The 72,089-nt window shown below is 41.7% G+C and overlaps 1 long non-coding RNA gene and 2 pseudogenes across 8 annotated transcripts; all 3 read left to right on the top strand.

Moving 5' to 3' along the window:
- Positions 1-23,911: 23,911 nt before the first annotated feature.
- Positions 23,912-57,897, top strand: LOC148003754 (uncharacterized). 8 transcript variants are annotated; one of them, XR_015629148.1, is made up of 7 exons: positions 23,912-24,092; positions 25,554-26,387; positions 29,270-29,516; positions 32,400-32,490; positions 43,274-43,451; positions 55,382-55,494; positions 56,574-57,897. It is a non-coding gene; the product is annotated as an uncharacterized LOC148003754 (long non-coding RNA). The 8 variants fall into 8 exon arrangements; XR_015629143.1 differs by having other exon boundaries at positions 25,554-26,502; XR_015629150.1 differs by having other exon boundaries at positions 23,957-24,092; positions 25,554-25,969.
- On the top strand, positions 43,853-45,902 carry Paics-ps7 (phosphoribosylaminoimidazole carboxylase and phosphoribosylaminoimidazolesuccinocarboxamide synthase, pseudogene 7; annotated as a pseudogene).
- A 7,936-nt stretch (positions 57,898-65,833) lies between the features above and the next one.
- Positions 65,834-68,106, top strand: LOC148003753 (rho GTPase-activating protein 11A pseudogene; annotated as a pseudogene).
- Positions 68,107-72,089: the final 3,983 nt, after the last annotated feature.

The following is a 72,089-nucleotide window of genomic DNA, read 5'->3' as shown; positions in this document are numbered from 1 at the left end:
CCCTGGAGCTATAGTTATACATGGTTATATGGCACCATGTGGGTGCTGGGAACCAAATCTAGGTCCCTTTGAAAACCAGCCAGTAACCTTAACCACTAAGCAATCTCTCAAGCTCCTGAGTTCTGTTTGATAACCCAAGTATTCTGCATGTAGCGTTCCAGCCATGCAGGGCAGCTCCCTTCAATATCATTTTTTAAAAGTAGAAATTATATTTTGAGAGTCTGTCACATGGTAGTAAAATGAAAATATGCCTTTTCATCCACTTCTCACTCCACTCATGCAACCTGCCTTCTACTCTCTCACTCAAAGTATTAGGACTCCAAAGGTCATTTCCTTCTCTCCTGGCTTCTACTGGTACTCCAAGTTGAACATATAAAATTAGATATTCAAAGATAAGACTCATGCATGAAATAGAACATGAGATATTTGTTTTTCTGTGCCTCAATTACCTCTTTCCATATAGTTTTTCCATTTTCATACATTCACCTAAAAATTCTATTATTTTGTTTTTCTTCATAGATAAATAAACTTCCTCTGTGCATATGTACACCGTTTTCATTATCCCTGTATCACAGTGACACACTTCTGCCAACAAGGCCACACCCACTACAAGAAGGCCACAGCTCCTAATAGTGCCACTTCATATCGGCCAAGCATTCAAACACATTAGTCTATGAGGCCGTTCCTATTCAAACCACAACAAAAGTCATAATGTCCATCATAAAAGGACCTGAGTAGAGGGAACAGGGAAGTGTGTTCTGGTACTGACTTAAGTGTGTGCACATCTCCACTATAGATATTTCCCACCTGCTTTCTCTAAAGCTTTTACTTTTGCTCTGAAGCCAGATTAATAATGAAAACCTGGCCAGCAATCATTCTGCCAACCTCGCCAGTTACAGCAACCTAGACATTTACTTTGTTAACACACCAGGTGAAGCCAAAGCCATTATGCATAGGATAACTCACAATTTTGCCATACTTAGGTAAGATGGCCTCTTAATCAGACATCTTGACCACAGGTATGTTGAGATTACCAATGAATATGCTGGGATTTGAGGCTGTATCATATCTGTAACAGTGCTAGGCACCTCCTTTGATGAGAAGGTTTCTCACAAAGCTGAAAATGTAGCTGAAGATCAAAGCAATCTCACAAGAGAAATGAGAGCGAGAAAAGACTGCCTCTCTTACTGTGGTTCTATGCCAAAACTACAACAGGTAGGCAACATGCAAAAGATCACTCCCAACTCTTCACAAAGTGCCTTGTAAAGAATTTGTAAATGTTTTCCCCCTAGAGTTATCCTTTTAGGAATCCTTTGGGATCTTAGACTTCTGGAGTTTTGCTCTTTCAGGACATCAATGTTTGAGATTGTGGTATTCAAGATTGTACCTCTCAGGCTTCTAGTCAAAGTTCAGGGTAAACTTTTAGGAAAGATGCACCATGAAGTACTGTTCACCAGCTCTTGATGGTGTGGGACCTGATGAGGTCTCGTCTGAACATGTTAGGGATGAGAAGAGAACAGAATTCCTCTCCAACAGGCCCAGAAACATACGAAAAAACAAAAACAAACAAACAAACAAACAAACAAAAACCCCTTATCTCTGAGGAATAAAGGAAATTCCCTCCTGGTCTTTTGAATTGTGTGGGGCACTCATTAGATAGGATGTGGTAGAACTGACTATAGGAAGGATTGAGTGGCAGGATTTGAGATCATGGCTGGGCACGGCACATGTCAATTTTCCTACTCACATGGCAGGATAAAGTGTGGCTTTAGGCAAATGAGATAATTAGCTTGGGAAACTGGTCATCCTCCAGTCCATCAGTTCTCAACCTGTGGGTCATGACCATTGGAAAATACATATTTTCAGTGGTCTTGGGAACTGAGACAACACTCAGTAGCAAAATTATGCTTAGGAAGTAGTAACAAAAGTAAATTTATGCTTGGGGGTTCCTAAAACAATTGGAAATGTGGTTTCTTATGGTTGTGACCCACAGGTTGAAAACCATTATTCTAGTCATGCAAGGCCTTTATTTCTTGTTCTAGTACTTCCTTAAGGCAGAATGATTAAAACAATCAAGTATAGTGTAGGAAATGGAGACTCGTGTCATTGAATGGTGTGCTGCAGTGCTAGCCTAGTGGTGCAAATAGAGTTGCTGGGCTCCTGGATAGCTCTTAGGTACATGACAACTCTTGCTGGTCACAGCTACAGGAGTAGCCTTGGTCCAGGCTGCTTTGAACAAGTAAGTTCAGCTTTAGAAACAACTCTTTGAGAGCCTTTGCAGTGCAGAGAAAGTGCTAATCACCCAGTACTCATTTTCTTTTCTGTGGTTTCATTCTTTATGCTTTGGCAAAATGGAAATGTCACTGAAATGACCATGATATTTCACTGGAAGCCCTGTGAGTAGAAGGCATGTGTGTTGATTTCAGCTTGGAAATATGCAGTAAACACAAGCTTTGGACACAAGAATTCTAAATTAGGTCTTTGAATCTAAAAACCATGCAATTCTCATTCCAACCAAATAGCACCCCAGTTATGCATCTATAGCCAGGTAAATGTAGAATGGATTCCAGAATTAACTCATTAAAATGTTTAATTTCCCCCCCTGGAAATGTTGAAATTAGATGCTGAAAAGATCATAGGGCCTCAAGCAGCACAGAAAATCATGAAACCTGGCATACCAAAACCTTACTATACATACCATTCAACTTTCTTCCTAGGAAATTTCAGGAAAATGCAAGGACGTTTCACCATAGTTTTTTGCATTTCACAATTGTGAGGCACAGTTTTCTTCTCTGAGGGTTCAACATATCAAATATGAAAATGAGGAAAACAACTTCATATTAGCAAGCATCATAAACAAACTAGTATTTCCCTCAAGATTGGAAAGGAAAGACTAGCAGTTAATAATACATGACACAACTCCCACCCTTGGCAAAGCAATATTTTAAAACTAAAATTATATTGTAATTAGCCTTTCAAAAATGTGAACACTTCAATATAGGAGTCCATTAATAATCTAACTGCTGCTGCAAAGCATCTTCCTCCCACACATGTAAGTTAATTAAACTTGGCTTCTCATTCCAACCATCAGACAGTCAGGATGAACAGGTGGCTCCCAACTTGGAGATAATGGAAGGTGGACCTTGCTACGACTTATCACACACCCAGATGAGATTTTCTAAATGTTTTCCTAGTTCTTTATTCTGGCAATTTCTATTTCAAATACACTTTCTCCTTCTTTTAGAGGATTTAAAAGTTCAGGTTCTACCCAGGATAATTTTTTTGAAGAGAAAATGTGAGTTTATATAGCTATCAGGGATGTTCCTCATACCAGGATCTCTGAAAAGTCTTACTGTCTTGCGTAGGTGGAAGGTTGGGAAAGCGCTAAGAATAATGACATCCTAGGTAGTAAAATTTCAGGAACACTGACAGAGGATGGCAGTTAAAGGCAACAATCTCTACGAATCTTCTCTTCCTTCTCTAGTGTGCTATAGATCATATATCATAAATTCAAAAGCCTGGTGAGGTTGCTTGAATATGAATGGCCCCCATGGACTCATGTGTTTGAGTGCCTGACTCTTAGGAAATGGCACTATTTGAAGGTATGGCTTTGTTGGAGGAGTGTGTCACTGGGGGCTGGACTTTGAGGTCTCTGATGCTCAAGCCAGGCCCACCATGGTGTTGTCTCTTCCTGTGGAGCAAGCTGTAGACCTCTCAGCTCCTTCTCCAGCACCATGTCTGCCCATGTGGTGCCAGGCTTCCCACCATGATGATAATGCACTAAACCCCAAAAACTGTAAACCAGCCCCCAAGTAAATGTTTTTCTTTATAAAAATGACTATGTCATGGTGTCTTTTCACAGGAAAGAGAACTGATAAGACACCAATGGAAGGATGACTGGAATGAGGAAAGCTGCTGGGTGAAAGGGATGTAGCCAATTGGAGAAAGATGAGGGTGTGTGTGTGTGTGTGTGTGTGTGTGTGTGTGTGTGTGTGTGTTGGCCAGGGGTCAGGGGTCTGGGGGCAGCTTTCACTTGTTTTCACAAGGGAAGCTTGGAAGAAGATCCATTTTTAGTTAAAAATCAAGATTATAATTAAAAGTTGCCAGCTGACTAAGAATCTTAAGCTAGAGGTGGACCAAATCAGAGGCCTATAACTTTATCTTTGAAGACCAGTGTAAATTAAGACCCAAACCCAGTTTGCCTTCTGAGAAGGGGGATGTCTGTGTCTGGGAATACAGTAAGGTAACGTACATAAATATGTTTCCTACCTGGGAAGTCATTATACTCATGCTGCTTTTATAGTTCTTATTGTAATGAGTATCCAGCCATGGTGTATTTCCAGAAGGAGAGACAAGACTGGTGGTGAGAGATGAACAGCAAGATGTGTTTTCTGGACTGCCTGCCATGACTCAGAACACCAGAAATGCTGGACTGTAAGTGGCAGCTTTTATTAGATGCCTTCACATTTATAACACATCAACAAGGTCCATCCACTCACCAAGATGGCCCTGGGAAGGCCTGGACTTCACAAGACAATTAATGTGCTTGGATATTGAGTTATAGCACTGAGATTGTGGAAGATGAGAGGGGCCCATAGAAGCCATAAACTACCGCTTTGACTAGACTTCATTTGGGTAAACTACAGTGACAAATTTAAACAAGGAAGTATTTAATGTCCCTGATTAGTTATAGTAGAAACTAATGGGTCTTTGTACCTAATTTTAATGGCCATGTAAAGAAAACAAACAAACATCATCACAGCACACTCAATCGAATAAGTAATATTTAAAGGTTGAATGATGACTAAGTAGCAAAGAGGGACACATTTATCCAAGCACATTCAATAGGTAAGTAAATAATTTTACTTCTTCTTGACTTGGGAGTGTGGGGGGGGAAAGGAGGGAGGGAGGGGGGAAGGAGGGAGGGAGGGAGGGGACAGAGAGAGAGAGAGAGAGAGAGAGAGAGAGAGAGAGCTTTAAAGTTCTACAGATACCTAACCTGTGGCCCCTAGGCCATGTGCAGCCAAAGGCAGCTATGAATGTGGCCTAACACAATGTTGTTTCCTGCATAAAATTATTTTTTGACTTAAAAGAATGTATTGTGCTGTTCTCAAATCTGACCTCTGTCTTATGAAAAGACTGGACCCACCTGATAGGTAACAAATACGAGCTACTTATTGATTGAAATATTCACTTGTTCATTGTGGGTGGGTTTTATTGCTGTTTTGTTTGGCCTTTGCTAAACTACTTTTGAGAATTTTCTTTGCTAGTATTTCAGGTTGATTCCTTTTTCCATTGTATTTCAGAGTGTGCTTTTATTTTTCATGTATATGGGCCTTTTTCTCAGGAAGGAAACTCTCATCAACTTTCGACCCTTCCCTTTTCTTCCTGCCCTTACACCTTTGCTTTGCTTGCATTGTCTTTCTGAAAACATTGCGTTCAGAAAGGAATCTTTTTAGAAGAATTTAAACATGAACAGCCCTTCAAGAGACAGCCCTGGAGATCTTCCTCGTTGCTGCCCCCAAAGAGAGCTCATAGGCAGCACCCCACGAGCAAACTTGAGCCTTGGGACCACAGGTAAGACCAACTTTTCTGCGGCAAGAGACCTGCCTGGTGAACTCAGGACACACAGAGGCAAAATTCCTCTAGGACCGGGCACTTCCTGTGTTTACCAGGAGTCCCAAACCTGCGGATCCCGGCCCGCAGCAGCTCTCTGCTCGCAGACACGATGGGAGAGAGACCTCACCGCCTGGTCAGGTGGGCACTCCTGAGGCTGCAGAGCTGAAGAGACCACCAACACTGCCCAACCCTGCCCACATCCCTGGCCCAAGAGGAAACTGTATACGGCCTCTGGGATCCCATGGGGGAGGGCCCAGGAGCGGCAGGACCCCTATGCCTGAGACACCTCCGGAACCTGAAAGGACAGACTGGATAAACAGTTCTCTGCACCCAAATCCCGTGGGAGGGAGAGCTAAACCTACAGAGAGGCAGACACGTCTGGGAAACCAGAAGAGACTGCACTCTGCACACATCTCTGACGCCAGAGGAAAACACCAAACGCCATCTGGAACCCTGGTGCACGGAGGCTCCCGGAAATGGCGGCGCAGATCTTCCTGGTTGCTGCCTCCACAGAGAGCTCGTAGGCAGCACCCCACGAGCAACTTGAGCCTTGGGACCACAGGTAAGACCAACTTTTCTGCTGCAAGTGACCTGCCTGGTGAACACCAGACACAGGCCCACAGGAACAGCTGAAGGCCTGTAGATAGGAAAAACTACATGCCTGAAAGCAGAACACTCTGTCCCCATAACTGGCTGAAAGAAAACAGGTCTACAGCACTCCTGACACACAGGCTTATAGGACAGTCTAGCCACTGTCAGAAATAGCAGAACAAAGTAACACTAGAGATAATCTGATGGCGAGAGGCAAGCGCAGGAACCCAAGCAAGAGAAACCAAGACTACATGGCATCATCGGAGCCCAATTCTCCCACCAAAGCAAACACAGAATATCCAAACACACCAGAAAAGCAAGATCTAGTTTCAAAATCATATTTGATCATGATGCTGGAGGACTTCAAGAAAGACGGGAAGAACTCCCTTAGAGAACAAGTAGAAGCCTACAGAGAGGAACCACAAAAATCCCTGAAAGAATTCCAGGAAATCATAAATAAACAAGTAGAAGCCCATAGAGAGGAGTCACAAAAATCCCTGAAAGAATTCCAGGAAAACACAATCAAACAGTTGAAGGAATTAAAAATGGAAATAGAAGCAAACAAGAAAGAACACATGGAAACAACCCTGGATATAGAAAACCAAAAAAAGAGACAAGGAGCTGTAGATACGAGCTTCACCAACAGAATACAAGAGATGGAAGAGAGAATCTCAGGAGCAGAAGATTCCATAGAAATCATCGACTCAACTGTCAAAGATAATGTAAAGCGGAAAAAGCTACTGGTCCAAAACATACAGGAAATCCAGGACTCAATGAGAAGATCAAACCTAAGGATAATAGGTATAGAAGAGAGTGAAGACTCCCAGCTCAAAGGACCAATAAATATCTTCAACAAAATCATAGAAGAAAACTTCCCTAACCTAAAAAAAGAGATACCCATAGGCATACAAGAAGCCTACAGAAATCCAAATAGATTGGACCAGAAAAGAAACACCTCCTGTCACATAATAGTCAAAACACCAAACGCACAAAATAAAGAAAGAATATTAAAAGCAGTAAGGGAAAAAGGTCAAGTAACATATAAAGGCAGACCTATCAGAATTACACCAGACTTTTCGCCAGAAACTATGAAAGCCAGAAGATCCTGGACAGATGTCATATAGACCCTAAGAGAACACAAATGCCAGCCCAGGTTACTGTATCCTGCAAAACTCTCAATTAACATAGATGGAGAAACCAAGATATTCCATGACAAAACCAAATTTACACAATATCTTTCTACAAATCCAGCACTACAAAGGATAATAAATGGTAAAGCCCAACATAAGGAGGCAAGCTCTACCCTAGAAGAAACAAGAAACTAATCATCTTGGCAACAAAACAAAGAGAAGAAAAGCACACAAATATAACCTCACATCTAAATATGAATATAACAGGAAGCAATAATCACTATTCCTTAATATCTCTCAACATCAATGGCCTCAATTCCCCAATAAAAAGACATAGATTAACAAACTGGATACGCAACGAGGACCCTGCATTCTGCTGCCTACAGGAAACACACCTCAGAGACAAAGACAGATACTACCTCAGAGTGAAAGGCTGGAAAACAACTTTTCAAGCAAACGGTCAGAAGAAGCAAGCTGGAGTAGCCATTCTAATATCAAATAAAATCAATTTTCAACTAAAATTCATCAAAAAAGATAAGGAAGGACACTTCATATTCATCAAAGGAAAAATCCACCAAGATGAACTCTCAATCCTAAATATCTATGCCCCAAGTACAAGGGCACCTACATACGTAAAAGAAACCTTACTAAAGCTCAAAACACACATTGCACTTCACACAATAATAGTAGGAGACTTCAACACCCCACTCTCATCAATGGACAGATCATGGAAACAGAAATTAAACAGAGACATAGACAGACTAAGAGAAGTCATAAGCCAAATGGACTTAACAGATATTTATAGAACATTCTACCCTAAAGCAAAAGGATATACCTTCTTCTCAGCTCCTCATGGTACTTTCTCCAAAATTGACCATATAATTGGTCAAAAAACGGGCCTCAACAGGTACAGAAAGATAGAAATAATCCCATGCGTGCTATCGGACCACCACGGCCTAAAACTGGTCTTCAATGACAATAAGGGAAGAATGCCCACATATACGTGGAAATTGAACAATGCTCTACTCAATGATAACCTGGTCAAGGAAGAAATAAAGAAAGAAATTAAAGACTTTTTAGACTTTAATAAAAGTGAAGGTACAATATACCCAAACTTATGGGACACAATGAAAGCTGTGCTAAGAGGAAAACTCATAGCGCTGAGTGCCTGCAGAAAGAAACAGGAAAGAGCATATGTCAGCAGCTTGACAGCACACCTAAAAGCTCTAGAACAAAAAGAAGCAAATACACCCAGGAGGAGTAGAAGGCAGGAAATAATCAAACTCAGAGCTGAAATCAACCAAGTAGAAACAAAAAGGACCATAGAAAGAATCAACAGAACCAAAAGTTGGTTCTTTGAGAAAATCAACAAGATAGATAAACCCTTAGCCAGACTAACGAGAGGACACAGAGAGTGTGTCCAAATTAACAAAATCAGAAATGAAAAGGGAGACATAACTACAGATTCAGAGGAAATTCAAAAAATCATCAGATCTTACTATAAAAGCCTATATTGAACAAAACTTGAAAATCTTCAGGAAATGGACAATTTCCTAGACAGATACCAGGTACCGAAGTTAAATCAGGAACAGATACACCAGTTAAACAACCCCATAACTCCTAAGGAAATAGAAGCAGTCATTAAAGGTCTCCCAACCAAAAAGAGCCCAGGTCCAGACGGGTTTAGTGCAGAAATCTACACAACTTCATAGAAGACCTCGTACCAATATTATCCAAACTATTCCACAAAATTGAAACAGATGGAGCCCTACTGAATTCCTTCTTCGAAGCCATAATTACTCTTATACCTAAACCACACAAAGACACAACAAAGAAAGAGAACTTCAGACCAATTTCCCTTATGAATATCGACGCAAAAATACTCAATAAAATTCTGGCAAACCGAATCCAAGAGCACATCAAAACAATCATCCACTATGATCAAGTAGGCTTCATCCCAGGCATGCAGGGATGGTTTAATATATGGAAAACTATCAATGTGATCCATTATATAAACAAACTGAAAGAACAAAACCACATGATCATTTCATTAGATGCTGAGAAAGCATTTGACAAAATTCAACACCCCTTCATGATAAAAGTCCTGGAAAGGATAGGAATTCAAGGCCCATACCTAAACATAGTAAAAGCCATATACAACAAACCAGTTGCTAACATTAATCTAAATGGAGAGAAACTTGAAGCAATCCCACTAAAATCAGGGACTAAACAAGGCTACCCACTCTCTCCCTACTTATTCAATATAGTTCTTGAAGTTCTAGCCAGAGCAATCAGACAACAAAAGGAGGTCAAGGGGATCCAGATCGGAAAAGAAGAAGTCAAAATATCACTATTTGCAGATGATATGATAGTATATTTAAGTGATCCCAAAAGTTCCACCAGAGAACTACTAAAGCTGATAAACAACTTCAGCAAAGTGGCTGGGTATAAAATTAACTCAAATAAATCAGTAGCCTTCCTCTACACAAAAGAGAAACAAGCTGAGAAAGAAATTAGGGAAACGACACCCTTCATAATAGACCCAAATAATATAAAGTACCTCGGTGTGACTTTAACCAAGCAAGTAAAAGATTTGTACAATAAGAACTTCAAGACTCTGAAGAAAGAAATTGAAGAAGTCCTCAGAAGATGGAAAAATCTCCCATGCTCATGGATTGGCAGGATTAATATAATAAAAATGACCATTTTACCAAAAGCGATCTACAGATTCAATGCAATCCCCATCAAAATACCAATCCAATTCTTCAAAGAGTTAGACAGAACAATTTGCAAATTCATCTGGAATAACAAAAAACCCAGGATAGCTAAAACTATCCTCAACAATAAAAGGACGTCAGGGGGAATCACTATCCCTGAACTCAAGCAGTATTACAGAGCAATGGTGATAGAAACTGCATGGTATTGGTAAAGAGACAGACAGATAGACCAATGGAACAGAATTGAAGACCCAGAAATGAACCCACACACCTATGGGCACTTGATTTTTGACAAAGGAGCCAAAACCATCAAATGGAAAAAAGACAGCATTTTCAGCAAATGGTGCTGGTTCAACTGGAGGTCAACATGCAGAAGAATGCAGATTGATCCATGCTTATCACCCTGTACAAAGCTTAAGTCCAAGTGGATCAAGGACCTCGACATCAAACCAGATACACTCAAACTAATAGAAGAAAAACTAGGGAAGCATCTCGAACACGTGGGCACTGGAAAAAATTTCCTGAACAAAACACCAATGGCTTATGCGCTAAGATCAAGAATCGACAAATGGGATCTCATAAAACTGCAAAGCTTCTGTAAGGCAAAGGACACTGTGGTTAGGACAAAACAGCAACCAACAGATTGGGAAAAGATCTTTACCAATCCTAAAACTCATAGAGGGCTCATATCCAAAATATACAAAGAACTCAAGAAGTTAGACTGCAGGGAGACAAATAACCCTATTAAAAAATGGGGTTCAGAGCTAAACAAAGAATTCACAGCTGAGGAATGCCGAATGCCTGAGAAACACCTAAAGAAATGTTCAACATCTTTAGTCATAAGGGAAATGCAAATCAAAACAACCCTGAGATTTCACCTCACACCAGTGAGAATGGCTAAGATCAAAAACTCAGGTGACAGCAGATGCTGGCAAGGATGCAGAGAGAGAGGAACACTCCTCCATTGTTGGTGGGATTGCAGACTGGTACAACCATTCTGGAAATCAGTCTGGAGGTTCCTCAGAAAATTGGACATTGAACTGCCTGAGGATCCAGCTATACCTCTCTTGGGAACATACCCAAAAGATGCCCCAACATATAAAAAAGTCACGTGCTCTACTATGTTCATCGCAGCCTTATTTATAATAGCCAGAAGCTGGAAAGAACCCAGATGCCCTTCAACAGAGGAATGGATACAGAAAATGTGGTACAGATACACAATGGAATATTACTCAGCTATCAAAAACAATGACTTTATGAAATTTGTAGGCAAATGGTCGGAACTGGAAAATATCATCCTGAGTGAGGTAACCCAATCACAGAAAAACACACATGGTATGCACTCATTGATAAGTGGCTATTAGCCCAAATGCTTGAATTACCCTAGATGCCTAGAACAAATGAAAGTCAAGACGGATGATCAAAATGTGAATGCTTCACTCCTTCTTTAAAAGGGGAACAAGAATACCCTTGGCAGGGAATAGAGAGGCAAAGATTAAAACAGACACAGAAGGAACACCCATTCAGAGCCTGCCCCACATGTGGCCCTTACATATACAGCCATCCAATTAGACAAGATGGATGAAGCAAAGAAGTGTAGGCCGACAGGAGCCGGATGTAGATCTCTCCCGAGAGACACAGCCAGAATACAGCAAACACAGAGGTGTATGCCAGCAGCAAACCACTGAACTGAGAATAGGACCCCCGTTGAAGGAATCAGAGAAAGAACTGGAAGAGCTTGAAGGGGCTCGAGACCCCATATGTATGCCAAGCAACCAGAGCTTCCAGGGACTAAGCCACTACCTAAAGACTATACATGGACTGACCCTGGACTCTGACCTCATAGGTAGCAATGAATATCCTAGTAAGAGCACCAGTGGAAGGGGAAGCCCTGGGTCCTGCTAAGACTGAACCCCCAGTGAACTAGATTGTTGGGGGAAGGGCAACAAGGGGGGAGGATGGGGAAGGGAACACCCACAAAAAAGGGGAGGGGGATGTTTGCCCAGAATCCAGGAAAGGGAATAACACTTGAAATGTATATAAGAAATACTCAAGTTAATTTAAAAAAAAAAAGAGAGAGAGAGAGAGACAGCCCTGTACCAAGGTTCCCAGCCTCGGTGCTCTTGAGATTCTAGGCTGAGTGTTTCTTTGTTTTGGGGAACTTTCTCCAGCACCAGAAAAAAAAATATCTACAGCATAATTGACCTTTACTCACCAGCTGCTAGTTTACAACCCAAAATAATAACTAAAACGTCTTTCAGCAAAGGGGTGTGTGTGTGTGTATGTGTGTGTGTGTGTGTGTGTGTGTGTGTGTGTGTGTGTGTGTGTGTGTGATCTTCCTTATTTGAGAACCGCTGTGCTGTGGATGATGAAGTTATGTATTGAGGCAGGGGACTTGCTATGACTGCTAACCTTGCCAGGCTCTGGCATAATTTCTGAACCATATGAATTTTTATCTGCATAGCATTCTGTGAGAATGATAACAGAAATATATCCACTGGGCACCGACTATATTCTAGGCCTTATTCTATGTAGTGGTAAATGAATTTATTGAACCCTGATGACTCACTTCTGTGGTAAGTACTATAATTACCCCATTTTTTAAGCAGAAATAACTGAGATGCAGAGTTTGGGTAATTCCTCCAAGATGAAGCAGCTGATGAGTGACGAGTGACGGGAATAGACTATCAATCTTTACCTTTAGTCACCCTTTTCACCTCCACTGCTCCCCTGAAACTGAGTACACATAGGCACTTCATAGATGTTAACAACCTTCCCATCCACACACAGAAATGCTCACTGTGGCCCAAGCCCTCTGAACATTCCTTCAAGCACCTTCTTCACTATAGTGCTCTCTACTTGCATTATGAATATTTCATCTTTTCAGGTTCAAAGATCCCAACCTTTAGGTCTGGCTTGAACGCTACTAGCTCCCTCGAGATGTCCTTTTACTTCCTCTCATTTTCTGTTACCAGTGCTCTAGTCCTACTAAGAGGGCCTTCATTCTTTGTTTTACTTTGTTGAATTCAATGTCCTCATTGCAGCAAGTGACACCTATGTGACAGGTTTGTGACACGTTCATCACAGAGAGCACAATGATAACCCCTTGAGGTAGCCAACACAGAGTGTGGCCAATGTAAGCATGAAAAGAAGGATTTCCAAGTGAATGAATGGATTGAGTAGATTACTAGACTGAATAGTAACAGTGATTCCCTGACGTTATGTACCTCTGTCTTACAAGTGTAACATTGGGGCATGGGAAAAGTCACCCAAATAGGGATCTTTAGATCCTCTTCATTCCTCTAAAGCAGCCCAGATACAAATGCCATGGTTTCATGTAACTGCAGAGCTAAGCTGAGCAAAACCACTTGCATAATATAGTGTTGGAATTCTTCCTGATCTAGCAACTATGCCAAAAGTCCTGTGTGTTTTATTATTCCCTATACCATGAATAGTCCCCTCAAAATGGAGACTATGTTCTACCTTTTCATCCTTCCTTCAGCCATTCCCACTGAGCAGTACTTTGTGCTACTGACTATTTGTCAACGATGTTGAAAAATATCTTATGGATTAGGTTTTGCCAACTGTCCAGGTGAGAGGCCATGAAAGAAGGGACCAGCTGACCCGGGCCTGATTACTTTCCGTACAAGAGCTTTTGTAGCTGTCATTATCCGGACGTTGCTCCTGTATTCTACAGTGTCAATTTCTTAGAGAGATTGAGCAGGGCTGCCAAAGACATTCTTCTTTGTCAAATGTTTCGCTTATTATTGAGTTTATGCCCAGGGAAACATTTATCTTTTTTGGGAAGCATTGCTGCCATGCTTGCTCTGATGCCAGCTTCAGTCCCAGGGATGTTTAAGGAGGCCTTGTTAAAGCAGAAAGAAGGGATGCAGAGGGAGTGTGAATAATTAGCTTGAAGACATGTGATCAGAGTGTCAGCATGGTAACTTGTCACAAGGATTGAGAGCCAGAGGCCTTCAGAGTTGGAATTTGCCAGAGGTCCATAGCTTGACAGCCCCATGTTTTTCTTAACCCACACCTCTGGTTGACCTTTATTCCAGAATCTGTCTTCAAAAGAGCTAATTCCACAAAGACTCCTTATTAATGAGAAGCAGTATGAGCTCTGATTTATTGTTGATATAAAGGGTGTTTTATCACAATCTCAATGCACTAATATGTTACTACCGTCATGCTTTGCTGTATAATCAGAGACACTGTGGTTAAAATGGCATGCCTCACAGATTTTTCTCTCCCTTTCTATCTACTTTTATAGTAACCATGGGATCAGGTCATCCCTGGAAGAAGCATCAGTAACTATCTGTCTATTGCTATCAATTACTAAGTGCTACATGGGATCATATTTTATGATGCAAGGAGGAGACAGACTGTAATTTCTACATCTGATGCAAGAGGAAGAAACAGCCCAACTTTAATGAATGCTCTGTGTTTGAGCACACAATTAACAAAGCCCATCTTCCACTTGTAAGACAAGCACGCATCATACAGATCTGTCTCAAGGAAAAGACATCGAGCTTTCCATATTCTGAGGTAAAGAAATCCACCTACCACTGTCCATCACAAACACCAGAAGACGGTGGGGAAGGGGAGCTCAGAAACTTGACATGTTCTTTATGTTGCAAGAAACCATCTTTCCTTCTATCTCTTACTTTCAGACATGAATTCAGAACGCAGACCCTACTTAAGATTTCATCAAAACAGATAAATGAACTTGCCTGTACATGGAACTTTTCCAGACAGAGAAAGAGAGAGAACAAGAACAAACAGGTTTTTAATTTCATGTGGAAAGTAGACCCTTTGGCCTATATTTAATTGCAGAAAAAAGGAACTTTCCCGTCTAGGACTCAACCAACTACTATCTAAGGTGCGTTGTTTGAAGAGCATAAATTAAGATCAGGTTGTGTATTTGAAGAGGGAATGGATACTTAACCATATACAAAATGCAGCCACATTTAGTGATTTTTCAGAAGTCAAGGAGCTGGGGAAGTTTTCATTGTTTCCTGCTTCAGACTTGTGTTGTCCTCCAAACACCGGGTGTTAATAAACACCGGGTGTTAACCTGCCTTCAGTGTAAATCTGAAAAGTCAAGAGCCACGCCATACAAGACCTGGTGAGTGTTTGTATCCACTTCCAAGCTGGGCAAGAGTTTGATCCTTAAGTGTTCGTCTCTGCTCGTAAGATTTTCTATTCCACAGAGCAGAGTCTGGCATCTTTTGTTTTATACACTGGTGGGTTTTGAAAATTAGAAGCACATTGTTCAATTAAGAACCAATTAATATGACATTCCAGCATGAAAGGCAGGAGGAACCTGCTGCAAACGAATCAGTTGCATTGACTCTCGATCCACTGTTTCTTAAAGGCATGAAAATGCGGTGCGTCTCTTTCACCACCAGCTTCTGTAACTTGACTGAGTTCCCAAACTAGGGAGAGTCAAGTTGACTCATGGTCACATGGCGACCTTCCCAGGGTAGCCCAATTTCTGCAAACTACATGCACACCATGGGTGTGCCCTTTTTTCCCACACAGCTTTGTAGCTGGTTGTTCTGATTGCCATGTGACTGACTCACAGGATAAATAGCAACCAGAAAGACAAGCAATGCAATCCCATTCCTTAAGTACAATTTGTTCCCCTGAGTTCAGATTCTTCCTCTCTTAAATGGAAGCCACAGAGTCTATTCATTGGAACTAAGCTGATGTGCCACTCACTGCCAGAAAGGAGTAGAACAAGCCCTGCTTTAAATACATGCCAGTCTCAGCAATTAGTCCATCAACTTAAATTCTTCTTGCAGTTTCAATTAGATTGAGCACCCTTCCCTGGTTTCCACTCACGCTGTTGTACAGCATTTCTGCAAGGCGAACAGCTGTCTTATTCCACCCCAGAGAGAGCTCTGTTTCAGCTACTCCTGCATTCCTGGTTCATAAAGCACTCCAAGATCCAGTGGGTGCAAGGCACTCATTAGCATCACAAGATGCTGTGTGTTAGTAGTAAATAAGCTCTGGGAAAAGGTAGGCAGCAATCACACTCTTGTTAACAAGTCACTCGACACCCTAGTTGAATCCCTCTCTACCAAGATCTGGTTGAAAAGCAGAGAGCATGGAATGGCATACTTTATAGGGGTATTTGTTGTTGCTTTGAGAAACAGAATAGGGGTTGGGGGGCGTTCACAGTCAACATCACTTTCCACTTCACATTCTAGAAGATTCTCTATACAGTCTGTCCTTTGATGGTCTTAGTAGGTTTATTACTTTTGTGATACCATTTAAGGACATCATCCTAATCATTTGCTAAGAGAAAAGCTTTGTCAAAGTTCTACAATGTCCCAGGTTACGCTGGTTTATCTTTTCCACCATCTCCAACTCCACCTGTAATTCCTGCTCCGCCCATTCTTATCTCTTTCTGCTATGACAGTCTTTAAACATGTCCTCCAGCAACGCTCCTTCAAACCACTTGTATCCCTGCTTCTTATCGTTCATCTGTAAACTTGCCCTTCCATTCCCTTCTCTATCCTGCTCTGGGCTGAGGAAGCTGCCCTGGTGCCTGACTCACTAGGCTTCCTTGGCAGACAGAATGAGCAGGACACTGGCATTTCTTCTCAGCTCTCAATGTTTACCCCTAAGGACTGTGACTCCTACTGTCTGCTCCTCTGCCAGAGCCTGGGCTCTCCTGGACCTGGCTTATCTCTCTTGCCCTTCTGCCTGGAGGATACAGTGAATTTCTGCTGTTGCTATTCTCCAGCCATACTTCTTCTCTCTTTCTGTCGACACTTCTACAAATTCTCTCTGCCGTCGAACCATCCCAGCTGCCATCAGCATCTCTGTAAGACTCTGGTTTTCCTGCCTCCCACTTCCCACAGGCACATACAAAAAGCCGCAAAAAGTGAAAATATATAATTATGTTGAGTGCCCGTGAGGCTTTTCACCTGATTTAAATGGATTCATTATTGAGGTGGCTCTTTGTTATCTTCTGGAAGGAAAAAATTTAGTCAAGAGGCATAGAGAGTGAGAGCAAAAGTCTATTTAGCAAAGTGAATACTCCAAGGAGAGGCCAGAATGTGCTCCCCAAGGCAGGGAGGAGCCAAGTGCATACTGTACTGTCAATCATATACGTGTGATTGTTTGCACTGCTATTACAGGGGCAAGTCAGTGGGCTAACCTTCAGAATGGTTCTTTCCTACCTTTATGTGAGCTCCGGGTATGGAGTGTTGTCAGTCTTGTGCAGCAAGCTGCTTTACCCACTGAGCAATCTCTGTTCCCTGAGCCCAGGATTTTATTTTCATTTCGTTATTTTTTTGAGTCAAGGTCTCATCTCACTGTGTAGTCCTGGCTGTCCTAGAATTCTCCATGTAGACCAGGCTGGCCTCAGATTTATAAAGGTCCACCTGCCTCTGCCTCCTGAGATTCAAGGCAGGGGCCATACGCCAGGCTGCACTGTGGACGTTTAAGGACTTTAATGAATATTTAGGAGGTGGGTAGGATATTCACAGAGTAAGGTGACACTTTTGATGACACTTTTACTACTCTTAAATCATGTTGCACCTCTTTTGAGGTCGCAGACCCTTCATAAGTACGTGCGTGGAGAATTCCCTGTACCTTCCTTTCTGATATATTGGGAACAACCTAATTGCAATTTCAGGGATGTTTAACCACAAAAGTTTGTTCTGACTACCAGGAGACACAGGTGCCAAGATGCGGCTAGAGTTTTCGTCACCTTGTCTCTTCCTCTTCACCTGACTGGTATTAGTGCCTGTGAGCACTCCACATCTGAGTCCCTGAGTCCTCATTCTTGCTCCTGATGTTGGTACAATGACATTGCCACCACATGGGAGAGCATCCCGGAAGAACCTCATTTTATTTGGGGGCCACCACTGATATCAAAGACATAATGGGATAATTCAATTTAACATGGCAAGGAAATTTTAACGAGATCAACTACTTTAATGACAGTGAAGCATTGCCCCAAATAAAGCTTCAGCTCATTCATATTTTTGTAATAAACATTTTTTATATTTATTTACTCTAACCTGGTGATATTAGTAGTTCTCTGGAGGATTAACCTAATTTCAGGACACTTGCAGAAGAATCCTATTAATTTAGAAGGCAATAAGTATTTAGTGCACAGACTCAACTTTAGGAAGTATAAATTCACTCTCATTACGTTATAAAGGATATAAGATCGTTTTAAAACAGTAACCAAATATTTGTAGTTTCTGTATTTCCTCTCTCATTACAATATTTGTCATGAAGATGAATTAGTGTTGTGCCATTTTCTGCTCTCATTACAATCTTGGTCCTGAGATGAAATATTGGAAGTTTAATGTCTTTATGAATTATAGCTGAAAACTGTAGGACGTTAACCTTTTCAATATTCTGGTTTCTGACTGGCTGGCATTTCCACTCTTCCTCCTCCTCAAACAATTGCTAGGAATCTAGAAGAAGGGTTGGGGCTAGTAGCCAATGAGAAAACAGAATATTAAAAAGGTCAGCAGCACAGTCTCTTCTATAAATTCAAAAAATATATTAAGGCATTAAAATTCAAATACTATAACTCGTGAACAAAACATGCAGTCCATAATTGTTAAGGAATCACCTTGTTTTAAAACTTCCTCTTGACTGTGGTAAAAGTGGGGCACAATTATTAAAGACTAAAAATAACCTCTTCAATCGCTGATGAACAATTAAGAATGCTTTTAAAGTCATAAAGTTGTTAAAATAGACATAAAGATCACCTTATTCCTGTATACAAATCTAATTTTGTCTGGAGCAGAAGTAACATCAGCTTAATTGTAGGCATGGCTGTTTCTTTTTAGTTATTGCAAATGTTACTTATTGTTTTAGAATTAAAGCTTAGATATTGCCAAATAAAAACAAAGATCAGTTAAGGACTCATATTCATGATCACCTAAACATTTGCTGAGTGCTGCGTGCTGGGCAGGTAAAGCATTGGTTATAATATTATTACTCTTGAAGGGGTATGTGAGCACTGAAAACAGCAACTACACAAAAGATTAGAAGACTTAGATAGGCTTTTTAGTTCTGTTTGTTGCCACTCAAGAAATACGGATGAGTGACTGAAGGAAAAAGAAGGGGAAGGAAGAATAGTGTTTGCAGTCTCTGGGTGGCAGCTTGTTAACCTGGCCAGGATCTGGCCTTTTCTGAATTGTCCATTCCTAATTCTATGCCTCAGGCTACCCTCCCACATAGAGTTATCACGTGAACTTCATTGACCAACCAAGTTACTTTTTGAGGATGAACTTCGGAATAGATCAGGGAGATTGTGAACCAGAGGCAGGACAAACCCCTAACTAAGCAGGAAGAGTCTGCACTTTTCCCTGGATCAATAGCTGTGAGGACACGACTTCTCCATAGTTACTGGGAACCATCTCTCCTACCCACAGCAGAAACCCCTGGAGGGGTGGCAGGCAGAGGAGAGAGAAAAATGTATGGACCTGGAGACATCAGAATGCCTGGTTCAGGCCTTATTTTAAACCAGTGCTACCTCTTGAACTTAATTAATTAATTCTCTCTCTCTCTCTCTCTCTCTCTCTCTCTCTCTCTCTCTCCCTTTTTTTTTGCTCATGCTAATCTGATTAGAGTATCTGTCATTTATAATTAATTGCAGCCTCTTAACTATGGAATTATTGTAAAGAGTTCTGAGATTCATATGGACTCCAAGCATCCAATGATTACTGTGTAATACATACAACCATTTTGAATGAATGCAAATGCTTTCATTAATAAATTATAAATAGATGTAAATTCAGAATAACTTTTTGTCATTACTTAATTAGTGCATATCAAAGCTATTAGTATGTTAACTCCTTAAAGATGTTCTACAACCACCAAAGATCCACGCAAAGAAGATTTGAGATCACTGCATATACCTTTATTTGGGACCAGGAAGTTGGTTCATTGGTGAAGACCACTTGCTGTGCCAGCATGAGGACCCAAGTACAAATCCTCATCAAGCACATAAAAATCAGACATGGCTGCTAACTAGTACCTGTAACACAGCAATGGGGGAGAAAGAAGGCTAGATCCTGAGAGCTTGCTAGACACCCAGCCTAGCTAAAGTGGGGAGCTTCCTGTTTGCTGACACTCTCTGTCTCAAGGCAATGGGAGAAAAAAAGATGGAGGAAGATATTTGATGTCCACATGTGTACACATAGGCTCACAAAGCAGCGCGCGCGCGCGCACACACATACACACACACACACACACACACACACACACACACATTTGTGTAATTGATCTTTGAATCTCTTAACCCTATAGTCACAGCTAGTTCTAATAGGGCTAAGTTTCTCTGATAAAAGAGTACAAATGCAGTTTTTAGCCTGTCTATGACAATTGTTAAATAACAACCATTATATATTTTACCAGAATACTTTCCCTTGTGCCAAGATGAGTCCGACCTCGTTGATACCTCCAAGAAACTAAAATATAAGGGTGGGGAAGCACAGGCATGCATCCGGCAACTTCCAAGCTGTGAGAAACTGCTTTCTGTCTTGGCTTGTGCTCTTCCTCTGTCTGGCTTGCCCTTTGTTTTCCTACGGTGGACATTTCTTCAGCTCCCTTTCCTACTCCTGTTGCAAAAGCATCTCCCAGCACTTCTGAATACCACTTTTCATGCTACCACCACTGCCTTGCCTGTGCCTGGACCCATCAGTTGTACACTTTGGTCTCCATCTTCACCTTAGGCTCAACAAGCAGAAAGCATATGGAGGAGAGTCAGTCACCTGCTGGGTCACCCGTCACAGCAGCATAACTTCATCTTCTACCTCAAGCCACAAAGACTTTCTCGGGGTTCTAGAGGAACCCCTTATATTTGGCACTCTTCACCTACAAGATGACAATGGGTTCCCTTAATAGTACCATAGGAGGTGGCTTGCCCACCACTGCTGGTTTCCTAGGCAACCTTTCATTGAGTTATCTCTCATGCCACCTCCTGAACGTGACACACCTTTCTCTAGCATCCTGGATGCTCTGTAGCCTTTTGAATCCTGCCTTCTGGCCTTTCTCCAATGACTAGTTGAAGAGAACACTGCTTCTGTTGCTTTCCTCTCATTCTCATATCCCTACCTATGAGTCTTTGCTCCAGTCAGCTCGTGTTGTCCACACTGGTTCTCTTGTGCATAGCTCCTTTTGGTCCAGAAGCTGCTTGGGAGAAAGCTGAGCCAATGCTTAGTCCTGGGGGCTCACCTACAGGAAGAGTGGGTGTATAGGCAGCTGCCTGGTGTACATGTCAGCACTGCAGACACTAATGTCAGAGCAGTTGGAATGTCACCCTCCTTGTAACAGTCATAGCCTAGCCTCATCACGGTCCTACTGTGGTCAAGGGTTCATTATTCAAATTCATCATGTTTAACTAGAAACCAATTCTAAATCTCACTAGGACTCTTTCAAAGTTACCATAGTCAAAAGATAGGAATTTTGTCACAGAATCATTCTTTATTAACTAAATAAAGAATTTTTGATAACTAAAAACCTCTACAAAGCTACAAACTATAATGGTTAATGGTATAACCACAATAGGTAGCTATTTTTGCTGGATTTTGCAAATATAAAAAATAGCTCGAGAAAATAGAACCTCTTTTTATTCCTTACCGAAAATTTTAAATTATTGCATTTTTCAAAATTCTACCCTTGAGCTACCAGTATATCTGTTTATCTTTATATCTATATAATCTCTATCTCTATATATCTATATATCATCTATATCTATCTATATCTATGTTTATTTATAAATAAGTTCCAAGCATCATCTACAGCTCACCTTTGTCCATTCATACATGCCTTCATTTTATAAACTGGACTTACTCTCCTTCTGCAGTAGCATTTCTAGGAACAGCAGTCATTTTGCCTGGTGTTAACTAACTCACAGTGAGGCGCTTATGGTTTTCTGCCAGGCTGGTGTCAGAGGCACCTTTGCTCCAATGGCTACTCTGGTTTAGCATCAACTGTTATCTAGCCTGAAGCATGGTTACTAATATCTGCCAGGTTCAACTACAACCACTCTTTCCAGAAGTACCTTCTCATACGGAAGGACCAAGGATCAGTCCTGTTGGGGACAGGGAGGTCAGGGTTCAGCAAGCAGTAGCTTGAGAATATTCTTTCCTTTTAATTTATTTCTGTGTCTTCATGATCCTAGGCCAAGATATTTTATTCTGGTCCAGAGTTGTCTCGTTGTCTCTCTCTTCTCTCTCTCTCTCTCTCTCTCTCTCTCTCTCTCTCTCTCTCTCTCATTTGAAAAAAGGGGAAGGGTCAGATGTAGATATAAAAGATGAGATCAATTAAGAACTCGTAAAAACAATTTGTGCAACTCCCTACCTCTTGCTGGAGGTTACGCTTCCCCTTCTCCCCTCATTGACATGCATTTTTGTCTCAATATTTGCCATCTGTGTCCTAGACACCTCAGGACCTGTGGGAGGAATTCATTCATTCATCCTTCCATGTTCTTTACTTCACTTTTTTTTCTCTGATGAAAACCATGATCAAAAATTACTTGAGGAAGGAAGAGGTTTCTTTTATCTTACAACTCACTGTATCACTGAAGGAAACCAAGGTAAAAACTCAAGACAGGAGCCTGAGGTAGGAACTGAAAATGCTATTTACCTGTTTGTTCCTCATGGCTTGTTCAGCTATCTTTCTTATACAATGCTTGCCCAGGGGTGGTATTGCCCACGGTGGACTGGACTCTCCCACATTAATCATTAAGCTAGAAAATGTCCACACAGACATGGCCACAGACCAATCTTATGGAAGCGTTTTCTCAGTTGAGCTTCTCTTCCCAGACCCTAGCTCATGTCAAATTGAAAGAACAAAACAAAACAAAAAACATAACAAAACACAAACAAATAAAACCTAATTAACAGTTAGAAATCTACAAAACCTAGAAGAGCAGACATCTTACCTGAGAGTCAGCTCAGAAGCTGCGGTGGAATGAGAGTGAGCCTCGGTGGTAGCTTTGTACCCCACGGCGGGGTGCACCAACTCGGATGAGAGCTAGCTTCTCACTCAGTTCCTCGGACATCTTTCTCTAATTAAAATAGAGTTACAATGTTGAGGTTTTATATGCGTTAAAACACAGCAGCTTCTCTGGGAGGGAACTGAAGAGAGATCAGTCACCTACCTAAACTTTGATACTAGATTCGCATAGCTGAGCCACATTGGTGATTTTTTTCAGTTCTCCTGGTCATCCTCAAAGGTCCTTCTCAGTTAATTACACCTGAATACTAAGTTCTTGACACTACGTAACAACTTAATCTCTTCTGAATAATGTGCTTATGGCATTAGACTAAGTGAGGAGCCTCGTAAAAATGGGTCTCTGTGAAGGAGCCATGGCGAACCTTCTTGCTGTCGGCAAATGGTAAGATACGGAGTTAGGTGGGAAGAGGCTGAGGGAAATGATAGCCATGCCGTGGTAGGTGTGTATCTTGGTTAAAATGGTGCTTTGTGGTGAGCACCGTTGAAGCTGCTCTTGTTGGTTTCTGCTACAGAAGACATCAGGACACTGCCCCCCACATGGGCACTGGCACAGGGTCCGTGTGCTCACAAGACTCTGACTCATTATGATGATATCGTGTGCATTGCACTTTGATCCCTCCTCCTCACAAATTTTCCAGAGGATCTTTGGAAACTATATCTTAAAAGGGAGACCCTGTCCGGTTCAGCATGATTTTGGACAGGAAAAGTATTACCTGACCCCACAAACATGCCACTCACCACATAAATATCTACAAAAACATCTTCCAGATCTACAATGCAGAACCCAATGAAACAGTCTCTCTCAGGGATATGTGCTTTCTGTTGTTAAGGAAACTTCTGCCCAAATTATTTGCATTTCTCAACCAAACAAGGAGAGAGAGAGACTCCAGGAGCAAGGACATTCCATCCCATTCCAGTATGAGAGTAGGAAGGTTTTGGAGGGGTGGCGGTGAAGTAGAGACAGTCATTTCTTTACAGAAATATAGAGAGGAAATCTTCACGGGAGGACAATGGCCGCATGACGTATTTTAAGGTAAGTCTTAAAAGGGAGTACACGGCCATGCTGTTTTCAGAAGGCTTGTAGCTTAAATGAGGTACTTTAAAATGCTCTGGCAGATCGGGACAAACACATATTACCTTTGTTGAGCAATTAGCACAAAGCCAGGTTTAGACTCAGAAACACACTGGATTTTAGACTTGGCAGTTCATCGCTCGACAGGAAGCACGGTGCCTTTGATCGCATCTTCTGCTGTGTCGTGTGTGGTTTCTATGGCTTCCCATTGTTTCCCTTTGCAAGTACAGAAAGTGGGTTTCATCTCAGAGGAAGCGCTTGCTATTCTCATCAAAGCCTCCCTAGGTTTGTGATGAGAATTGAAGGAGTTACACTGGCTGTCCCCTGTCTTTCCCACAGCCCTAGAATCTGTCCCTTACTCCCTGGCAGTGATCAGCTGCTGGGATCCTGGTGCATCTTTTGTGATGCAGGAAAAACACAGGCGGTGCCTAGGAGACTGAGGCCAGCTTTCCCATCCACCCGGCCCCTATCCACTCACTGCTCCATTTGGGCACTCTGCCAAGAGGCTCCTGGTAGCCAAGTGACGGGGCCTGATTCTCAGAAACACAAGAGCCTCCCACTCCTACCCTGGGTATTCCAGAACAGCTTCACTGAAGTCCCTTCTGTCTCCTTAAAACTAGGTGTGGAGTCAGGATGAGCTAACTGACTGTGGTCTCAGCAAGGCCTCCACTGAGACCTCTGTGACAACCCAGGCGGAAAAGGGCCAGGGAACTTAGTGTATAGCAGTGCCCTCAGCACAGGGAGACTCAGGAAACAGCTTCAATCTCTAATTGTTTTTGTTTGTTCTTAGCTGTGACCTCATTTCAATTCACAGAAGGCAGGAAAGTATCTGTTGAAAGGGGTAATCTAGTTTAATATAACAGAACACCCCAAGGGTAGTGGTTTGCACATTAAAGTTTCACATAGGAGAAAAGTTGAGGTTAATGGGACCCTTTTGTACCCTGTACCCCAACTCTCTGTTTCCAGAGTATGGACAAGGCCACTTTTCAAGGTTTTTGATCTCAGGCTCATTTTACGCTCCCCCCACCTTAAAAATTAGCAAGCCTATCCAACAAAGAGCATTCCCTTACATGTTTACACATTAGAAATGACACCGAGAAATGTGTGCATCTTTGTTTAATTCATTTAAAAATAATTTACACCCATTGCACGGAAACAATAATAGATTCACAAAAAATAATTATATTTTACTAAATAAGAAATTATTGAGATGAGTAACACTGTTTTCCATTTTTACCAACAGCCGTCTGGTTTGGTAGAAAAGGACTTGCATATTATATCTGCTACGAAATATACCCGGTTGCATCGTGTTGCTTGGTTCAAATATATGAAAGCTTAAAGAATGCATAAAGAATGTATATGTGATTGGAAAGGGGGAAATCCTGTGAATTTTCTGAGCAGGACTCTGTTTTCTCTGCCTAGACTTTCCGAATTGCTACTATATGTCTCACAGCGACTCAAGTTCCAGTCACCATACCTACGGACAAAATATTATGATGGAGGAAAGGTTGGAGCAATTGGTACCCACCTTCCTCTGAAGAATTCCCCAAAAGGCACACACAACATTCCTGCTTTGTGTGGCAACATTAAGGGGCAAGGGAAAGTGCTCAGCTCAAACTTTCTCCAAAAAGACTGGGGAAAGGCCTAGTGAGAAGCAGTTAGCAGTCACAGCCTCTGGAAGCAAGAGTTAAAAGCATTCCGACGGCCCCTGCACTTCATCTGTGGTTTCCATGACTGCAGATGGTCCAAATGCCACCGGTCCCTGGAGGAGGCCCCTGTAAAGGAATTACTATTTGCTGCACTCAAGGTTCATCCACTGCACTCAAGTGGATTTTCAGGTGTCTCCTGAGGAGTGGGGTGTGGGAAGATCTGGGTGCCCAAAGGACTGGCCAGAATTGTAGTGTAAAATAGAAGTGGAGGTCCTGAGGGCTGGAAGAACTATCCTGGCAAAGTATATCTGCCGCTGAAGGACATTCCTCTGCTTCAAAAGACATGGGGTGATGCTCAGAGAATAGCTGTCAGGGGGCAGAGTCTGCTGGGGAGAGCAGGAAAAATGTTTTCTCTCAGCAAAGAATAAACACCACCGCAGGAGTTCTCCGAGATCGTAAGAAAGTGTTAGGGAACAATTTAAACTATTCCTACTGAATATCTGCGTCCTGCCAGCCACACAGTCAACGCTGCCGTGCTTCTCTCTCATATGATTGGCACCTTTCATCTTCCCGGCACACTTAGGGTCACCATACTGTGAATGTGTAGGTGAGATGGCCACTGATGCAGATGACTTGCAGTCTATCCCAGCGTTCCAAACGGGGAAAGCAAAGAGTAGACGCCCCTAGGTTGTCCTCCAACCTCCATAGGCATGTGGTGGCGTGTGAGTGTCTCTCTTCCCACATACATGAAATTAATTAATTAGCTAATTAATTGAAAATGCTACTGTGGTTTTTTTTTCTTCCTTAAATAAACGGAACCAGAGAGAAATAGTGTAACTCACCTGTAGTCACATAGCTAGTGAAAAGGTGTGTATAGTTGTAAGATTTGCATCGCCATGCCCAAAAATATTTGGGAGAAAGAACATAGGTTATTTTGGCTCATGATTTGGAGATTTCTGTCTGTCATAGTGATGCACTGCACAGTGCACTGTCTCATGTTTAGCAGTGGGAGCAAGGGATAGAGGCTATTCACATCAAGCTGGACCAAGAGCCAGGCCATAAGCTTCCAAGGCCTTCTACGGGTTCCAGGCTTCCAGGCTCCACCTCCTGGAGTCCCCCCCCTCCCCCCAATAAGGTCACCCAGATAGAGAACAAAAGTTCAAAATGAGCTCATAGGACACATTTTAGATTGGGACGATAACATGGATTTCGTAGTCTGAAACCACCATGCGTTGCTGAGGGGAAGCCATGAAGAAGTAGGTTGACTGAGACAAAATCGTGACTGCTGACTAGGGAGCTGAGATTCCCTTTCTTCTTTGTCCGGTGTTTAGAGGGAGATACTAGATGCTAGAAAAAAAGCGCCTTTCAGTTTGTTAGTGATGTTTCTCTGGAAGGTGTTTGTTCATGGAGGCAAGCTTTATACTCGCTTTCTTTTTTTTTTTTTTTTTTTTTGGTTCTTTTTTTCGGAGCTGGGGATCGAACCCAGGGCCTTGCGCTTCCTAGGTAAGCGCTCTACCACTGAGCTAAATCCCCAGCCCCTATACTCGCTTTCATCTACTGGGCTCGGTAATCCAAACGCAGCCGAGCATCCGTGCTCACAGCCTGTAGCTTCGCGTGCACCTTCCGTCGTTAACCCTGTGGCAGCTACCTGAAGCGTGAGGACTACGCTTGGCAGGAATAATCAGCCCCGTGGGAGCTATGTTAATAACTCAAACCTTTTCAGCAGAGGGTGTAAATTGGTAGCCTGTGGGCGGAACTTTGCTTTATGGAAACGCTTTATTTGGTTCATAAGGTGTAATTTTAAGTTCATGTCGTAATTTTCAAAAATGTATTTTTCTTTTGGGGGGGAGGGGGGTGGGGGAGACAATTCAAATCCAAGACTTTTTTACATAACAATCCAGAGGAGATACTGCACCAGCAAGGACCATGTTCTGAGTTCAGCTTTTCACCCAGTGCTTTCCGGCTTCTTAAAACTGGCCTCTTCAGGCAATTCTGCTACCTATCTGTCCCCTCAAGGTGTTCGCACTTGCATTCCCGTTCTGCAGGCAGGCATTAAACTTCAAATCACACGAAGCACCATATTCCACTGTAGAAAGTCTATTCGCAAATGACTGCTCCTGCAGTTTCCACTTGAGCTGATTATTCAGCCCCAGCTCATCTGCATGGTGGGCTCTGCAATCAGCCGAGCCCACGGCCATGATTCTGAACTGCCTCCTAATAGAGAAATAATGGTCTGAACTGACAGAACCGAGCCCAATCACAAAATGATCTGATCTGTTATCTGCAGCGTGGAGATTCAGGTCTGGGCACCTAGCAGGGGTTAAACATTTACTGCTGCGGCTTTGATGACGCCGCCGAGGCAGAGATCCACCAAAGCCGCAGGGATTTCTGTTCTGCCTGGACTTCCTTTCACCTTGCTTATCGCCAAGGGCATCAATGTTGTTCACTGAAAATTTCTGCCTTTCTGGCTCACAAGAGGACCGCAGTTCCCGACCTTGAAGTCAGTGGGTCACACAACTAGTTCTGTTCAGTAAGCTGTGATCAGAACTGATCTGATCCATGGTTTTCAACCTTCCTAATGCAGTGACCCTTGAACACAGCTCGTGATGTTGTGGTGACCCCCAAACATTATTTTTGCTGCTACTTCATAACCGTACTTTTACCACTGTTGTGAACTGTAATATACACATCTGACGTGCAGGATATCTGTTATTTGACCCCTGTGAAACAGTTGTTCACACCCAAAGGGGTCTCGACCCACAGGTTGAGAATCACTGCCCTAGAACGTTCTTCTCTCTAGCACGGGACCAGTGGAACTTGATGTGTTATCAGCAGACATTCCGAAAGCTGGAACTCTGAGTGGCCACACAGAGCAGTGGTTTGGGCCAACGTTGGATAGATATGTATCATGAATGAAAACAATATCTTTGCTATAGTAACATGCTAAAATATTTGGAGTATTTTATTTTCACTTTTTAACTTAGCACTGTACCTGCTACATTCCTAATTAAACAGTGTCTCTGTTAGGGTTTCTATTGCTGTGATGTAACACTGAGACCAAAGAGCAATGTGGGGAGGAAATAGTTTATTTGGCTTACACTTCAGTATCTTCGTTCATCATCAAAAGAAGTCAGGAAAAGGACTCACACAAGGCAGGAGCCTGGAGGCAGGAGCTGATATGGAGGCCATAGAGGAGTGCTTCTTACTGGCTTGCTCTTCACGACTTGCTCAGTCTGCTTTCAATTTTAAATATCACTTTTAAAGTATTCAAGTAAATCTTTGCAGTGCTGTTAACCAGACAGAACCATCCTGCTCTGGTTTCACAATCCATTTACTTAATCAGTGAAACCAGGACCACCAGTGCAGGGATGGCCTCACACACAATGGCCTCAGTCTCCCCCATCAATCACTCATTAAGAAAATGCCCTACAGGCTTACCATTGCCAGATCTTATGAAGCACTGTGTTAATTGAGATTCCTTCCTTTCAGATGACTTTAGAGTGTCAGGCTGACACAAAACCCTTCAGCACAGTCACAGGAACAAACTCAAGATCTGATGGAACTTGAGAGGCGCCTGAGTTGTTCAGGCATCTGCTGTCTCTGCAGAGGACCTGGGTTTAGATACCATCATCCTCATGGATGCTCACAACCGCCTCTAACTCCAGCTCTGGGAGACTCATTTTCCTCTTCTGCTGTGTGGGCATTGCACACATGTGGTGCACACACATTTATGCAGGTAAATATAAGTAAATATAAGAAAAACTTTAACAAAAAGACTTGGAAAAATCTGAATTCAGTTAGTAACAAAATGCTTGTTTAGGCACTGTCTTCAAGAAGCATTGATTCCTGGACCCTTTCCTCCAACCTTCAATTTTTGTCTCTGACCTTTTCCTCCTTTTTAAACAAAGAGGTCCATGAAGCATCTAGAGATATAGATGATGTTCAGAGTCTTCTCAAACCTGTGTCTCACTATAGCATCCTAGTCATAAGACACAGAGAAGCAAAACCATCTGTTTCCCAGTACGATAGCATTCATGCATACACACACACACACACACACACACACACACACACACACACACACACACACACGTGCGAGTGCATGTGTGTACAGGAAAAAGCTCCAGCTCCCGCTGATGTTTGAAAAGATGTGAACTTGATTCACCTCTCCCACAGAGTGATTTGTTTCCCACAAATGTCTTCCTGAATGTGCGTATGTCCACCATTGAATTTACCATGCAAACTGTGGAAGTGTTCTTTTGCTGCTGCTATCAATATGTGAGAAAATACCCTGTCTTAGGGTTTCATTGCTGTAAAGAGACACCATGACCAGGGCAACTCTTATAAAGAGCAACATTTAACTGGTGTTGGCTTACAGTTTCAGAGGTTCAGTCCGTTATCATCATGGTGGGAAGCATGGCAGTGTCCAGGAAGACACGGTGTTGAAGAGGGAGCTCAGAGTTCTCTATCTTGATCCATAGGGAGCAGGAGACTGTTAAGACTGTGTGCTATACTGGGTGTAGCTTGAAAGTCCTCAAAGCCTGCTTTCACAGTGACTCACTTCCTCCAACAAAGCCACACCCACTCCAACAAGGCCATACCTAATAGTGTCACCCCTATAAGCCGAGCATTCAAACGCATGAATCTATGGAGACCAAACCTATCCAGACCGCCTCAAACTCTTCATGTTTCCATGAACTTGAAAACACATGATCTCATTTCTCAGTAGAAAACTGCCAGGGGCAGCTGCTTAAAGTTGTATTGAGTGTGATTTCCGAATATTTATTTGTTCTGAAAGAAAACGTACACTTGGTGGTGGCCATCAGTGATTTCTATATATAGCTGGAAATGTTGGTGTCTGATTAGCTTCCATTACAGGTTACAATTTTAAATATGACTTCTAAAACCTCTGCAGTGCTGTTAGCTAGACAGAGCCATCCTGCTGCAGTTTCACAATCCATTTACTTAATCAGTGAAGAATTTATTGAGCATCTATTAGACTGTGACTCGCCTCCTCAGAGGAAGAGAAAATGCCTTGTTCACCATTTATCTCTACTGCCTGATGCCCTTAATGTAAGGAATGCCTAATGCATTTTCATAATTAGCTATTCAAAGCACCCCGGCAATGCTTCCTGAGAACTAGGAACTCCTCACACTTTATGAGCTAATGTTCTGGTGGATACGATAAAATAAATTTGCAACTGTAGGTTGTGGCAGTAAAGAAACATTGTTTGCTGAGAAATGTAAGGGTTTGGTTTTTTTATTGTTATTGGTTTGTTTTGTTTGTTTTTGTTTTGGGAATATTTGATGGGTCTCACGATACAGGAATTTGGATGTGGGCTCTATTGAGTCCCTGGTGGTTACTTATATGACTGGGAAATTTTCTCAACTTTTGAGGACTTCTGAGTTTCGTGAAGGAATAGAAGAGAATTAGATGGACTGGAGAAATGGCTCTGACAGTAAGAACACACATTGCTTAAGACAAGAGTTTGGTTTCAGGCACCCGTATAGGGCAGATAACTTCTTGTAACTCCCATTCGTGGAGATCTCATACCCTCTACTGGTCTCTACTGGAACCTTCACTCACGTGTGCATTTCACCATACTGGCATACATGTACACATAGTTTTTTTTTTTAATTTCAAAAAAGAAGAAAATTGGAATTTTTTTACCAAATATCTCCTGATGCATTCTTGAAGTATCAACCAACACAGGTAAAGAAGGGTCTCCAAGTCCTTTGCTGCATCCCACAAATCTGGGTATATTTTTGTTGTGTGTAGTTTTAAAAACACAATATCACCTTTGCCCAGGAGCTGCTGCCCATGCTCTAGCCCCTCCTGACTCCTTTTTGTCCCACCTGGCTTGGCTCTGAGATCGATCACAATCAGCCCCAACCAGGCTTCCTTTTCTAACCGCCTTTTCTCCGGCTTGGTTCAGCTGTAGTCAGCCGGAACCCGGCCACTCTACCCAGTCATTCTACCTGCCTTTGCTCTGGGAGAGGTTAATTAACTGCCCACTCCTGAGACCCTAGATTCCTCAGATAGAGGACATGAAGAGCTTTATTATTTTAGAACTTGCCTTCTAGGAACAATGGCTGGGCACAGAAATAGCCCGCCTGGAGAAGCACGCTCTTATCAATCATTATTTCCATTTCTTCTCCTGCCCTAAACTTAACAGCTTGTTATCAGCTAACCCTACCAACCTCTTTGGCCCCCACCCTTAGTGAAAGGCCCTAGGTGACCGAGGCCTTACATCCAAAGTATAACAGAAAAGCACTCTCTCTTTCCCTGCTTCTCCACTTCCTCTAGGGACCCAGAAGTCCCACCTATACCTTCTGCCCAGCAATTGGCGCCCGGTCTTCTCTATTGACAAATCAAGAACCAATTAGGTAACTAGACCTTAGTATCAGCACCTCCCCTTACATATTTTCATTATTGTTAATCTCAAACTATTTTATTTTCCTCGTAGTTTTTTCCTCTTTGATCTGTTCGTTTTGTAGAGCAATATATTGATTTTCATATATTTGTGAATTTCTCAATTGCTCCAGTTGCTGTGTGTTCCATGGCAACCGAGGGATATTCTCCATAATGTTCATTGATGCTTGCTCTGTGGATGCCTAGGTACGCTCTCTGCTCTGAAGATTGTCCGCAGCACTTGAGAGAGACAGTGCTTCTGCTGGCCGTCCCACAGTCCTCCTTAGGAAGAGCTGTTGTAAGTTAAGTGTTCTGTTTTCTTGTTATTTGTCAGGTTGCACCGTCTACTATCAGAAGCGGTTGTGTTGAAATCTATTATTGTTGAATTGTGTATTTCTTCCCTTCAGTTCTGTAAGCTTTTGTTTCATCTGGTTTTGGCCTACATTACATGTGTATGGTTCTAATTATTATATAGTCTTCATTATACTGTTCTTTCATGATTTTATCAGTGTAGAACATTTTCTTGTAATTTTACCTATCTATTTTATTTACTTTAAGTGTAGTCTGGTGGGACCGTAACCATCCTAATGCTTAATACTAATGCCGCCTGGCATACTTTTTCATTCATTTATGTTTAACCTTTCATATGTCATAATCTACAGTCTATTTCTAGCAGACAGCATATAGTTAAACTGTGCTATCTTTTTTATTGGTTACTTTATTTATTGACATTTCAAATGTTATCCCGCTTCCCAGTTTCCCCTCCACAAGCACCCTTTTCTCTCCCCCATCCCCTGCCTCTATGAGGGTGTTCCCCCACCTGCCCACCCACTCCTGCCTCAGCACACAAGCATTCCTCTACCCTAGGTCATAGAGCCTCCACAGGACCAAGGAGCTCCCCTCCCAGTGATGCTGGAGCCATGGGTCCTCCCCATGGGTACTCTTTGGTTGGTGGTTTAATACCTGGGAGCTTTGGAGGGCCTGGTTGGTTGATATTGTTGTTCTTCCTATGGGATTCCAAACCCCTTCAGCTCCTTCAGTCCTTGCCTAAACTTCTCCATTGGGGTCCCCACTCTCAGTCCAATATTTGACTGCGTGCATCTGCATCTGTATTCATAAGACTTTGGCAGAGCCTCTCTGGCGATAGCATGCTTCTGTCAGCAAGTGCTTTATAGCATTAACAATAGTGTCTCAGTTTGGTGTCTACCTATGGGATGGATCCCTAGGTGGGGCAGTCTCTGGATGGTCTTTCCTTCAGTCTCTGTTCTCTTTGTCCCTGTATTTCCTTTTGACAGGAGGAATTCTGGATTAATATTTTTGAGGTGGGTGGGTGACCCCATCCCTCACCTGAGGGCCATGTCCATCCACTGGATATGGTCTCTACAGGTTCTCTCTCCCCTTTGTTAGATATTTTGGCTAAAGTCCTCCCTGTTATGTCCTGGGAACCTCTTGGGTCCCTGGCACCTGGAACTTTCTAGTGGCTACCCCCAGTTTCCCCTGTCCCATTGCTACATGCCTCCTTTCAAATTCCTGACTCCCTGTACTTCTCCCCCATCTCCTCCCATTTCTGAACCAGCCTCCCCCCCTTCCCTCCCTGTTCTCTCTCCCTCCCAGATCCCTTTATCCGTCTACTTCCCAGAGATTATTTTCTTCTCCTTTTGAGTAGGACTGTAGCATCTACACTTTGCTGTGATCTTCCTTCTTGGGTTTCATATGGTTTGTGAGTTGTATCATGGGTATTCTGAGCTTCCTTTTGGGTAGTATCCACTGATCAGTGAGTGTATACCATGTGTGGTATTGGGGGTCTGGGTTACCTCACTCAGGATGATATTTTCTAGCTCCATGCATTTGCCTAAGAATGTCATGAAGTCATTGTTTTTAATAGCTGAGCAGTATTCCATTGTGTAAATGTAACACATTTTCTGTATCCGTTCCTTTGTTGAGGGACATCTGGGTTCTTTCCAGCTTCTGGCTAATATAGATAAGACTGTTATGAACATAGTGGAGCATGTGTCCTTGTTATATGTTGGAGCATCTTTTGGGTATATGCCCAGAAGTGGTATAGCTGGGTCCTCAGGTAGAACTATTTCCAATTTTCTTAGGAACCACCAGACTGATTTTTCAGAGTGGTTGTACCAGCTTGCAATCCCACCAGCGATGGAGGAGTGTTCCTCTTTCTCCACATCTTCGCAATAAATCATGCTATTTTAAAACATTTTCTGTTGATCATTGCTTTCTGATTGAAATGATTATGTATTTATACACATTATTAATGGTAAGTTAAGACTTATACTCACCATTTTCCAACTGTTTTCTATGTGTACCATGTCTTTTTGTTTCTCTGTTCTTCCATAATTTTCTTCTGGGTTAAGTGGAAACTATCTTTGTACCATTTAAACTCTCTTGTCATTTTTTGTTATGTATTTTGGGATTATTTTCTTAGTAGTTGCTGTTAGGGCTACAATTAACATCTTTTAATTAACTAATTAATTTGTTTTACATCCCAATTGCAGTTTCCCCTCCCAAACCCCTCCCTCCACTCCTTCCTTTGCTTCAGAAAAGAGGAGGCCTTCCATGGATATCAACCAGTCTTGGCATATCAAGTCTTAGTAAGACTAGGTGCATCTTCTTCTGTTGAGGCTAGATGAGGCAGCTCATTAGGGGAAAAGGGTCCCAAAGGCAGGCAACATAGAGACAGCCTCTGTTTCTGCTTTGGAGTCCCACATGAAGACTCAAAGAACCTAAGTAACAAGGAAAGCTGCATGGGTTGGGGTGGGGGGCATGTGACTCTCACTGAGAAAGGGAAAACAAATAGATGTTGTGGGTGGAGGGAGGGAGGGAGGGAGGGAGGGAGGGAGGGAGGGGACTAAATGGGGGAGGGGGTGAGGATGAGGAAAGGGAGAGGGGATAGGAATGGGGATGGGAACAGGAGGGATCAGATGGGGTGAGGATGGAGGGAAAGACAACTGGAATGTTGGGGTTGGGGGCCATCTCTGGGATAATCTAGAAACCTAGGGCAATGGAAACTCCTAGGAATCTGAGGGTGACCCTAGCTAAGACTCCTAACAATGGGGGACATGGAGCCTGAACCGTCCACCTCCCATAACTAGGCAAGACTTGCAATGGAAGGATTCCAATCCATCCACAAAACCTACAATTTGTCCTGCTTACAAGAACTTCAGGGGTAAAGATGGAGCAGAATTGAGGGAATGGCCAACCAATGACTGGTCCAGCTTGACAGGTATGCCTGAGTGAGATTCCATTCCCAACTGTTAATGATGTTCTGCTATACTTGCAGAAAGGAGCCTAGCATATCGTCATCAGAGACACTTCACCCAGCAACTGATAGAGACAGATACAGAGGCCTACAATTAGCATCTTAATTATAAGATGTCTAGTTTGGATTAATAGCAACTTAATTTTAATAGGACACATTTTGTACTATTATTGTCATGAAAAATATACCTTTATAAGTTTTGTATCCATTTACATGAATTTATAATTATTGGTTGGTATAATTTTTCCTCACTAAAATATGAGTGAGAAGTCCTCATATGTGAGAGTGATAATTCTGTGTTCATTTTGCTGTTGTTGTTGTTGCTGTTTTAATCTGGGTCATCTATTACATTATTGTTCTCACACAGGACCTACGTTTAGTTTCGAACACCCACATGGCAGCTAACAACCATGTGTATCTGCAGTTCCAGAAACTCTGACATTCTCTTCTGTCCTTCATGGGCATTGCATTCATGTGGTACACAAACAGGCATGCAGACAAAACACCCATACACACCAAGTAAACAAAAACATTTAAAAAATTCTTTTGTATGTATTTTTAGGTAGATATTAAACAGTGTGCTTCCTTATGCCTTTTTAGGAAAACCTCCCTCCTGGACTGACAATGCTCCCTCCACAAGTTAAAGACCAGCTAACAATACCCCAGTACTAGGCATGAGAACCCTCTTCTGAGTTGTTGATCAGGGATGTCCAAGACTATAGTTTATTACTAGTTCCCTTAGTTCTTGCTAGAGGTAGAAGGTAAATCCCTATTGCTGAAGACACCATGCTCTTCAGACATAAGAGAGACCCCTGAGTGAGCTGGAAGTGACCCGAATGCCTTCTCCACAAGGACTAGCCTGCATGGTGCCAGGAGGCACCATGCAAACCTTCCAAAAGAGGGGAGTATCCGTCTTACCCTGCTATAATTCCTATGAACTACATCAATGACCAGCATGGCACAATAACCCTACGGGTGCAGTAGTGATATGCATATTTAGTGGTAACCAACAGCCCTCTATTGGACTTAGGATCTACTCGACAAGAAGGAAATCATGCCTGGTACCAGAAACCTAGCCAACTACCCAGGGCCATGAAGTCATGGATCGTAAAGGAGAAGCTACAATCATTACTTTACTAAACCAGCATATTCTCTAACTACATTCTAATTAGTTGTCTTTATACCCATGGATAAGTGTAGTCTTCATTTCTCATCAAGGAAACTTCTTTGCAACAGACTGAGATCATTACTAAAACCCACAACTAATTAAAATGTAGCCTCGTGGGGTCCAGTCCCGAAGGATTCATATATAAAGCAACTCTTGCACCTAAGACTTAGGGATTACTACAGAAGAGAGAACAAAAAGATTGTAAGACCCTGAGGATTAGGGCGTTTGCTGTGATATTATGTCTTCTATGGTTGTTGTAGATTCTCACCAGCATGACTGCATAGACAAGAGCTGAACAAGGACAACAATAGACATGTTAATGTGGACAGGGTAGAGATCATGAGGTCTCAACCCTACATAAGAACAGGCAACTAAGGAATACCATGCTGAGAGTGGGATAAATAGTCTTCTCCAGGGAAAAGCTTACCAATTAGTTATCTGATAATCAAATGGTCAGCCCTGAACACATAGATACAAGTAACATTATACAGACTGAGCAGATTGTACTTAAGCATTTGGGAATGTATGTGGCTACATATACATATATGTTTGTAACAACAATTAATGAAAGAAGAGGCCATGAATTTGAGAGCAATCAAGGAGGCATATATGGTAGATAATATGTAAGAAGGGAAGGGAAGGGAGAAATGATGTAATTATGGTATAATTTTGAAAATAAAAGAGATAGTTAAAAATGTTTCCTTTGATACAAAACTTTTTGTTGAATTAATCTTTTTCCATTGTTTCAGACATCTTTCTGGTTTCTGATTTTTAAAACTCAGTTTTATTAAAGACCCCTTGCACGTGAGATTGACCACCTTCATTTTTCTTCTCATTTTCTTTTGAATTTAGATAGGTTGACTGCACTGAGTCGACTTTAGAATCTGAGTTTTCCCTCCATGGATTTATTGAGCATATTAGACATATACATTACTATTTCCATCAAACCTGGGTAGTTTTCAGCCGTTATTTCTGAAATTTCTCCCTCTCTTTGATGACTTATGTATGTCTGTATACTTGGTGCTTTAGCATAGGTCTTTTGGATTCTGTACTTTCTTAGAGTCCTTGGGGATAGATTATGGTCAGCTACTGATTTGTTAGAGATTCCTTTAGCCAAAAGGGAGAGCTGAGGGTCCTCTCAATCCTCTTTTGTGATCATTTGCATGTTTCTAGATGTTCTTGTTACCTTATGCTATATATAGAATCATTGTAAGGACACAATTTATATGGCATAGTTTCTATATTCAGTTATATTTCATTCTTACCAAAGGCACAGAAGCCTTATGTAAAATTAACTCAGTTGTTTAATTTTGTTTGGATTGGCCTGGGCATTGGGGATTGAACATGGGACCTTACAGTGCTATGCAAATGCTCTATTACTAATCTCATCTGCCCTTTAATCTCACACTTTGATATATGAACATTTTGCCATCTCTTTTTACTTATAGATTGTGGATAAGAAAAATTGAATTGGTGATGTCTTATCTTTATACTTCCTTTATGGGCTTATTATAACTTTAAATTTTCAAAACCTATTGTTAGTAATAGTTCTTAAACACTTTAACCTTCCTTGTAGCCCACCACCCACCAGATGTAGTGGATACAGGGGGAAGGATACAGGGAAAGGTGGACCTGTTTAGAACGATTCTTTGGAACAACTTCCATCTCTGTTGTCTGGAAATCGGCATTTCAGTTCACACATTAGCAGTGGCAGCTCAGTCCATTCCCAAACACTTCACGGATGCACCAGCAGTCCAGTTCCGTAGAGTTGGGATAGCACATACGAATCAGCAGTGGTGGCACTACCTCTCAGAGACAGCCAGCCCTCAGCCTCCAGGAGTGAGCAGAAGGGACCAGGAGGAATGTCAGGAGAAGTTCTCAGCTGTACCTCTTTCAGTGAAGTGAAGATCAGGGAAGACCCACAAGTGTTGCACAGCTAGTTTTATAAGCAAGCAAAGCTCACTGTCTGTTGAGTCTTTTTTATACTCTCTCCAAATATCATGTGCCCTCCACCAGTCTTGCCTCAGCATGGGACTTGCCTCAGCAGGTGCATCTGTCTGAGATGACATCCCTCTGCTGATCAGCCTGAGCCGGCAGAAGCAGCAAGAAACTACAGCACACCACCAGGAGAGTTTTTGGTGCATTTCTGTCTATGGAGTCCTGACAAATGCAGCTCAACTACACAATGTGAGATGGACCAATGTTGGAAATTGTCTTACTTCTGTTCCCAAAAGCCACACTTGCAGATGCTTCCAAAAGTCCCTGCCCCCAGCTGACTTTGACTGATAATAAAGAATTGCCAATGGCTGGCAGGGAGACAGGAAATGTTTGCTAGGTATAGGGAGGTTAAGAAGTGCCCAACCATTGAGCTAGTCAAGGCATATCAAAATTAGCCAGTGTATGTGTATCTTTCATTTACAAATCCAGAGAGCTCTCGGTTGGGTGTAGGGTACACATACATGCAACCCACTGGAGCCAAAGTGGTTTAACTAATTCACAGCTACAAATCAATACATGTATATTCTTAAGGAAGAATCCTTCATCACATGTCTTTTCACGCGATTGCTTTAGCACTCCTTTCACCTGCTTCAGTGAAATCTTCCTTCATGTATTTACCCCAGAAAAGCACCATCCAACTGACTTTCCAAAGAACCTAAAGTTTTCACTTCAGATTATAATAGAAAAGCCTTAGAATTTAGAGCACGGAAAAGGGAAGCCAGTAAGTGTGGTGGTTTGAATGAAAATGGCCCCCATAGGCTCATAAGGTGTGTATACCACGTAGGTGTAGTCTTGTTGGAAGATGCGTGTCACTAGGGGTGGGATTTGAGAGTTCAGAAGCTCAGCCTCAGTCCAGTTGCCCACTCTCTCTTCCTGCTGCCTGCCCGTCCAGTGTAGTACTCTCAGCTACATCTAGCACCATGTCTGTCTGCATGCTGACATGCTTTTTGGCTTGATGACAATGGACTAAACCTCTAAACTGTAAGACAGCCCCCAATTAGATGTTTACCTTTATAAGAGTTGCCATGGTCATAGTGTCTCTTCATAGCAATAGAAACTCTAAGATAGTAAGAAACAATAGAACAGCTCCTAGGCCATCTTGTTTCTTCAGCACTGTTGCCTTCTTGTTTATAGTTAAGTTCTGGTTTGAATTGGAAGCAAAGTCTCTCAAGGTTGCCAGTGTTCACATTCACTGAGATCTAGATGCAACTGGTTTTAAGTCTCACTGACTTCCCTATACCAAAAGTTGACCAGCATTCTTTGCTAACAGAGCATCATGAATCATGCATTAAAATGGAACAGTATATTGAACAACTCTCCTCTGATCATGTACATGTTTCTTGGCTTCACTACCACTAATTATAAAACTTTCAGTGATAAAGGATTAAGATTTTTAAGAAATCCCTAGGACAGCATTCAATCAACTATAAAGTCCCTCATGACTACATCGATGTCAAACCTATGGAGTTGGTCCTCTGGACTGAATGTTGTTTAGTACTCACCTAACTCAGTACCATTTCTTTTTGATAAAGAAGACAAACTTGCTAGTTTATTTACTGTGTCAATGTGTTGAGAAAAAATCTACACAAACTTGCATATTCTTTTTGTATTTTGTTTTTACTTAAGTAAAAATTAAATATATTTATTATATATAGAATGTTGTTAGAATATGTATATACTGAAGAATGACTACATTGAACAAATTAAGACATACATCGTTTTACATGCTTGTGGAGATTTTGGGGTTAACAACCCTTAAAATGTATACTCATTAACTTTCCAGAACTCAATAGTCATAGGTTTCTTGAGCCTATTCCTCCATAGAACTATGATTTCCTATGCTTGGATTGGCATCTTCACAACTTCTTCCAATCCTATCCTTTTTGAAGCTTGAGGGGGTGGGATGACAGTTCTGACCACTGAACTAGTAGTGGAATTCTTAGTCCTGCTTTGATTTCTTGAGAGGTCCTGCTTGGCAGACATACCACCTCCTCCTTGCTCTTCCACAGAAAGTAGACTAGAGGCAGAGGTATGGTGCACAGGTAGTGCTGTACATGAAGGCAAGACTTGAAAGTCAAAGGAAGATGGATCACCCAAGCCTTTGCTCAACCCAGGACTTGAACCCTCTACTTCTTGTTAAATGAGGAAACTTATTTACTAATTGATTCAGATGACTGAGGCTTACTACAGAAAACAGTCACAGCTTACCAGGCTTAATACCTCCTTTGTCATGTACTAAATTCCAATCTATACATGATTTTCTTTCTGTAGTCCCTCTGTCTCACTGATTTTAAAAATAATTCTATGCGCTAAAATCACACCATTGGATTGCTACAGATTAATAGTATGGGTCTCAATCTGTCCAAGTACCACCTCCTTGTTCTTTTTTGCTTAAGTCTTAGTTATTTTTGTCTCTACTCACTTTCATGTAAATTTTAGAGCGTTCTTGTTAGGTTCCATGAAAATGAATAGAATTTTGATTAGGATCATGTTGAATTTGTGGATTAATTTAGGAAGAATCAAAATTTAACATTTTAACAACTCCATCCAGGAACAGTGCATAACCCTCCATTTATTCAGGTCACCCTTCAATAGATTTTAATTGTATTGACTTAGGTCCTGTACCAGATTTACTGGTAGGTGCCCTATCTTCATTTACTGTTAGGAGTGGGAATTTTCTGTATTGTACATCAAATTCATTTTTAAGTAACTTATGGAAAGCTAGTTTTAGAATTAATTTTGAGGTTTTTTTTGTTGTTGTTGTTGCTATTGTTTTGTTGTTGTTTTTTAAATTCAGCTATCTGGATAAATATCTGATTTCTCTTAGATGCTCTTCAGCATCTCATTTTAGCTCCAAGAATGCTAGAATTTGATGTTACAGAACTCTGAAGTTGGAGTTCCTTTGGGTCAAGGGCAATGCATCATGGAACGACTGAGTTACTCCTGGCCCCGTTATTCAGTGCTACCTAGTTCTTTTGGTGACAATGTCTTCAAGTCTCTTAATTTTAGTGACAGGCTACTTAGAGTCCTTCAGACTCTTTGCCATTTCATTTCAGGCATTATTAATTAATTTTTCATGATTGTTCCAAAAGGTGATACGACATTACAAATGCTGCTACAAATATTTCCAAATATTACCAACATTAATATTCTTTCATCCCCAAAACAAGCAAGTAAGCAAACAAAACACCTTAAATTCAGATTCTTCCCTGATTAGTTTTTATTGTCAACTTGATATAACCTTAAGCCACCTGGGAAGAAGATACTTCCTTTGGAGAATTGGCTGGATCTGATTGGCCTGGGCATGTGGGGACATTTCTTATGGCTGAGTAATGGAATAGGGTTCATCTCCCTGTGGGCAAAACCGTGCCTAGGCAGGTGGCTCTGAGCTAAATGAGCAGAGAGGGAGTCAGTGAGAAACTCCTCTGTGGTCTCTGTTTCAGTTTTTGTTTGAGTTCTTGCCCTAAGTTCCAGCCAGATAGACTTTGACCCAGAAGCATAAACTGAAATAAACTCTCCCCTACCCAACCTACATTTGATCATGGGACTTCTCACAGTAACAAAGGTCAGATTCCCTTCTAAGGGAATGTACTGAAAGGCCACAGTCACTGTTTATATTAAACAATGTAGGGGTTGGGACTTACTAAATGAAAAGTGAGCTTCATATGATTGTGTTCATATCCTCTCACTTAACAATCCTTATTCACATCCTACCATCCTTAAGATACGCAGCTCCTATTGATAATTTGTCTTAACTTAGCATTTACCACTAATGTCTTGTTGTTGATTGTGAGAATAGGCATGGTTTAGTGGAGCAGGAAAGACTCAAAGGTGAACTTCCACCGATGAACTGAAAGATGTACTGCCTGCATTTTTGTACTTCGAACATTGGATTGTTATGTGCCAAATGGGCAGGAAGTGAAGGAACAAAGTAAAGAGAAAGGAAAATCTTTGTTACCTAAATAGATACATCCTTGCAGTTTTGAAGTTGGTCTTCCATTTGCTCTTTTGTTTTGTTTTGTTTTAATTTTAGCATAACCTGTGAGGAGTGTTTCAGTGAAGTAGTACGTCAATCAGCTTGGCCTGTGAGCTTACTAGTTGGGGAGGATCTTGATTGACTTAATTTAAATGGTAGAAACCAGCCTGAAAGAGAGAGCTAGCACTCTGGGAACTGGGGCCCTGGACTGTATGGGAGTAGAGAAAGCTAGCTGGATACTAAGTACACCTGTGTTTATTGCCTTTACTCTTGACTGTGCATATGATGTGACTAGCTGCCTCAGGTTTCTGCCTTGGTTTCCCTGCAAAGATGGGCTGTAACCTGAAATTACAAGTTGAGTAAACTTTTTATCTCCTAATTGTTTTGTTTTGTTTGTTTGTTTTTGTTATTGTTAGGGGGTGGGGGGCGGCTCAGAGTATTTTATCACAGAAATGAAAGCATGCTAGAAGTTGGTACCAGAAGTAGAATTTTGCTTTTTCTCAGCTCATTTTTATTATAGCAGTAGGGGAAAAAAACTGGAACAGTGTCTCTTTGGGGTTTGCACTATATAATCTAGAAGCCTATGTAATTATGGCTTTGTCACATACTTTCTATGTCACTCTCTAAATTATCTGAACCCAAGTCTTCTTATTCTGCTCTAGGATAAGACCAAGCAAATACTATGCAAAGTGTAAAGTGCGTTACATACACGAGCTATCAAAGCTCAGGAAAGTTGTGTACTTCTCCTCCTTACCTGCTACAACTTTGGAAGAGTATAATTTAAAAATGGCCTCAACACAAAACTGGGTATGGTGGCACAAGCCTTCAATCCCAGCAGAGGTAGGTGGATCTCTGTGAGTTCAATGTCAACCTGGTATACGAAGAGAATTCCAGGACAGTCAGGGTTGTTACACAGAGAGACCCTGTCTCAAAAAACAAAAAGGCCCCAACATATGAGAAAGTCATATTCAAGCATGCTGAAAGCCTTAGAAAATATATAACTAAAGTAAAACTTGGAACTTCATGATAAAATATTGATGAAAATACTCAAAGACAAGTCATAAAATATGAATGCAAAGTAATTAGCATTGTTTTGATGTCTAAAGGTATAACTTGGAAATCTAAAAAAACAAAAACAAAACCCCATGGTGTCAGGGTTAAAACTGTCACTCAGAGCTACCCCACTGCTATCAGAACCGCACCCTGACACAGCATCCTAGGGCTGAAAGCAGGGCTTCTTGATGACTCGTGAGAATTGCTGCTTTTAAGATGATCAATGGCATCCTTGCATTAGTTCCTACTGCTTCCATCACAACTTAGCAAAGAGTCACTGGGCAAAAACAGCACAGGCTTCTTAGTTCACAACACTAGAAATTAGGTTCAAAGGGTCCAGGGAATGTGTTTCTTCTAGGGGATCTGGGGGTGAATCTGTTATTGCTTTTCTGGGTTGTAAAGACCTTCCGCACGCCTCAGCTCATAGCTCCTTTTTTCTGTTACTTCAGAAGGTAACATCGGTTTCTCTAACCTAAGGTCCCAGTATATCCTTGGTTCATATGGATACTTAGCTCACTCTCTCCTGTCCCATAGCCTTGACTTTGAGTTGGATGGTATCTCGGTGGTTAAGAAGGTGTGCTTTTGAGAATGCTGCCTCCCTCACAACCCCAAACCACCCACACCCCTCCCTCTGCTGCGTCGTCTGCTCCTCTAGTTCACCTAGGCTAATGGTGACAGCTGAAGTACCGAACATGGAAGGGGGGGCGAGGGGGAGAAATCTATGAATTGTTAGATAATCCAGGAAGAGTCCTCCTGCAGTCCAAGGACCAGATTATAGCAGGAGATGCAGCTAGAAAGAACTACCTGGAAGGCAAAGCTGCCCTCTCCACTAAGGTCACCAGCTGCATATTTCAGGTGTTACAGGAAGCTGGTGTAAAAACTGCTTTCACCAGGAAATTTGGAATACTGCTTTCACTGCACCCCAATGTGAAATGATCCCGACTGAATGGATATGCCGAAGAATAGCAACTGGACCTTTTCTCAAAAGGAACCCTGGTGTGAAGAAGGGTATAAGTTTATCCACCAAAAGTAGAGATGTTTGTCAAGTGTAGAGGGCCGCAATAACATTCGCCACCACAAGATGGCGCTGGCTTCCACTGCGCCCCACGTGGAAGGCCAAGATAGTTTTGCCATTACAAGATGGCGCTGGCCTCTGCCGCGCCAGCCAACTTCCTTTCAGGAAGTTAACTGTGTGCGCATGTGCAAGAGTGCCTTCGTGCCAGGTCTTTGCCCACTCCGGGGCGTGCCTAATGAGATCACGGGTAAGTGACCAATCAGGTGTGGATGCGCCGCGCTAGGGTGTATATAAGCCACACCATGCTGGCGCCCCGCCGCCGCCCTCTATTATTAATAAATATAAGCATTTTGGCTACAGAAGGATTCGTGTGTTCCCGCGTATTCTTGCTGGCAAGAGGTCACGCGGGACAGTCAAGGATGATGCCAATAACGACCCACAGTGGTCTGAGGAGCAACTCAGAGCTGCACAATTTTGTTTTGTTGGACTGGTTATAGGGCAGCCTGAAGTGGAGATCATGAGTCATACCACACAAGCTATTTTTGAAATTCTGGAGAAATCCTGGCTGCCCCAGAACTGTGCACTGGTTGATATGAAGATTGAATTTGGCATTGATGTAACCACCAAAGAGACTGTTCTTACCAATCTCATCGATAATGATTCCTGGAGACTATGGTCATCGGGAGATGGAGACAGCAGAAAGACAAAGAGTCTTACTGGGATCTCAAAGAAGTAACTCCAGAAGGACTCCAGATGGTTTAAAAACAAAAAACAAAAAACTTTGAGTGAGTTGCATATTGAGTGGAGTTGCTTCTCAAGTCAGTCAGTACAGGGTAGTCGTGCTGATAGGTTCAACCTCTAACCTTGGTCACTGTGAGAAAATTAAGGCGGCTTGTGGAAATTTTGGAATTCCATGTGAACTTAAAGTAACATCTGCATATAAAGGACTAGATGACACTTTGGGAATTAAAGCAGAATTTGAAGGGGATAGCATACCTATTGTATTTGTTGCAGTGGCAGGCAGAAGCAATGGACTAGGCCCAGTGATCTCTGGTAATACTGCATATCCGATTATCAGTTGTCCTCTTATCACACCAGACTGGGGTGCTCAGAATGTGTGGTCATCTCTTCAACTGCCCAGCGGTCTTGGCTGTTCAACTATACTTTCTTCAGAAGGATCAGCTTGGTTTGCTACTCAGACATTTGGGTTCAACAACAATTAAATGGAGAGAAACTTGAAGCAATCCCACTAAAATCAGGGGTTAGACAAGGCTGCCTACTCTTTCCCTATTTATCCAATATAGTACTTGAAGTTCTAGCTAGAGCAATTAGACAACAAAAGGAGGTCGAAGGGATGCAAATCAGAGAGGAAGAAGTCAAGGTATCATTATTTGCAGATGATATGATAGTATACATAAGCATTCCCAAAAATTCTACCAGAGAACTCCTATACCTGATAAACCACTTCAGCAAAGTGACTGGACATAAAATTAATTCAAAAAAATCACTGGCCATCTTCTACACAAAGAATAAAAGGGCAGAGAAAGAAATTAGGAAAACAACACCCTTCACAATAGTCACAAATAATATAAAAAAATTGTGCTATAACTCTAACAAAGCAAATAAAAAACCTGTATGACAAGAACTTCAATCTCTGAAGAAAAAAAATTGAAAAAGACTTCAGAAGATGGAAAGATCTCCCCATGCTCATGAGTTGGTAGTAAAAATGGTCATCTTACCAAAAGCAATCTACAGATTCGATTCAATTCCCATAAAAATTCCAACTTAATTCTTCACAGAAATAGAAAGAGCAATTCTCACCTTCATCTTGAATAACAAAAACTCAGGACAGCAAAAACAATTTTCAACAATAAAAGAACTTCTGGAGCAATAACCATGCCAGAAATCAAGCTGTACTACAGAGCAATAGTAATAAAAACCCAAGGCATTGGTACAGGGATAGACAGGTAGATCAATGGAATAGAATTGAAGACCCAGAAATAAACCAACACACCTATCATTAATGCAAATTGATCCCTTTTTTATCTCCTTGTACAAAGCTCGAGTCCAAGTGGATAAAGGACCTCCACATAAAACCAGATACACTGAATCTAATAGAAGAGAAAGTGGTATAGGGAGAATTCCTGAACAGAACACCAATGGCTCAGGCTCTAAGATCAAGAATTGATAAATGGGACTTTATGAATCTGAAAAGCTTCTGTAAGACAAAGGACACTGTCAGTATGACAAAATGGCAACCTATAGATTGGAAAAGATCCTTACCAACCCTCCATGTGATAGAGGGATAATATCCAAAATATATAAAGAACTCAAGAAGATAAGACTCAAAAAAACCCCAAATAATCTATTTAAAAATGGGGTACAGAGCTAAACAATGAATTCTCAACTGAGAAATATTAATGGCCAAGAAGCACCTAAAGAAATGTTCAACATCCTTAGTTGTCATGGAAATGCAAATCAAAAGACCCTGAGATTCTACCTTAAATCAATCAGAATGGCTAAGAACAAAAACTCAGGCAGCAGATGCTGACAAAGATGGGGAGAAAGAGGAGCACCCTTCTGTTGCTGGTGGAATTGCATACTGGTACAACCACTTTGGAAAATAGTCTGACAGTCCCTAAAAAAATTGAAAATAGTTCTACTTGAAGCTCCAGCTATACCACTACTGGGCATAGACCCAAAATAGTCTCCAATATAAAACAAGGACATGTACTCCTCTGTGTTCAGAGCATCCTTATTTATACTAGCCAGAAGCTCAAAAAAACCCAGATGTCCCTAAATAGAAGAATGGATACAGAAAATGTTGTACATTTACATAATGGAATACTATTCAGCTATTAAAAACAATGACTTCAGGAACTTTGTAGGAAATGGATGGAACTAGAAAATATCATCCTGAGTAATGTAACCCAGACCCAAAGAGAAATACATTGTATGCACACACTGATAAGTGGATATTAGCTCAAAAACTCAGAATACCCACAATACAACTCCCAGACCATATGAATGCCAAAGTGTGGATGTTTCAAATCCACTTAGAAGGGTGAAGGAAATAATCATGGGAGGTAGAGGGAGGGAGGGAGGGAGGGACTTGTGAGGGAGAGGGGAAGGGGAGGAAAAAGGGGGGAGGCAGGACCAGGCACGGAAAGAGACAGCAGAGAAGTACAGAAAGCCAGGAGAATGAATAGAAATAAGTAGCAGTGGGGTGTGGAGAGTTCAGGGGAACTACTATAATGTTCCAGACATCAGGGATGCAAAAGGATTCCACGACCCGGTGGGGATGACATTAGCTGGAATACCCAAGAGCAGGGAGATAGAACCTGAAGAGACCACCTCAGGAGATAGACATGCTTCTACCCACTCATCTAAAAATTTTTAACCCAGAATTGTCCATGTCTAAAGGAAATGCAGAGATAAAAATGGAGCAGAGGCTGAAGAGAAGGCCATCCAGAGATCACCCTACCATGAGATCCATTCAATCCATAGACACCAAACCCTGACACTACTGATGATGCCAAGATGTGCTTTCAGACAGGAGCTTGGTATGGCTGTTTTCTGAGAGGCTTTGCCAGCACCTGAGTAAGACAGATGCAGATATTCACAGCCAAACACTGGACTGAGCCAGAGACCCCAATGGAAGAGTAAGGACAAGGGCTGAAGGAGCTGAAGGGATTGCAACCCATAGGAAGAACAATGTCAACTAACAAAGCCCTTCAGAGCTCCCAGGGACTAAACCACCTGCCAAAGAGTGTACACGGCGGTCCATGGCTCCCACTACATATGTAGCAGAAGATTGCCTTATCTGGCATCAGTGGGGGGAGAGGTGCTTGGTCCTGTGGAGGCTTGATGCCCCAGCAAAGTTGGATACTAGAGGGGTGAGGCAGGAGTGAATGGGTGGGTGGGAGAGCGCCCTATTAGAGGAAAAGAGGAAGAGGATAGGGTCGGAAGTTTGTGGAGGGGAGACTGGGAAGGGAGATAATATTTGAAATGTAAACAAATAAAATTTTTAATAAAAAATACTAAAAAGAAGGTGTGTTTTCCTTCAAAGGATCCAAGTTCAGTTCCAAGAATCACATCTAAAATAGGAATTTCTTGTTTACTTTGAAACTCAGTTGTGTCATGTGATGTTTTTCTGGAAGTTGTTTATAAGAGTATGTTTTGCAGAAGCAGACACATGGTGTTTTTCTGGAACTTACCTGGTGAAGGGGCATGTGATGTTTTGCTGGAGTGGATGCTTGAGAGACCTATGATGTCTGGGAAGAGTATAGGTATAACCCTATGGGATGATGTCACAGGTGAGGCAGGTACAAGATAGAAGGAGGCCTGTCATTGGATGAGAAGGAAGGATGGGTGGGAGTAAAGTCTGAAGGAAGAGGAGGAGACTGGAAGGAAGAGAGAGAAAGAGAGGAGGAGAGGCCGAGAAGTTGTGGCAGGACAATAGAGGCTGATGTAAAGATCTCACTCTGTATATTTACAGGTTGTTATCAATGTTCTTAAGGGATGGATGGTACCCGACTTTGTATGTTTAAGTGGGCAATTATATCTTATCAATTGGATCTAAGATTATTGTATTGTGTGTTCTTTTATGTGAGGATTTGAGTGTAGGAAAGTAGGCAGCAGCTGGAGACACTGGGCCGCTGTGGCGAAGTTGGGATGTGTTTCCGCCAAGATATCTAGCAGATATCTTGGGGTACTGCAGTGTGACCTAGCAAGGTAAAAGACAACCTTACTTTTTTATATTTTTTTATATTTTTACAACAACATAACCCAACAGATAGTGGGCAACTCTCTTGCGTTGATTCACCTTGCAAACTCTTGCTGATTTTCATCGAGCTTTCTGACACTAGCTTTTACTGAGAATGCTCTTGAAGTGGTTCACCTTACTTTCTTTACTGATCTTCACTTGTGACTTCATAGAGAGACACCCAAGAATTTTTGGTAGTATTCTGGCTGCATTTTGCTGTTTCCTTGACTTGTACCAATTGGCAGCCTTGAGGTTTCTTCTGGAATGAACTGCTGCTGATTCACTTTTGGCGTTTTGTTAGTGGACTGGAGTGCTGAAAATGAGCATTGGAATTGCCCCCAAAGAACTATTTCTAAATAAGTCCACAAGTCCCCGTTTCCTAGTGACCTTTCTTTTCCACTACCTCGGGTCGGTGATGTGCTAGAAGGGAAGTTGAAACATTAAAGAACCATAATTGAAGTAGGGTTTGAAAAAGTCTAAGTCTACACATACTGTTTAGCTCACAATCACCTGTAACTCCAGCTTCAAGTGATCTGACATTGTCTTCTGGAAAACACACACACACACACACACAAAGAGAGAGAGAGAGAGAGAGAGAGAGAGAGAGAGAGAGAGACAGAGACAGAGACAGAGACAGAGACAGAGACAGAGACAGAGACAGAGACAGAGACAGAGAATTTTGTGAAATTTTTGGGCTGGGGAAATGGAATTGACTTCCAATGAGAAGCACCAATGAGTATTATTGTGTATTTTCAAAGTGGTTTATAATGTGTAAAGTACATTCCTAGCAATTTTTCATAAGCCTTCCCTGTAACTCTGTAGCTTAAAACAATTTTGTCCTGTACTCAGTCTTTTTTTCCAATTAAGAGACAAATATTTATCTAATGTTTTTCACTAGAATTTACATATCTGCTTGTTCTGTTTGTTCAATTGTAAACTTAAGTACAAGTAGAGACAAGCTTTTTACACACACATACACATACAATCCTACACACACACACACACACACAGAAAGAGAGAGAGAGAGAGAGAGAAAGATTGAGAAACAGTATACATAGTGCATTGAATGTTAAAAGTATTCAATAAATCCATATTTATTTAAAAAGGATTCCTGAGACAGAGTATTGCAGAGTACAGCCCTCTCCTGTTGCCTCTGACTCTTTAACTATTGTAACCAATTGAATAAAGATGTAATGGTTCTGGGCCAGTCCTTGTTAGGACTAGATGTATCTAGTCCCATATCTTGGCACTCTTAAGGGAATATGACTTTTGGAATTCCACCACCTGAGGAGGCAGCCCTAGGAACTATATATAGAGATTCAAATATAGGAGGACCGAGCCCCCAAAACAGCTCAACATTTTAGTAAAGCCTAAAGAAGTCTACACATCTTATACCACCTACAAAGAAACAGGTATTGTTTCTGAGTGTCTAGGTTTTGGAGTGTTTGCTTTGCAACAGTTGATACTTGGAAGACAGAATTATATCTACAGCTCAGGGAGACAGTGCTCTCATCTCTTCCTTATCTCATCACTATGGATCTGGGTTACTAGATGATTGAAAGGCTCCTACAGCTTAAATTGGTCTCCTAAAAGGTTTGTTATGGCTTCAATAAAGAATTAATTCATATTTTGATGCTTGGTTCTTTTGAGGTTTAAACCTATCAGGAGGTTCACAACCTGGCTTAGAGAAGCAGGTTTCTAGGGATGATTACTTATGGTTAAACTCATTTTTGGCTCCGTTCTCTGTTCTGGTCTGCTACAATGTGAGCAATCACCACTGTACCTCTCTCTGTCATAGACAGACTCACTCCACCATACTTTCCCACTATAACGGCTGAGCCCCTCTGAAACTGTGAGTTAAAATAAATCTGTCTTCCCTTAAGTTGCTTTTCTTAGATACTTTCTCACACTAGTGAGATAACTAGTATAAAATTCTACTGTCCAACTGAGGAGTGATGTTGAGCTTTTCAGAGTTGACAGACATGACTAAGCAGAGGATAGTCAGTGAGACTGCCGCTCATTTGAGTTCTAGAATGGAAGTCAAGGTGTCCTCACTCATCTTCTGAGGACTTGGTAGTTGACAATGCCTCTGTTCTCCTTTACTGTACACGGAACTGCCCTTCCGTGTGACTGTACCCTCTTGCAATCTATCCTATGATACAGCTTATTCACACACTAAGGGTATAGCACCTGCTTTACAGTCTATCAGCTTCTGTTTTTGATTCAATGTGATATTTTCTAGATTTTTCACTGAAAGAGTTCATTCCTGAAGTCCAGTGACCCCCATAACTAAAACATGGTCCAGAGCCATGGAACTTTGGGGCTCCTTCAGATGATACTGTTGAATAACCCATGATAATGACACCAGAGAGAATCTGAGAGTCATTTTGCTTGAAGAGATGTGGGTGGGAAATAGAGAAGAGATAGAAGGCACCCCTCCCACTGCATCACCACCCCACCCCACCCCACCTCCTTATAAGACCACATAGAGGACAGTAAGGAATTGGCCTGTAGACATTTGGTCCAACACATTTCTTGCATGTGTGTATTTGTTTGTGGAAAGAGACAGATGGGTTGGGACTTGAGTTTAACCAAGAGACAAGGGTGGAACATCACTGTTGATCAGGTAAGGAGAATGAAGCAAAGGTCCTACTCTCCCATTCCCCTTATCTACTCTTTGCTAAAGTAAACTCTATTCTGCAAGAGCATAAAGTAAAGTCTATTCTGCAAGAGTTAATAGAAGGAATGGAGTTGGGGCACATAGGGAATTATCTAAAGTAACAGTAGAAATGACTCTGGGAATAGTGGAGGGTAATTTGGAGGCTACTTGGTGAAAGGGGAGTCAGGAGGTAGTTGAAATCACTGTATTGGAGAAAGATGTCAACCTCTTATTCTGGAAACTTAAACTTTTCCAAGTCAGAGCACCTACACTCGTTAATGTTCAACGTGTATAGGAATCTTGAAAAGATGATCAGGTGGGTTGTTCTTTTATTTAACATTTATTTATTCACATTTATTATCTGTTAAGTCCTGTTTTAAGCACTTTATAAACTCCTAGATCCATGTAACAATTCTGTGAGATAGAGATTCAGAATTCAAGTGTGTGTGTGTGTGTGTGTGTCACGCGCACATGTGTGTCTGTCTGTGTTTCCATTTAAGAACCTGAGGCCCAGAAAGATTTAAAATACAAAATAGAATCACCAGTATGGCAAATAAAAATAAAGAATTCCAATAAAATTGAATTTCTGATAGCAATCCATGCTTCTCTTATGAACATGTTTCACATACCACATGTTTATCTTTTTTTTAAACAAACCAGGTATTGTTATGTCATATCTGGTTTATACTTGAATTAAAATTATTTGTCTACTTGAAATTCAAAAGTAACCAGATATCTAATATTTTATCTGGCCCTTTCAGCTCCAGGATCATACTACTAGCAAGTGATAGCTTGAGATTTGAACCCAGAAGGTACAACATTTGATTCACTAGACCCTGGAAGCCACAGGACTGGGTTGCTAAAGGTTTCCCTCAGTACTGAGGGCATCTGCAAGATTACACTGTTCCAGGCCCTAGGGTGGTCTAGGATGGGTGCAGAGACACTTTCAGAAGCCAGCTGCTCATGTATCTGGAAGTCTAGGCACTACCTGCCATACTTCAAATTATAGCCAAGAGTCCCACCACTCTAGGCTGGTACCATGGTCAGAGTCATGTATCTCCCAGTGGACCAAGAAGGTTTCAGGTGAAGAACTTAGATCTGTTGTGACTTCATCTTGGTTCTGCTTAAACCTGTACAATTCACAAATGACTTAAAGGGGGAAAAGAGGAGTGGATTTTATCCACAGTATATAAAAATCCCACTCCAGTTCTGTTGACAATATGCAGTTACAATATGCCTGCTACTTACACATCATGCTTTCTCACAAGAGCCTTCTAACATCCTTACTACCAACTAGACCAAGAGATAAAGCCAGACATTATTTGTATATATAAACATAGAATATCTACATATAAAATGCAGTGTCTTACTATCCCCTTTGTACCAACGTTGCCAATTCAATCCCCAAGTTAAAACTTGTGCTTTATCTATTAAATTCATACCCCAGAGCCTGGTGTGCAAGTCAAAAACCAAACATAGGAAGCATTGGACTCTTCAGAGCAAAATCACCCTGAAACAGGGAATGCCATCGATGAGGAGATTCTATTATATTATAGAGTGACTGACTTTTAGAAGTGAATAGTTTTCCCTTTAAAATGCTGGCCCTGTAGACACAATCTAGAGAATAAACTGAGTTAGCTTCTCTGTGTAACATACAATAGGTGTTTATCTATAGAGCTCTACTGTGGCCATGGCTTTAGACACACACCCCACATTTAGATTTCTGTGGCACAGTCATGGCTGAGTCACTATTTTCTGACAACAGAGCTTCACTAGCCCACGAAGGGCCCCGAGGCGAGCAGAAATGCAGTATGCTCAAATGATTCAAAGATGCTTACAAGTGAGTCAGCAATTAATAGCAACTTTCCCTCCCTAAGTCACAGCCTTCGTGTAAGCAATGCTAATTATGCTGTTTAGTTCTGTTTTTCTAAGGCAAGTGACAAGAAAAATGTATAACCAAGGGACTGTTTGACAGAAGTGAATAAATATGAGACAACTAAAACAGAGAATGAAAAATAATGAGAAAAATGATTAAAAGAACTAAATTCTGTGCCTTCCTCTACTGGCAATGAGCCTGAACTAAAGGAAAAAGTCACATGTGCTTACAGGACCTGCAAAAGAGAGGGGCGTGTAGTTGCCTCCGAATCTCTGCCTGGCTTTTGTTTCAGACCAGGGTAGGTGTGAGATGTGAAGCACTGTGTAGACACCATATTGGGGCCACCACAGGAGTGGTTCCACAGTATGATGCTCCATAGACAATCTTGCCATTTTGTTTTCTGCCATTGGATTGTACTCTGTGGGACTTGCCTAGAGCTTCACTCATTCATGCTCAATCCATCTTTCTACATCCATATATACATCCACTGCCCTGGCTCCTCCTCCAGACCTATTCAGCAAGAATGATATTTATCTGTCATATTTATTAATACTATTTTCTATTGGTTTTCTGGGCTGTGTAATGAATGATACTATGTGGAACATCTTCAAAGCAGCACAGATAATGTCACTCTTCTGAGCCCAGATATCTGAAGGGAAGATGTCAACTGAACATTTTGTTTTTTATAGCTCCAGCCTCTGGTAGCTCTGGCTTCTTTGGCTTGTGCCAATAGAACTCCAGTCTCTGCCCCCCATCTTCTTGTAGCTTCCTGCTCCCTTCCTGGCTCTTACAAAGACACTGGTCACTGGATTTAAGACTCACCAACATAGTGAGGGATGATCTCATCCTGAGACCATTAGTTTGATTACAGCCAAAGAGACCACTTTTTAAAACAAAGTCACACTCACAAGTTCCAGTGGATGTGTGTTTAGAAGGATCTCAGCACCTACACGGTGGCTCACAAGCAACTGTAGCTCCAGTTCTGATGCTCTCTTCTGTCCTAGGTGGACACCAGGCATGCGTGTGACACACATACATACAGGCAGGCAAAAAACTCATAAATATGCAAATAAATCAAAAAACAACTTTAAAATTATCTGAGAATAAATATCACCTGAGGTATGAATGTTTGCTTTTATCTTATGACTTGATTTGGGAAATGCCATCTACATAAGCAAGCAAAGAAAACATCCCCTAGAGTTAGTGACAATTAGAGGAGTATTTGAGTCTACTCCCTAAAATATCTAAATCCCAGGGACTCTGCTCAGTGGACAATAACCTGCTTTCCCCTCTTGTCTCTCCTCACACACTAAATATAGACCAGGATAAGAAAGTGGGCATGTTGCTCCTTGGTTTATGGGAACAGGATTATACTGACTTTCTTGCCGCCTGTATTGTCTAGGCCATCACCAAGGAGAGCCTGAAATCAGACCATCACTTTGTGAAGCAGCATGGCAGTTTGTTAAGAAGTTAAATATACCCACCTCCACGGGGATCCAGCAATTTCATTCAAAGGTATTTATCCAAGAGAAATAAAATTATATGTCCATAATGACAGTTCTATAGGAATACTCATAGCAAGACTCTTCATGCTAGCTCCAAATTAGATATACCCCAACCCTGTAATAGGCACCAAGAAGCATTTATTTCAGAACAGGCTGTGGCTCAGACCCTGTACCTAATACTTTGCAGACAGATGGCCTACCACTGAGCAGTGCCCTCCCATCATTAATTAAAAGCAAACATAGGTTCAGTCAAGCAGTCAATGGCTGGATTCTGTGACTGCTACCTTGAGACTTGTACCTGTTTCTCAATGTCTGGTCATTCTTGTGTGCACGTGCACATTTATCACTTGCTAATCAGACTCTTCTAGCATCTTCTGCTTCTCCTTCCTCAAACCCATTCTCCACAAGACAACCATTTGTACAGTGCTTCCATAACTGCCTTTCTCTAAAAGTCTAAAAAGCTCGGTGTGTACAGATCTCCTCTGAATCTGCTCTTCCCTGACTCTCCTGCTGCAGTGGTGGCCTGGTTCAGATCTCTGCTCCATCTCTGGGTTTCAGAGGGTGATCTATTTTACCACCCTTCCCACTGTAGAAGGTCACCTCCTTTCTCTGGCTCCTGACCCTTTTCTCTGTCTTCAATGTCAACCACAGATCAATTCTCTCCTCCAATGTCAGCTTCCTTGTCACTTCATCTCTGACTCTGAGTCGCTTGTCTCCCTCATATAAAAGGCCACTTGCGATTATACTGGGCGCACTGGATACTCCGATACTGGATACTCCGAGATATCTCAGTCTCAAGCTTTTTAATTAACACATCTGTGGAGCCAGATCACAGATTCACGTGCTCTGAGACCAGAATGTTGGTGTATGTTACCACACTGCCCTAACGTACCTTTCTTTGGCCAATTTTTCAACTCTGTGAAGGGTATGACATGTCTGTAATGACCACTGGTAGCTGAATACCTGAGAGACACTTTGTACATAAGTAATAATTAATTTGCTAGATAAAGTACTGGAATCGAGGCATGTATGTATAGATGACTTTGATTTTATAACATTTTTTTTTTCATTTTCATTCCCAAATTGTAGGTTGGATCTCATTTTGCAACTGTCAACCATTAAGGATGCAGCACCCTCAAGACCCTGATTCTCCATTCCCAGGTCAGAATTACTCTAAGAAGCCACCTGACAAAGGATGGAGTTATTCATGAATTCTGTCTGCTGGGTTTTCCTGAGTTGAACTCTTTGTCTAATCCTCACACACCCAGCAGGAAACTCTCAGGAATGCTGTTCCCCTTCAAAGAGCTCTCACCTGGTTGACAGTTTATGTAATCAGTTCGCAGCCTCCAGGGAGGGAGGGTTTCCCCAGTGCTCCAGCAAGCCGGATTTCTTCAGATTCTTGGCCAACCTCAACACCACTGCTTCATTGGTAGCTCTATAATGCAGAACCTGATACTTACTTTATGATAGATAAATGATAGCATGACAAACAATGAAACAAAAACAATGCCACTCTGCTATACAAGAAACCTTTAGCCTTGGTTACTTTGAGAATGTTCCAGACTAGGAGATGGGAAGAAGTCATGAAAGGGGCATGTGCACACACATGTGTTTTTGAGAAACGCACAACCAAAACCCACCTCATACTTAATATATATTAAAGTGAAAACTTTCTTAAATATATGAATGGATTCTTACAATTAACTGAAGCACAAATATAGAAAAAGAAGCTCTACTCTTTACTATCATTTGTTCACAAAGAAAAAATGAATATCTGATTTTTAGAAGAAATTGGATTTGTGCTCCTATGCAGACACAGGTTCAGTGAGTATGTTTTCTCCATCTTGTAAATAAGATAAAATTAAGCAAACTAATTTAGGACACCTTAAACCTAATTCTGCTGCTCAACATCGTGCCTCATCTAGTCTGTCTGAAAATCTTGTCTTGGCTTGTTTCATAAGAGCTTTAGGAAGGCAAAGAAGAAAGTGGGTAAGAGATGAGAAAATGGGAAAATAAAACAGAAATTAAAAAATGAAGCCTACTGTCTCCGCTGTGCCTGGCCTGAACTCACAGCTCCTTGCTGAGAAGGGGAAGGCTGTGTGGAGCATCATTTGGAGAAGCCAAGTGAGTTGTAATTGCCCCAATGATATGCTCTTCTCTCTAGCTAGGAGCAAAGCTCTCCTCTACCACAATGCATATGCAAATCAGTTCCTTGCTTCTCTGTACTCAAAGAGACAACCATATCCCCCCCCCCCCCCCTTCTACCAGGAGGATGTTCAGTTCTTTGCATTTTATCTCCGTGGCTGCTGATCCCCTAAGGAGGATCTCGGTGTACTTGAGCGTTTGTACAAACAGTTTGTCCGTGTTATTAAGAACCTTTCACCAATAAAGAATGGCTATGACTTAACTTCAATATTATGGTTTGGATCATTGATGCCCGGAAGAGATTCAAGTACTGAAAGCTCGGTCCCTAGGTGGTGGTGCTATTGAGACTTGACTGCATAATGACTCATGATCTGTGGATCAGCCCATGAATGAGTTCATAGCTAAATGGGCTCTTAGTGAGGCAGCTCCTTGGAGGAAGCAGGTCTGCAAGGACACACAGTTGAAAGAGACTCACTGCTTTCTTTTCCTTCCTTTATCTCTTTCCTCCACTCTTCTCTCTCCCTCATTCTTTTTATCCTTTCTTCTCTCTCCTTCCTTTCCTCCTTCCCTTCATGTAGTGTGTTGGCCCAATGCTGCTTGCCCTCTACTGCTAATTTGGGTCCCCCAAAACTGTTTGCCCCAAAGACAAGAGACTCCACACCTAAGACACTGAGGGACCCTGTCACCAGTTACTTGTGATTGGTGAAGAAAGATGCCAACAGCCAATAGCTGGACAGCAGAAAAATCGGTGGAGTTGAGTTTTTACGAGCCTAGAAGAGAAGACAGAGGGGAGGAAAGAAGAAGCTGCCACGGACTGAGAGAGAGCCACCATGGTATAGGAGTAAAGAAAATGTGGCCCTGAGGGCTGGCCAATTGGAATTAAGAGCAGGCCAGATGACGCATAGTAAGTAATAACTTGGAGTTATAGATAGGAAAGTAGATTCTAACAGTATGGAAAGTAGGCAGCTGCCCAGCTATTGTGCTGCCTAAGGCAGATTAAAAATGTATGCTTTTTATCCAGGACTCAATGATCTAAGGTGGGGAAGAAGCTCCAGGCTTGGGGTTTTTAATATTTTCTACTTCAGCCTTACCTCAAGCTCAAAGCAAAAAGGCCAAAGAACCACAAATGGAAACCTTTGGAGGAATCTGTCTTGCTTTGCGTTCCTGTCCTCAGGTGTTTTGTCACAGTAATGAAAAGCTAACTCACAGGGAGAAACAAAGGCATCCAGGAATCCAGATATAAAGTCGATAATTGAATTACAAATAATATAATAAATACTATTTAGTTGTTTTAAATGATGGAAAGCAACTAGAAATAAACTGAGGCCAAGAATATGAAATATAAGGAATCCCTCATTTTGAATATTAACACTTTTTGCGGTAGTCAAAATGAGAACTGTCTGTCCCTCAACTGGTTCAGATATCAGAACACTCGATCCCCAGTTAATGCTGTTTTCTGGGGACATTATGGAACTTTCAGGACATGAAGCCTAGCTGGAGGAAGTACACCGACTGGAAAGTTTATAGTCTCACCTTGTTCCAGTTCACTCTCTGCTTCCTATGTGTGGTTGAGATGTGACCTCTCAAATCCTGCTCCAGGGGCTGCCTAATCTTCTCCTAATTAGTGAGTCTCACCCTCTGGGACTGTAGGCCCAAATAAACTTTTCTGTTAGTCAACTTGGATTCTGATGTTTTAACACAGCAACAAAAAAGTAACCAACAAACCCATGTTTCTAAATACAAGTGTTTGATGAAGAGATGAATTTTCTTAAGGAAGGTTTTAATGCTGAACACAGTTAATGATATCTAACCTTAGGTCTGTAGATCCATTTCATCCTTTTAGCCTCTGCTAATCTGCATCTCTCTAGAGGCAGGTGAGGGCTGAAGATATCACAGGCACCAGTGATGCTATAAGCACCTGGCTAAGAGCTGCCCTTCCTTGCAGTCAATTTAGTACATCAAGAGAGGCTAACAGAAAGTGGAACACATTTGAAGTTTAGTCCTTCATACAGTAAATGACATCCAATAGTGTGCAAGGAAGCCTGCAGATGGAAACATTACAACCTGGCCGTCTTCTTGCTGACACAGGAGCTAAGGGAAGCACTTCTAACCACTAGCTGTGCTAGTGTATAGTCACTGCTATAATAGAATGTCACTAAGGAATCTCAAAAACATAACCTTAATCCTAATGCTATTCTGCTATTCTTGCAGACAGGAGCCTAGCATAATCATCCTCAGAGACGAGTCAACTAGCATGTGATAGGAGCAGATACAGAGACCCAAAGCCAAACATTAGGGAATCCTGCAGAAGATGGGGAGGAAGGATTATAGGAACCAGAGGCGTCAAGGGCACCACAAGAAAACCCACAGAATCAACAAATCAGGACTCATAGGATCTCATAGAGAACTGAGTCGATAATCAGAGTACCTGTGTTAGATCTGACCCAGGTCCTCTGTACATATGCTATGGTTGTGTGGCTTGATATTTTGTGGGACTCCTAACAGTGGGAGCAGTGGCTGGCTCTGACTCTTTTGCCTACTTTGGGAACCTTTTTCATTCTACTAGGTTGTCTCATCCAGCCTTAATATGAATGTTTGTACCTAGTCTTATTGCAACTTGATACGTCATATTTGGTTGATATCCCTGGGAGGCCTGCCATTTTCTGAAAGGAAACAGAGGAGAAGTGGATCTGGGGCAGGGGTTGGGGGTGGGTTGGTGGTGGGAGGGAAAGACTTCGAGGAAAAGTGGGAGGAGAAACTGCTGACAGGATATAGTATATAAGAGAATAATAATTTTAAAAAAACATAACCTTATCTTCTCACACAGTTCTGAAGTTCTAATGTCTAAATTGAGTCTTGGCTGCGCTTACTTTAAGATTTTAACAGAGGTATTTTCCTTCTCTAGGGGAACATATTTTTGATTATTGGTTTGTATTTTTCAGCCTCTTGGTGTTGCCTTTGGTTCTTGGTTTCTGGGTCCACACCAGCCTATGAGTCCACCTTCACTGTCATGTGCTTTCCAAAGAACACTTAGTCTTGTAACAAAATGGCAATTCACACGGTCAATCCTCTGTCTTCTATGTACACGTCTCTGACATTCCTGCCTCCTCCTTTCTCTTAATAAGGAACATGGTGATTCTGCTGGATCCTCCCACTAGTCTACAATCACTTCAATATTTGGGTCAATCTGCAAAACTGCCTTTGCCCTAGAAGGTAAAGCATTCCCAGTTTTGTGGGCATCGTTCACAGGCATAGTCTTTTGTCTAGAATAATAACGTTTTCTGTTTTCAAACTAAAAGCTTTTGGCAAGTCCTATACTTAAGCCTTCTTTTTCTGTTTCTTTCGACCTGATACCCAAATCTTCATTTACCCAAAGATTATTTGCAAGCTTCCCGTTTCTTTATGAATTAATAGCTCCTTAGAAAAACTAATACTGTGTTATTTCTGAAATAAGCAAATTTTGACACCAGATCCGATGCAACCATTGTGAGTATTTTGAGCACCATGCAGTGAAAAACAGTGAGTCTGGTGTACAGGAGATGGGTAATGGGCCCCGTGATATGCCATTGCCTAGATAGACTCTGCCTATGGTGCAGAAGGGAGTGATTGCAAGCAGAGTGCAGTGGCCTCTGAGAGTGGGAAAAAGAAGGATATTTGCAGAGTTAGAGGTGATGAAAGAAGGAACAGAGATAGATGAACTGAGAGTTGCTTCCCCAGTCCTTCATAGTTTACTCTTCACTGCAGATGACTTTGGTACATGTTTGAATATGTATTATATAAGCCCAAACTCTCTGAAAAGACTAGAAAACTCATATCAAATGTTCCCAGCGAGCCAGGAATTCCTTTTTTCACTAACCAGTGGGAATCTCACCATTCATTGGACACTAGGGAGAACTTGTAGAAGGATTTGACCGAAGTGTTGAGAGTAAGTATCCTCTAGAAGAAAGCCTTCTTTGGTTCCTTGCAATGGTGATCAGAAGCAAGTTTAGACTGTAGCTCAAATACATTCTATTGTTATGCTCAAGACTATTTACAAGTATTCAACATTTACTCTCAAATATAAAATTCCTGGTGTCAAACATTATTCTGAACTTAACAGAATTAGCATTTGAAGCAAGAAAGTGTGACTTATAATGAGGGGAAAAATCAATCAACTGAAACTGAGGATACAGACAATAAAGTTCATAAACAAAGCTTTGAAAGCTTATTATAACAGCATCCATAAATTCAGAAACAAGAAGAAAGATAGCTCATGATGTTTGGAGGTAAGGACAACATTTAAAGACCCAATGGCCCTTCTAGCAGTGCAAACTACTCTCTTAGAGGGAGAGAGTATATTACATAATGGAAAAGAAAGATCTGTAATCTTGAATAGATCATAATAGAAGCTGCATAAAATGAAACCCAGAGAGAACTGCTTTTCAAAACTTGAGCAATCAAATGAGAAAAGCACTGGAGCTGAGGGACAACTTCAGACCTCAGACACACAAGTAATGCAAATAATGGGGAGGGGGTCCCCCCAAAGGAGGAGAGAGGGTTTCCAGTTATGGGCAATCTTGAATAAAACTACAATGAATAATCATATGTTTGCGTTGTCACGTGCTTTCAATTCCCTTGATATGCACTCAGAAGAGAAGTTGCTGGGTCCTAGGGATCATATATGCTTAAGTCTTCTTTCTTTTCTTTTTTTTTTTTTTTTTTTGGTTCATTTTTTCGGAGCTGGGGACCGAACCCAGGGTCTTGCGCTTCCTAGGTAAGCGCTCTACCACTGAGCTAAATCCCCAGCCCCCTTTCTTTTCTTTTCTCTCTCTCTCTCTCTCTCTCTCTCTCTCTCTCTCTCTCTCTCTCTTTTTGAGACAGGCTTTCTCTGTGTAGCCCTGGTTGTCCTGTGACTCACTCTGTAGACCAAGCTTAACTCAAACACAGAGATTTGCCTTCCTCTGCCTACCAATTGCTGGAATTGAAGGTATATATCACCACTGCACAGCTGTCCAAGATTTTATGCTATCATTATTATTTTTAAGTTCAGCAACTCTCTGTATGTCTATTAGTTTCAATTTATAATGTGATTTTTAGTTTATTTTTTTCTTTGTGGTAGGTACTTTTGAATGGCCTTATTGTGCATTTTATAGGTATATAATGGCTATATCTATAGATATCTATATATACAAACATGTGAATATTTAATTGTTATGGGGGTTTTCTCTCCTTATTAATAAGTTACAAATGATCTTTGTATAATTTAGAGATGAGTCAACTATACTTTATGCAAATATTTTCTGTTCTTCCGTCACTGTCATCGTTTTGTAATGACAGTGCTGATGAGCTACGTACCAGGTGGGTCTGTCTTCCCTTCCTAAACTTTAACAACTCTTCCTAAACTCTGACAACACTATCCTTCTTGGAAAAACAAGCTTTGCACTATAATAAAGTGAGAGAGTAGAGAGAGAGACTGTGTCTTAGAAACTGAATAGGACACTTGCTAGGGGAAGTCTATCTTATGAAAGTTTTCTTGTTCTATACTATTTCTCAGTCATGGGGAACTCTGGACACAGCAGTCAAGGACTCTGAACATTGTAAGGGGAGGACTTTAATAGCTTTTTTGAGATATAATCAACTTATAATGAACTGTGTACATTAATCTTCAAAATATAATTAGTCTTAAAATATGTGCACATTCATGAAACACTCAGTTCAAGCTGGCATCTCGATCACCACCCACAGTTTGCTGGTGCCCTCTGAATTCCTCCTCTTCTCCCACCTCATCCCCACACTCTGATAATCTGCGTTGTATCGCTATAAAATTACCTTGCATTTTCTGCCCTGTCATAGGAATGACATTATACAGGTTGTCCTCTTTCTGCTGGGCTTCTTCCGCCAGTGGAGTGACTTTCAGATGCATACACATCACCCATTTAACACTTCTTCCATTTCCAAGACTGAGCAGTTGGACACACATATAGCACAATGTATGTATTTACTCATCTGTGGATGAACATTTGGGTGGGCTCCAGGTCTGGTCATTCAAAACACAGCATCTATGAGCATGTGTGTATATAAAATCTTTGTATACACAGATGATTTCATTTCTGGCCAGGTTTTCAGCCTTCACCACAGAATGGAGAAAGTGAGGAGCAAAGTCAATGTAGGATAAAGGAGAATCTGGCAGATGGGCTGAGAACAATGAGGGAATGAAACAGCAGAAAACACACAGTATGTGATCTGAGTCTATGAGTACTACATCCTCAGAGTTAACCAACCTGGAATCAGAAATATAAAAATAAAAAAAATTGAGCCACACATGGTATTGTGTACCTAGCTTATACAAAACAACCAACCAAGAAGAATTACATTTACATTGTACTAGATGTTATCAGTTATATCTGATATATTGTATGAAGGAGGATAAGCCCAGGTTATGTACAAATGCTAGGACATTTTTATATAGGAACTTGAGAAACTTTGGATTTTGTTATTTATAGAAGTCCTGGAACTTTGCAGATACCATCTGTAAGGATTTAAGTGTAGATATATAGGTAAACATAGAGTAAAATTAAGACTTTTTTCTTCCAAAAGATAGTACTAGTTTCGTATAGTGGTACACACCTTTAATCCTGACATTCAAGAGCCCAAGGAAGGCAGACTTCCATGAGTTTGAGGACACCTTGGTCTACAGAGTGAGATCTAGGACAGCCAGGACCACATTGTGAGACCCTCTCTCCAAAAAGACGGTAAGCCGATGTAATTAAAGACTCAGCTCTGGAGAAGCCATTTGTAAATCATATATTGATAAAGCATATTTCCTTAGTATATAAAGAACTCAAAATCAACAACAAGAAAGAACAACAAAATAAGCAATAGCTTTGAACACGAAGAGCAGGTAGCACGATATGAAAACAACACTCAATTAATAAATGATTAATAATAATGAAAAATTACAAATATGTTTATATAAACATGAAAATAATGATAAATAATATGTGGTTATACATAAAATGATAACTAATAAATAGTTATAAGGGAAATTCAAGTTAAAACCTCAGCAGGCAGGACAACATATGTATAATTAATAAACATAAAATAAAAGGACTGAACACATCAAGTGTGGGTGAGGATTGGAGGAAGTAAGCTACTCACAAGCTGCTGTGTGGTATAAAATGCTACTACTTCTCTAGAAAATAGTCTGGCAGTTTCTCCAGAATCTAAGCTGACCAAATAAGTCAGTATCCCAGTCCTAAATGTTTACCAAAACACAAATTTTAACCTCCAACTTTGATTAACCCAACTATTGCATAGACTTAGTTTGTGACTTAAGTTCCCTCACAAGGAAATGTGGTCCAAGTGTTACTCAGAATCCCAACAATTGAGGGGTAGAAGCTCGAAGATCAGACGTTTAAGGCTAGCCTCAGCTACATAAAGAGTTTTGAGCAATCCTCAAACTGATATAAAGGCTATATCAGACTTTGTTTTAGAAAAAATTAGAGCAAAAACAAATATAAATTAGAAAATGTTATCTATATCAACTGTACATATTCTGGTTGGAGAACCATGTACAGACTGTAGGTTGGAATACCATTTCATATCTTCGTGTCAGGTCTGATGTGTGCCGAGAAGGTGGGGCGCTGGTATGAGCCGAGCCACTAAGCTTTAGCAGGCCGGGGCCACAGGCAAGGCTAATGGGCTAAGGAAAGGGCAGTGGGTGAGACGGGGTGACTGCGGGGACCAGCCCGGGCGGGGACCGGGACTGGGAGATCCCTGAGCAGCCGGCTGGCCCGGCTGGAGGAAGGACCTTAAGGTTGCGGTTCCATCTCAAGAGATCTGAGCGAGGAAGGCCACCCTGCGTGGAAAAGGATAAGTGGAAGTGTCCGTAAGCGAGGAACAAGCAGCAGGCGTTAGTCTGGGGAAACGGGGGAGTCAGAGGAAAAAAGGGAAGTTTGTGGAAGTAACTGACAGGGCCGAGTGACCCGGAAAGAAGGCTGGTGGAAGTGAAACTAGAGTGAAGTGTGGCGGGAGAGAAGAAGGTCTGTGTAAGTGGGTCGAGGGAAAGTGGAGGAAGTGGCTGGAGCCAGAAGAGTGCCAAAGGTGGCCGGAAGGCAGCGGAGCAGAGCTCTAGTCTGAGGGTGTTAGGAAATTGGAAGAGTTGGTTGGTGGCAAAGAAAGTCAGGACCCAGAGTCGGCCTCGGAGAGTGGGCGACGTGTTCGGGATGTGGGATCAGAGACTGGTCAGATTGGCCCTGCTGCAGCAGCTTCGGGCTGTCTATGGCATTAAGGTCAAGGGTGGCCGCGGTCAGTGTGATCGCAGAAGACAGGAAACTGCAGCTACGGAAATAAGGGGCTCAGAAAAGATCAGCAAATCCGAGGAACATTTACTAACTCCAGATCAACTAGATGGAACAGGTTATCGGATGTCTTGGACAGAACCCAGTAATTCAAGTTTTCAAGACATGAGTGCAAATGGAACTTCTCCAATAATGCAAAATCTTGAGGTGAAGAGCTTTTCTTTGGAGTCCAACATTACTGTAGAAAAATCACCAGTCGTGTCCTGTGAGCTCAGGCCTTCCACCTTCCATAGCCAACCCAACAGCAGTGTACTGGGCAGGTCCCTTAGTGGGGACGAAAGTAACCTGGCCTTTGAGACCTTGCAAAAAATTCAGAAAGCATTTTCGGAATCTGGGAGTGATCTTCATACAGCAGTAAATCATGAGCAGTCGTCAGTAACAAATGTGGGAGAAGAAGGTGAATCCAGAGATGTGAGTGAGTCAAAGGGACATGATGGGAGCTATACAGGGCAGGATGAGAACTATGCTTCAGAAAGGAATCTCTCACCGTCTCAAAGTCCAGAACTTGCCAGAGAAGCCAGTGAGGAATGTCACTCAACTCAGATGAAGGTGGGATGTGAAAGCCTGCACTCAGAAACACCCAGAGCTGACCTCCTTCAGCAAGCATTCCCCAGTGAGGAGCCAACCAAGGAAACACAGTCCCCAGGGAGCCAACTAGATACCACACCGTCACAGGGGGATGAGAATGTGGTGGAGGAGAACTCAGGGGCATGTGAAGCTCCTGAGGAAAATGATGCGCAGCCTTTAAAGCAGAGCACGTGCAGTGTGACAGTCATTTCAAAACCTCGGGCCCAGAGACTTGCTAGACAACGGTCACTGGTGGAAAAATGTGACAGTGCAGTTCCTGGGGGTCCACAAATGACAGAGCACGGGAAGGTTTCTGATCACATACAGTGGTTTAATAAACTTTCTCTAAATGAACTGAACAGAGGAAAAGTGAAGTCACCTCTTAAATTTCAGCGTACTCCTGTCCGTCAGTCTGTCAGAAGAATTAATTCTTTGTTGGAGTATGGCAGGCAGCCTGTGAGGCAGAAGTTGGCAGTCTTTGGTGATGCAGCTTCTCCTCTTGTTAAATCAGTGAGCTGTGACAGTGCTCTTCCCTCTTGTGTACAGAGCACATCAAAAGGTCCGTGTGTTCCACATACTATGCCAGGTCTTGAAGCACAGAAGTGTACGGCTTGTGATAAGTCCAGTGTTGAGTTAACATCTAAATCTTTCACAAAAATGAAGAGACATCCGGATCCTTTGAATGCTTCTCTTGCCACTACGAGACTTTGTAAACAGGAGAACAAATCTGATGTCCAAATTAAGTTTCCTTTGGATGATCTCACTAATCATGATAGATTAAAATTTGTTGTAAATAACAATGTGGACTTTTCTCCAGGGATAAAAAACAGAGTTCTTAAGAAACCATTAGAAAAAGAAAGGGTCTGGTACAAAGGTTCTCCTAAAAATCCTATTGGAAAGACTCAACTGCTACCAACGAGTAAGCCTGTAGACTTGTAACTGTCAAATATAGTGCCGTCATCAGTGTAAATAAAGTTAGCGATTGCTGGGTCGGGTTGCAGAATGCTCGAGTGCCGGTGTGTAGATAAGGTGGGGCGGTTGCAGGATGCTTGTGTGCTAGTGTGTAGCTCAGGATGCTTGTTCAGCAGGTTCTCTGTAAAGTGGTCCCCACTGCTCCAGTAATTTCATCTTTCATACTTGGACATAAAGCTATTTTGTATTTCTTTATTACTGAAGCATTTAGACTTAACTTTATGGTGATTTCCTGAAGCAGAGTTTATAACTTTAAAGACATTGTTGGCTAGATTTATTTATGTAAGAAAGGGACATGAGTTTTATTCTGCATGCATGATCAGAGAATGCAGGAAGTTGTGCTTGTACCTCTTGTTATTCCTTCACATCAGGAACATTGTCCACTGGAAACGTCTAATACGTAAAGGGAATGATAAAGCCCTACTTATGTCTTGAATTATTCATGTTTGTGATCTTGACCCAAAACCAAGAAGTTAATTGGCCTCAGTGGTGTTGGAACCCTTACTCTTGTTGGGACAGAGGGATTTTGTCAGCATCGCCTGTGGTTTCACTTCAATTTTGAAATAAAGACAGTGAATAAAAAAAAAAAAAAAAGAAAATGTTATCTATATCAACTGTACATATTCTGGTTGGAGAACCATGTACAGACTGTAGGTTGGAATACCATTTCATATCTTCAAAAATCAAATCATTTAAAAAGCACCTTGCATTCATTCATCTTCTTAAAAACACCAATAATTATTAATAGTTCTTCTTCCATATTTGCTTACATAAATACATAAATACGTACTTGCTTAAATAAACATTGCAACTAAATTTTTACTGATTAAAGCACTTCCAGACTCCCTTTAATATTATCATTATTCTCTCTGCTTGCAAAATGACTACTGGCAATATCAAAAAATCTTTCAACAACTTGACCCACCTCCACCCCCAACTTGGCTCAGTTTTTCTCAGATGATCTCTTATCTATATTTTTCCATACAGAAACCTTCAGCCCAAGAATTTCGGTTATCAGAACCTGACTGACTCTTCCCTAAGCTGTTCGTGAATTTCGAGCCGGTTCTTTATGTGGTCCTCTGCACATGCGCAGCAGCTGGAGTTCCCAGACGATCAGGTGTGATATAAAAACCGGTATCACTGCATCGTGGAAAATCAGTTTGCTTCCCAATATAAACGGCAGCATGCTTTCAAATCTAGCAAGCACTGGTGTTTCCCCACGGTCTGTGAAACAGCTCAGACTCCTGACACTGTGACAGCCTTTGTCTCTGTTTATAGAACAGACAAGAGGACTGATGACTGGTTCCACGGAACAGGGACATCTACATGACCGTACAGTAAGAAAGGAGCTGATCCTTGTGAAACTCTCTGTTTTCCCTCTCTGGGTATTACAGCCATTTTTATCTGTAAATAATATTTTTAAAAGTTGTGATGAATTCTCAAAAATGTGCTGCATAATACAACTCCATACATTTCAGAAGCTGACAGCTGCCCTCTGAGGTATAGCCTGACAGCCTAAAATCCAGGAATCAATCATCGAGATTTAGTGATGCTATGCCGTGGCTCCCAGGATGTATTGCGGCACCCAGGAACCACTTATTTGAGATATGCCATCGTAACTCTGATAGATTAAAGCACCATAGCCAGGAAATAACTGTGTGTGTGTGGGTGGGTGGGTGTGTGGGGGTTTGGGGGTGGATGGGTGGGTGTGTGGGGGTTTGGGGGTGGGTGGGTGGGTGTGGGGGGGTTGGGGGAGTGGGGGGTGGGTGTGGGGGGGTTGGGGGAGTGGGGGGTGGGTGTGGGGGGGTTGGGGGAGTGGGGGGTGGGTGTGGGGGGGTTGGGGGGTGGGTGTGGGGGGGTTGGGGTGGATGGGTGGGTGTGTGGGGGGTTGGGGGTGGGATGCTATCAGATCTGCCATGTTACAGCCCAGGACCCAGAAGACAACCCCAGCAAGTCTGTGCTGCATGGGAGCTCCCAGAAACCTGAGAAACAGCAGGATGACAATTCTGTTCTTCAACAGCCCATTATGAACTAATTAGCATACATGAATTGCAGATTTGAAGCATTAAAGTGATGTACAAATCATTAATTTTTTGTCAAATCTATGTCATCCTTGTGTATGCTCCTATTTTAATGTTGCATGACAGAGAAAGAGGTACAATCTTCTGTATATAAAGAGGAGAGATTTCGTGTAGCTGATATAATGAGATCTATTTAAGCACTATGCATTCTGCCGCTTTGAATCTAGAGGCTGGGGAAAAGGCTGCACTGGTCCCATTAGGGTTAATTGTGAAAGGATGTTAATATATTCAAAACCCTAGGGGTAGCTTCTACATGTTGTCTGAATGAAACCTGGGATGTTAGGGCAACTTCAGGCGTTTGAGCTTTCTCTTTTAAAAGTCCTCCTTTTGATTAATATAAAGCGTCATGAACTTCTTCTCTCTGACTGTGGGAGGTGGAACGGCTTACAACGCGAGCTGAGACCATAGGTGTGCAAGGCTCCAGTCAGCACATATAGGCTTCCTAACCCAGTGCCACACTTAACTTATAAAGATGTAGATTCTTGTTGCCACGGAAAAAGGAAAACAACATCAAAGCCAACTTTCAAACTGGAAAAGGCTCCTAAATATTGTCTTGTGGTTTTCTGTATTGTCTCAATGTATTTAATTACTAAAGCTTTTGGTGCTTAAACAACTGCTTGGTGTTTCATTTGAATTTTTTGTTTCTTACTACAGTGAAGTCACAACGCTTAATTTGTTAGTACTGTAATCGTTACTATAGCAACAACCCTAATGTTATATATAAATATGTATGCAGTGTGTATATATATGTATATACATAATAAATGTGCAGTAGAGATGATTATGACTGTATTCTAAGAGCACGCCTTGCAAAGACTCAGCTTTCAATGGAAATCCTAATTAAAAATGCAGACCTACTCTGTGAGGCTAAAGAGATGGCTGTGGACTGAGTGGGAGCTGTGAGAACAGTCGGCTCTCTCCTTGTTAGTTCATTTCTTCCTGGAGCAGAGTCACTCATGACAACTCCTCCCAGGAAGCTTTTGCAATCACATAAATTGTGAGTAAGACAAAATTTAGACCAAATTTAGGGAAAAGAGGTGTTGTTCAAAAGACCGTATACAAGAATCCTGGGGTTACACCCAAAATGAAGTTGGAAAGGGTGAGGTTATTTGCTCCGATTTCCTAAAGGAAATGTTTATACACACATCACAGGCCTTTCTATTTAAAGTCTACATTATAACTGCATGAAAGCTAAGGTTCGGAGTAGGGAGCAAACACCCAGCCTGGAAGGTAAGATTTGCTATGTCACCTAACAGTATAGAAGCCCTTAGGCTGAGATACCAGAGCCATTATCTCCAAGCCAAATATCAGCTAGGACCTATGTACAGTGGATGCTGGGGCATGACAACGGTGCGCCCTGTGCTGAACATGACTCCTCTAAAATTAACCTAATTGTAGGGGACATGGCCATCTATCACTGGGCATTTTCAGCTGCATGCAACAGTGATATGGTAACCATAGCGACTTACCTAAATAGGGCTTATTTTTCATGACTCATTGTAAGTACCAAGATAAAGCAGCTGAGGCCAGTGTGAGGGCTGCAGGATTCTAACAGTGACTCACTTTGACTGCCTTTCTACTGTTCCATGCCAAACGTGATGCCGTAACCTTCATTCTCATAGGACACTTGCTACCTACCCACCTACATATTACTTCCCCTTCCAGGCTGAGCTGGGAGAATGAAAGAGGCAAATGCTTGAGCTTTTTGACATCTTCCCGCCCCCGTCTTCCGTAGTGAAAACATCGTTTCCATCTTGGCTGCCACACGCTGCATTTGGATATAGCATTTTGTATTTGGGATTAATCAGCAAAGTGCTGAACAGCCTCCAGGAACTGCACAGAATATGGAGCACTGCATAAATTTATGTTCTTCCATGGGCGCCATACCAAATCTCTTCTAGATCATTCTAATTTTAGTACTCATGCTTCTTTTGAGCAACTAACTATCGCTTTGCAGGTAGCTCTGTGTTCGCTTACACACCCTTGGTCAGCTCTCTGGTTCATGGTCATGCTACACATCCAAGAGCTTGTGAAAGTGAGTTGTTACTGAGTCTAATGTTGTCATTAGCTAAATAAGGGTCCTATTAGTAAAGACAATGGGAGCATGGTCAGTCGATAGGCAGTAATCATTCTTCCTCTTCTCCAATAGGTACTTCTAGTGATTAAACCAGGACTATGAAGTGCTCTAAGGCACCGCTGCATCTGAGACACCACCGGAACCTGAAGGGACCGACTGGATAAACAGATTCTGTGTGTGTGTGGGGGGGACCTTGAACCTGAAACTCTCAGCCTCCAAAATGGAGAAAAATAAGTTTCTATTATTTGCAAATTACTCAGTCTGATACTTTTGTTATAATGGATGGAGACAGCTGCCATGTGGGTATTTGGCCATTGGCTTGCTCATTGTTGACGAGAATGCACACAGTTTGAGCAGGTGATTTTTTTTTTTTTTACAAAAGCTGTGGATTAGAATAGTCAGGAGCTAAGGAGTCACATAGAAT

Source organism: Rattus norvegicus, chromosome 9, assembly GCF_021556685.1.
Source record: "Rattus norvegicus strain SHRSP/BbbUtx chromosome 9, alternate assembly SHRSP_T2T, whole genome shotgun sequence".
In the NCBI taxonomy this organism is placed as follows: domain Eukaryota; kingdom Metazoa; phylum Chordata; class Mammalia; order Rodentia; family Muridae; genus Rattus; species Rattus norvegicus.
Note: the sequence above shows the minus strand (reverse complement) of the source record. Positions and strands in the feature narration are given on the sequence as shown.